Here is a 69,618-nt window from a genome sequence, read left to right on the forward strand (position 1 = left end):
CAGCGGAACCTGGCACAGCTTATGGAGAGAACAAACATTTCAAAGAATAATCTCCCAGATGAAACAGAGAGTGATATTGCCTTAAATCAGTTAGATATATTACGGCTAAATAAGAGTCTCCTGTAAATCATCGAATCTTGGACAAGCGAGTGATTGAGAAAAGCATCAATACCGGCAGAGTATGATGGCACACAAACCAACCAAACATAGGAACCTGGGATATTGGTATGTTCCGTTAACATTACAGAACCATGGCTAGAATTGCAAAACGTGTAACGACAGATCCGGTTGCAGACATGCTCGAAAATTCAGGGTGTAAAATATAATATCTTCATTTCATTATGGTAAGGGGCGGTTGGGTAGGCTAGTGGTTAAAGCGTTCGCTCGTCACACCTAAGGCCCGGGTTCGATTCCTCACACGGGTACAATGTGTGAAGCCCATTTCTGGTGTTCCCCCTCGTGATGTTGCTGGAATAGTGCTAAAAGCGGCGTAAAACCAAACTTACTCATAATAAAAATGCTGGTCCCGCTCGCTGACTAGGCCTTGTGTAAATACACGTAATTTGTTGTGAAAATGTATTTACCTATATATTTTGTTTATGCTTCTGAAAACTCTGTTGCGAAGCTGATTGCCTAATTAAGTTGGTGTAACAATGGTTTTTACCTCATGTATTCAAAGACAAATACCTGATATATCTAGTACTTCTATGGTCTTGTTTGTCTTGAGGAATTTCATCAGAATCGCTATGCCGTCCGTGCCAAGTTTGGTTGAGGCTAGGTACTGAAAACGGATACAATAAAGTGTGAATTCCGGGATGTTCATCGGAACATTGGAGTATTAACAATAATACGCCCCTGACCATCGAGGAAGGTTTTCTCACTGATTGAGGAGTGACACATACCGGACTGGTGATGTAGATGTTTTCCTGAAAGCACTACGTCAGATAATACTCCCCTGACCATCGAGGATGGGTTTTTTACAGAGGAGTGACACATACCAGACTGGTGATGTAGATGTTTCCTGAAAGCACTACGTCAGATTAATACTCCCCTGACCATCGAGGATGGGTTTTTTACAGAGGAGTGACACATACCATCCTAGTAATGTAGATGTTTCCTGAAGGCACTATGTCAGATAATACTCCCCTGACCATCGAGGAGTGGTTTTCTATTTATTATGGTGTGACACCTACCAAACTGGTGAAGTAGATGTTTTCCTGAAGGCACTGCGTCAGATAGTCGGCTCCTTTAACACCGAGGTCATTCCCTGATAGATCGAGATTCTGGATGTTGTAGTTCTTCTGTGGAAGTAATGTTGAAGGCATTTGGAGTGTCATCTTGTTGTTTGTACGTAATCAGATCAGGGCAGACAAATCAGGTCTTTGCGAACTGCGACCTATTCCGTCAACATGATGATGACATTTGTTCACAAAGCGGCCATCTATCGAAGCATTATCCACAATACATTTTGACCATTCGATACTCATTTTGCTTGTTACCAGCATGGGTAAGGATGACCTTTTGTGGTCCAGAAGGACAAAATAACATACAAAACAGGTCTTTAAGACACAATATACTATTTAAAGTTCATACACGCCACACTTGAGAACTACAATAATCCATACCATTGCACGTTGTATTATTTTCAAAAACAGATATACCACACTGACTAATTACTACTGAAGTGCTTTGAAATTTTTTTTATCAGTTTTGCAGTAGAATGCGTTCATATGATTTGTCTTCACTACTGAGATTCGTTTTTTAAAAAGACCGGCTATTTAGTAAGAGGTAGGATTTATATCTGTTTTTCTCATCGTCTGAAAATAACTGAGAGATATAGTCCATTTGGCTCAAAATCAAACCGATGAATTACAATCTAACTCGAAACCTACTAAACATATAATACTCAATGAAACACTGATCAAAATCAAAACATCAGACCAACTCTGTGATTTTTTTTGCAGAATTCATGTCCTAAAAATAAAAGGTTGTTTAACAAAGTTCATTAAAATTTCACAGTTCACTATTTGTTACGAGGGAAGGGTGCAAAGAGAGGAACAGCCAGGTGTGCGAGAAAGGATGGAGACAGCACAGCACAGGTAAATCATTCAATAACCACAGGGGCGTGTCACGCTTAGAAACAGAGTTAGAAAGACATATAGGTATATAGACCCTACCCTAGTACTAGGAAAAGGAAAGGGATGTAACGACGGAACCACCCCCTCCTCAATTAAAGTTAGATTTCACCACGTAAAGTATTTGTAAGGCCCCGTCGAGATGATTTCCCTACAAAATGAGCTATCAATGGTCACAATCGGATCATTATTTCAAAAGTTATACGCCACGACTCACCGAAAACAGCTACCTCCGCAATTCCAAGCCAAAATCATGGATCACTCAAGACAGCGAAAATTCACCTTTTAAATTCGTTTATTAATTCCAGCCACGTTGACATCACCTATGTAGGGCTAGATTCGATCGGTAGCGGCATTCCACGGGTCTAAAAACTTATTGCAACATCTTCAAATTATTTCCTCGACAGTAAGCAGGCATTTTCTCCAAAACCATCGGCAATCATACTCCCTTGTCGGACATATATTACGTAACATGTCAATTACGTAACATAATAATTCATTTATATAGCTCCTAGTATCCATCTGACTAGTTACTCACTGGACGCTGTAATCAGCATGTGATTATTTTTATTCCCTCGATAACCTGGTACCCATTTTCCGCTGGGCAATTTTGAACAAAATCACTTGCCTAAGGTGAGATCACATGTATCACATGAAGTCCCAGAAACGCTAAGGAACCCAGCTGCCAAACATGGTCACCCATCCATGCACTCTCCGAACTCGACGTTGCTTAACTTCAACTGAATCATGACCTGAAGCTGTACGTACAGGACCACACACCACCACGCTGTGGAAAACACTTACACACTTGATAAATTTACAAATACTTTCGTGAATATTGTGCAGTTAGACGAGGTGCAGCAAATGGATGCCCAATGTAATTAGTACAGTGCTCGTTGTTCGTGTATACAAATGTAACAAGTACAGAACAAATGTGTAACAAATACAAGTATGCAACAAGTACAACATATACAAATTGTAAAATGTTCTGGAAAAGCAATCTTTTTAAATATGTCTTGTCTTATGTTCCTGTTTGGAATCAATTAATAACACCTGAAACAATAATACAATTGTCAGTGAAAAGGTTTACATTTTCATAAGTCAATGATTTATTCATAGTCTCCACTGGGTCATGGGTCAAAAGTAGTTCCTATGCAAAGTAGCCAAGTCTTAAGGAGGTCAGGTCTACTGTCTTGTCCTTAGTTTTCATTGGCTGAAGATGTGCAGCATCTTGATTGGATGTTGAATTTAGTTGCATTTGGAAAGTGTGATGTTTGATCTCTTGCTGTCTTTCTCCCAACCTGGCAAGGTGGTTGGAAAGTCATGGATGGAGTATTTTGACTTTGGTGAATTACAGGTTAGTTACACTTGGTTTTATATAAAAGAATAAAATACAAAAATATGTTAAATTGTTGAAAGGTTAATTCAGTATTTATTGTAACTGAATTTATGCATTTGGTGGAGGTATATTTTGACCTATGGTCATAAATTGTTGGTGTCAGTAATTTCACTTACAATTGATTCAGATTAATGTTTGAGTCCAAACAGATTGTACGTTTACTTTACTGGTGAGAATTAGCATTTCCATGCTAATTAAAACATACATATTTTAGGTCCTTGGTATTTTGTTGGTGCCTCACAACATGTGGCCAGTCTCATAGATGGTAAGACACGTTGATGTTTCATTGTTGTTTTGAAGATGCCATATGTGTTCCATAATTGCACTTCTAAGAATCTCAATATGTAACTGAACCATTAATTTTGTGATGTCAATTTGTTTTGAGTTCTTTTTTATATGTTATATATTCATATACATTGTTTCAGACTACAGTAATAAATCCGGACTAAAGCCTCAACGGAGTTGTGTTGTTGAGTCAGAGACATCCCCGTTACACAAATACTCCGAGGATGCTGGTCAAAGTAATATTGGTTCTTTCAGTGGTACCGTTCGTTGTGCCACAGAACTCATCGAGTAGGTTGAAACAGCAGACGTTTCGAGATGCTCTGCTTCATGGATACCCAAAGGACATTCCGCCATCACCCTTAGAAGATCCTTACTTGGTCACTGTGAACGTGTCCTTCTTACTGCTTTATGTCCATGGTCTCGACGTCGCTAGTCAAGTCCTCACTGTACTTGGGACACTGACTTTCAGATGGCATGACCCATTCCTTGTCTGGAACAGTTCATCACACGATAATCCTACTTATTTGCAACTGGAGACAAATGAAATATGGACACCACCATTACTGCTTTCCAACAATGCTGTCCATTAGACAGTAAAAATGCCTTGATATATGGCTTTGGAGATTCCATAGCTGGTTTAACTGATCAGTTTATGTCGACAATCACTGACTTCTTCCACACTCAGTGTTACATCGATGCCACACATTATCCTTTTGATAAGTAGAAGTGTAACGTCTTCCTCATTCCTGTGGTTGGTTACTGTTTTCTACTCGTTAAAGTTGAGTCCAACCCTTTCACCAACATCATGGGGAAGAGCGTCGAATGGAAGGTGGAGAATATGTTTTGGGTTGTAGAAAAAGTGTCAGTGTCGTCAACCTGTATCAAGGAGCAGACGACAAGAAGATATACTGCACTGAGGCGACACATGTCTCCGAAAAGTGATGGAACACTCGGCTGCAAGAGCTCAAAGGTGTCTCCGACTTTTACAGTGAGACAAAAGTCTCGAAGACAAGAGGGAAGAAATGGATCAAATCACTCGAGAGAAAACTGTTTTTGGTGTTCCTGGCATTGGCTCTGTTGTCTCTCGTTATTCTGTTCGTTTAGTTCTTATTTTGACAAAGCAGACTTTAAAATGGTGTCAATATTCTGATTGTGTATCATCCCTCGTCTATTATTTCCGGATCGTCTGCATTTGTGAAGCTAAACAGAAAACACGTGAATTCTTGAAAATCGATGTTTTTCTCGATGTGTATTGCTTTGAATATCATGTAACGTTATTAGCGATGAATTATGGTATTCTTTATCCTTATTTATAAACCTCTCGTGACGTCATTTTGTTCTCCAATAGGACCAATGATATGTAATAATATCTCCTGCCTATTATATAACATTCAGGGGGTTGTATTTGAACAATGATACTTTAAGTTGTGAATGTCTCTGGTCAGTTACCTTTTTTGAATTTGAGGAAAATACTTAATGAATAGAGGGGAACGATAGAAAATGTGCATTGGGAAATGTTTTCCGTATATGGGGCGGTGGGGTAGCCTAGTGGGTAAAGCGTTGGCTCGTCACGCCGAAGACCAGGGTTCGATTCCCCACATGGGTACAAATGTGAAGTCCATTTCTGGCGTCCCCGCCGTGATGTTGCTGGAATATTGCTAAAAGCGGCGTAAAACCAAACTCACTCACTCACTCACTTTCCGTATATTTCGGTGCAACCTATCTGTATCCTTTTGAGTGATTTGGGTGAAAATGCATTTATGAATTTCTGCTCGAGATATTTTTACGCCCGGTTCGTGATGTTCGTGGAAAGTATCAATAATGTTTGGACCATGAACTTGACAAATGCATTTTTGCGGAATATTTTGTTTTGTCTTTCCATTAGATTTAACGCTTCTCCTCGGATTCATTGAGTTTTAACCATCACCACCACCATAGCTGGCTTAACGGATCAGTTTATGTACAGAATGAGTTTTATCTAACCTTGTATATAACTTTAATTGGGGAACAATATGTTAGTCTTGTAATAAAGTTCGACCTGGCCAAAAGGGGTTCTTTTGGTTCCGAAGTGTGATAACTCTCCTTTTGAAACGATGTAAGGCCTGTCCAACGTCTCGCTCCCGGTCTGGTCCCCGACTCAATGTGCGCTGTGACGACTTGTGAAGTGTAAAGACAGAGCACAGCTTGTACGTCATGCTCCCCCCCTGTCATAATCGCCACTAGTCCCTGAACCACAACATTCCCCATTCTACCCAGTCCTAAATGATGCAAATCTGGATTGTCCACAGTTTGTGAATCTAACAACTCTCTTGGGCTCCTTTTATGTTTTTTTATATAAAAAATTAAAGCACTGATGATCGGGTAGAGCAACATACATTACAGTAGAACTGCCCTGAACAGATGCAAACAGTTTTGAGAAAGACCTGAAACGTCTCAAAAACGTTTAGTTCTACAATGGAAAATGCCATGTTGATATCCAAGAGAGCTACTGAATTAAAGCAGTGCAAATATGTAACACGTGGTGACGAAATTATAGGTGCATCTAATAAGAGTTCCACCAATAATATAATTTGAAAGACAACATATATTTTAACCATACATTACTTTGAAGAAGTAAACAGATATACAAAATAACTTGAGTAATAATGATATATATCATAATGTACCCATTTGTACACTATCCGTGATATTTGTTTGACATGTTGTATGAGAGTTGTAAGTCAGTACGCATGCCGTGCAAAGACACCAGTGAAAGAGCTTTTAAAAACGAGTTTATATTTAGATATGTGCAAACACTCCCTTCAATAGAGAAGGACTTTCTCAACTTTCTCTCTATATCGAGCATATTCTGTCAGCTCCTCCCTGTTACGTCTACTTTTCACAGCCTTTGAGGTTGAATCAAGCAGTCTTTCCACCTAGATTTCAAGGTGCTTCATACGACTCTTGTTCAGAAGTTGTTAATGTTGTATTGAAGCATCAGTAAAGTTTTGTATAAAATATGGTAGAAATGTAAAGGCATTTCAAACAATAATACACGCGTAACCATATGTTCCTGAGTTCTTCAGGTGAGCAACTGGCTTACCTTTGGATGTGTTTGATAACATCCAAACACTGATAACATTTATAACATCTTTGTAAAATTTAGGCGTAAAACATTTCGACAACAAGTAGGCATCCCCATGGGCATCAATTGTGCTCCCATCCTTGTGGATCTGTTTCTTTATGAATATGAATCAGAATGTCTGCTTGGGTTGGTAAAAACAAAACAAGGTCATTTAGCCAAGAAGTTTAACTTGAGCTTCAGGCATATAGGTGACTTGATATCGTTCAATGACCAACAAATAGCCAATTCCCTTCCACTGATTTACCCACCAGAACTTGAGATTAAGACCACCTCAACTGTTTCATAGTTAGATCTATGCATAAAGATTCAGACTGCCACAACGTTGTATGACAACAGTTATGATTTCAACTTCCCAATAGTCATTGGTTCCCTTTCATGTCGAGCAATATTCCAACAGCTCCAGCCTTTGCTGTTTACATTTCACAATTTTGGAGATACAATTGAACATGCTCTTTTACCAAGGTTTTAAAGAGCATCATACCACTCTTGCTCAGAAGTTGTTCGATCAAGGTTACACCATTCAGGGCATCACTTAAGTTTTATTGTAGACATTTGGAGGACATTTCATAATTTGATGCATCAGTGACAAACATTATGTCGGATGCAATTCCTTATTTTGACTTGTACCATACGTTATTTCAGGTGAACATTTGACTAGACTTTGATGATTGTACCATACGCTTATTTCGAAGGTGAACATGGGACAAGATACGACTTTACCTTTCGCCAACACCAACCGGTGGGGCAAGATACGCTTACCTTTCGCCAACACCAACCGGTGGGGCAAGATACGCTTACCTTTCGCCAACACCAACCGGTGGGGCAAGATACGCTTACCTTTCGCGAACACCTGGTGTCATAACTATTTCATAGTGATTCATAAACACATGCTCTGTCATCGTATCGCAAGGTGACAATCACTGGATTGTCTGGTCCAGACTCGATTTGGTTACAAACAACATCGTACAGCTGTAACACTGCTGAAACAAATATATGCTCATAACATAGTCACAATAGTACAATAGACTGCTTTTAGCAGATATTTCTTATGAATGTGGAAAGGGTTTTGTGCGGAGAAATGCTTTCCGATATGGGGCGGAGGGGTAGCCTAGTGGGTAAAGCGTTGGCTCGTCACGCCGAAGACCAGGGTTCGATTCCCCACATGGGTACAATGTGTTAAGCCCATTTTGGTGACTTGATATTGCTGGAAATTGCAAATTCTAAAATTTGACCGTCAGTTTCATATGAATATTGAATGAGTTTTGTCCTTTCATGCTTGGAGTGATCGCATTATTGATCTTATTGATCTACAGAAACCATTACACTGTTCCATCGTACACAAAACACTCATTACATATGTACTGCATAGCAATCAACTGATGCATTTACAATTGTAGCAACGAATGTTTGGAGATATTACCATAGATTACGTGCCGCAAATATATATAGACGGTACCACGCTCTTGTTACAGATTCTTGGTCAGAGAGAAACTGAACTTGTCACAAACGGTCGTGTTTTAACGCCTCCAGCATGTGGATCAATATCATTCTGGTTATTTTAGTGGTACCATACGCTGTGGGTCAGAACACATCGAGCAGATTAAAACATCAATTGTTTCGAGACACTCTGCTTCATGGATACCCAAAGGACATTCCGCCATTTTCCTCAGAAGATCCTTACTTGGTCACTGTGAACGTGTCCTTCTTACTGCTTTATATCCAGGGTCTCGACGTCGCTAGTCAAGTCCTCACTGTATTTGGAACACTGATTTTCGAATGGTATGACCCACTCCTTATTTGGAACAGTTCATCTCACGAGAATCCTACTTATCTGAAACTGGAGTCAAATGAAATATGGACGCCGCCATTCATGTTTTCCAACAATGCTGGCTCTCCACTAGACTCTAGCAATGCCTTGATATATGGCTTTGGAGATGGTTACGTTTCCATGACAATCACTGACTTGTTCCACACTCAATGCTTCGTCGATGTCACACGTTATCCTTTTGACAAGCAGCAGTGTAGCATCTTTCTCAATAGTTTGGTTGGTTACACTTTCAACACCACTAATGTTAAGTCCAATCCTTTCACCAGCATCTTGGGGAAGAGCGTCGAATGGAAGGTAGAGGATGTTTCTTTGCGTGTAGAACATCTGGCAAACGTTTATGGCGTTGAGGAGGTTGCCAGGATTATCTTTAGTCTGTCACGTGAGTACACGTTTCATCTTCTGACTGTGATCACACCCGTGTCTCTGTTGTCCGTGATGAACGCCTGTGCCTTCCTTCTGCCTGTAGAGTCGGGAGAGAAGATCTCCTTCCTCATCTCAATTCTCGTCACGTACGCTGTGTTCCTCAATTTTGTCATAGACGTGTTGCCCAAGTCTGGAGTTCCGTCCCGTCTCGCCATTTACCTGATCCTGGTGTTCTGCCAAAGCTGTGCCGTCATCTTGACTACACTTGGCCTCCTCAACCTGTATCAAGGAGCAGACGACAAGAAGCAGTCCAGCACTGAGGCGACGCCTGTCGAGATGAACCCTCGTGATGGACTTGATCTCGATATACTAAGTGCAAAGGTGTCTCCGATTGAAATTGAAACCAGTAAGGAAAAGGTCCCGAAGACTAGAGGGAAGAAATGGATCAAATCACTGGAGAGAAAACTATTCTTGGTTTTCCTGGCATTTGCCTTGTTGTCTTTCATTATTCTGTTTGTGTAATTCGTTTCGCGACATTTAATCGTATGAAACATTTGTGATCTGTTTTAAACCGTCTGTCACTTTTGTCAATAGTATTGTGGGTATCTTGCTATGTCGTACTAACCTTGAAGCTGACAGGTTGTGTATCAGTTTCAGTTTCTGAAATAAACACTCCTGTCACTTGATATTGATCAGCATGTTTCCGTTGTTCACGTATGAAGCATTGAAAGGTATATTATTTTGCCTGATATGTAAGACTGCATATTTATTCCTGTGAACCGCTTCATGGTTTTTCAAGAGCACAGTTTACGTATATCATATCCTACAGATTTTACATGGTGTGCATGTTAACACAGGAATGCAAGTGATAGATCTATAGAGGTTTGTGAACGTGTTTAAGCAGGTTTGTCTTTTGAATGTTACCTATCTTGCCCAATGTACCCCATGTATACGATCTATAGATCTCTGATATGTGAATACTAGCGTTTATTTAGTTGGCTCAGTAACTCTCGACGAGGAGTCTTTGGAGTCTGCTGTGTCTGGCAATTTGATAATATACGTTTTCCGTGTGTTTTTCTGTTGTTATACTGGGAATAGTAATTATGTGTTTCAAAATTTGTTGCAGGATTTCAGATGGTAGTATATTTCCCCCAGCAATGCGTTTTATGTGGTTTTACAAATGGACTCCGTTCGTCCTTTCATGTGTTTTTCTGTTGTTTATACTGGGAATAGTAATTATGTGTTAGAATCTGTTGCAGGATTTCAGATGGTAGTTTATTTTTTATTCCCTGCAAAGCATTTTACGGGGTCCGTCCTTTCGTCTGTCCATACAAGTGGTCGTTTGTGGATCTTGAAAACTTTACATTGTTTCTTCACTAAACTTGGCATATAGTATTTATGGTTGTTTACTGGATATATATGGCTGTCACGATCTGTGGAAAATGTACATATGTTTATCACCGAGTTTCGACAACGTTTGATTGATAACTTTCGGCAAGGCTGGATGTCTTAGACTATTTTAAGTGACAGTTCACGTTATACCTCCTATGTCTATTTTAAGGATACCTTAGAACCTGAAAAATAATTGTCCTGTCTTCATGCTAAAAATATTAGAAATACATTTGTTCGATTTAGACTTGGTCTTACAAATCTAATGATCAATGAAGGTAGAAAATATGGTTTAGAAAAGTCTTTACGATTATGCCCCTTTGTGTAGCTCTTGAATTGAAGATGAATTCCATTTTATATCTTTGTGCCTTTTAAGTTACTGCGAATAAAATCTCTTGGCGAACATTATTGTCCTAAAACCATGTCAATTTTCCCGTTTTTGCTAAGCTCTTGGCTACACAAAAGTGAAGCAATTTTGTCTGATCTTGCTTTGTATGTACATCACGCACTGAAACTAAGAAATTCTATTGTATGATTATTCTACCAGCTCACTGAATGCTAATATCTATGGTTTAAATAATTGAATGAATGATAACAGCAGAACGAATATGTTTACATATTGTATCTATGATTTGTATATAGGTCATTATCTTACCTCACACATAAATGTCACTTTCTGATTGGCTGAGCGCTCTTCTATTATTTTCAATGTATCCCGCTTACAAGCGAGGAACATTTCAATGTACCCCGCTGTCAATGGCAACTCATTCTGTACTTCGTGGTAGTAATTCTTTATCTCGAATAACATTGGATCACGTATGATGTACGGAAATTACCGATGTTTTGCGAATGCAAATCGATGGAAGGGAGATAACTCTAAATCTTTTTTTCTTGTCAGCAAAATCTAGCCATGGCTACAAAAAGATTTGTACCCGTGCTTCAAAAAATTCAAAATTAACATTAAGGTGTACGGTAAGATAAATACGTTGTTCACTGGTCCCTCGGGGCGCATGGGTTGATGTACCCTCGAACATCGAGGGTACATCAACCCATGCCCCCCTCGGGACCAGTGAACAACTGATAATGGCCTTTCATGCAATAAATGCTTTGACTTGATTTGAACTGGTTACTTTTCATAGTTTAGGATTTTTAAAGTATACTTCGAGCTCCCATGAAAACAACTGAAAATTCTGGTATTTTGTATGTAATTTTCAACTGGAATAAAAGTATTAAAATGCTAATGAAGTGTTTCTGTACACTTCTTTGTCTGAGCAGCCGTCGTGGGGATTTCGTGTTAAACAACTCACATCAACCTCCGTGTAGGCTAGGTGACATGGAGCGGATTGTCACCCTCGGTGGTAAGAAACGACTAACGGGATCAGGTGGTAGAGCTCGCCGACTTGGATGACACATCTTATCATATCCCAACTGTGTAGATGGACGCTCATGATGTTAATCACTGAATTGTGTGGTCCAGACTCGAATATTTACATCCCACAGTCATACAGCTGGAATATTGCTTAGTGTGGCGTAGAACTAAACTCATTCACTCTATCACTCACTGATATTGATCAGCATATTTCTGATTCACGTATGAAGAGGCGACTAACGGGATCGGGTGGTCAGGCTTGCTGACTTGGTTGTCACATGCCATCGTATCCCACTGAAAAGTATAATCTTTTACCTGACATGTAAGACTGCATATGTATTCATATCATTCTATTGCATGTTTACAATCACTGGATTGTCTGGTTCAGACCCGAGTTGTTTACTAACAACATCATACAGCTGACACAATATCTGCTCATGATTGTCACAATTGTACAATCGACTCTGCTTTTGGCAGATATTTCTTATGAATGTGGAAAGGGTTTTGTCGCTTCTATTTATAGTATGCTTCAGATTGTGCATCAATTCCTGGCCACCATAATTTTGTTCTCAATCCCTGTTTCACTACTCCTAGACCCGTGAAGATCCGGGGTAGAATAGGTCTTCAGCAACCCATGCTTGCCACAAAAGGCGACTATGTTTGTCGTAAGAGGCGACTAACGGGATCGGGTGGTAAGGCTCGCTGCCTTGGTTGACACATGTCATCGGTTCCCAATTGCGCAGATCGATGCTCATGCTGTTGGTCACTAGATTGTCTGGTCCAGACTCGATTTACAGACCGCTGGAATATTGCTGAGTGCGACGTAAAGCTAAACTCACTCACTCACTCACTCACTCACTCACTCACTCACTCACTACTCCTAGGTGACCTTCATGAACCAAACACAACACTTTGTCCTTGAGGCACATAGGAACCACTAATCTTGTTTCCCCGAAGAACAGTCGCTGATAAGTATTTTACATCTTTCATCACATGCCATCTACCTGACAATAAGCATTCCCTGATTTCTTTGAATTCCGATTCCGAAGCTTTTTCAACATTACCAGTTGTCAAGACTGCTGGCATTGATTCCGATGCGACGAATCTAAAATATTCCTCGGTTTGTCTTGATTCATTTATCATCTCGTTTTGTTGATTAGACCTCAGTCGTCTTGAAAGACAGTCAGCAATATCGTTCTCTCCTTGATGTACCTGACGCTGTGACCATAGGCTTGCATCCCCAACAACCAGCGTTCAATTCTGGCACATGGTCTAGCACATGTATGAAATGAAGTGGTTTGTGATCTGTTAGAAGTTCAAAATGGGCTCCATACAGGTAGGCATGGAATAGTTCATACACTCATACCAAGGCTAAAGCTTCTTTCTCGGTCTGCGAATAACGTTTGTCTATATCAGTCAAACTTTTGCTTGTACAGCATATCACACGATGAACACCGTTTTGCTGTTGTACGAGATCTGCTCCTCGCCTAACCGGAATGTAATCTCCGATTACCTCAGTAGGTCACTCTTGGTGAAGTATACAAGTACACTTGCGTTGGTCAACCGTTCCTTGAGTGTATCAAATGTTGTTTTCTGTTCACTTCCTCATTCGAAAACATTATTCTTTCGTGTTTGTTTCCGCAGTTGTTGGGAAAGTGTAGCCATGTTCTCGATGACTCTCCCTTTGAAATTCACAAGGCCAAGAAAACTTCTGACTTCTTGAGCTGTAGTACATATTATGTTATGCATGTCATGAATATATGCGTGCATGTGTACAATATGTACAACGACATAAATATATGCATGCATGTGTACAATATGTACAATGACATGAATATATGCATGCATGTGTACAATATGTACAACGACATCAATATATGCATGCATGTGTACAATATGTACACTGACATCAATATATGCATGCATGTGTACAATATGTACACTGACATCAATATATGCATGCATGTGTACAATATGTACACTGACATCAATATATGCATGCATGTGTACAATATGTACACTGACATGAATAAATTATATGAACAAAGTATTTTAGGAGTTTTTCTTAATTTTTAAAGTCTACTTTACTGCAACAGACTATAGTCACGGGGGCGTGGAGGGCGAGCTGTCTAAGGCGCCAGGCTAGTGATCCAGCGAGCATGAGGTACCGGGATCGAGCCCACCTGTGACCGGGTGTAAAAACCTTGGAGTCAGACTCTTTCAGTGTTGTCACAACCCCTAGTGTACAGTACACAACCCTGTGCACTTAAAAGAACCCACGAATCCTGGAGTCAGACTCTTTCAGTGTTGTCACAACTCCTAGTGTACAGTACACAACCCTCTGCACTTAAAAGAACCCACTAATCCATTGGTAAATGACCATATGGTGGCCACATGAATGCGTGCAAACACCAAGTTGCGGGTACTGCAACGTGGACAAAGTACTTTGACTAAGTGTCCCAGTTCACCCATCTGTCCCAGTTCACCCACATTAACTGCAAGAGTTGTATGATCCCCAGGGAGTTGAGATTGACATCCAATGATCGAGTGAAAAAACAAAGCGCCTATTAATAATAGTATACCCTATCTACCATGGCCGACTGAACCTCTACCTAGAACAATAGGTGCGCGCACAGTGAGATGTGCCCCGTCTCTGCCCTCTTGATAAAACACTCCATTATTCATTCAGTGACTTTAGAGCAGTTCAAAAGCTGTGAGTTGCCAAGCACTTAAATCGATAAAGACGCGACATGTTGACTACTTCACGGTTTAGTAAAAATAACACGAAAGAATAATGTTTTCGTATGAAGAAGTGAACAGAAAAAAACCTTGAACACTGAATAGCCTTTTATTGTTCTGTCCAAGAGCGTCCGTTTGGGTAGCTCACGGATGGTAGTTCAGGATGGTGGACAAGAGACGGAAGACAAAAGTCAGCGGTAGAGTTGAAGACAGCAGCAGCCATGTTGGGGAATGATGGTAGAAATGGTACATAAGATGGAAATCACGTGACAGAACGCATATTGAGACCGAGTGGCCAGTGTTCCCGTTTTGGAGACCCGCTCTGTCACTTACACACATTCAGAAGTCGGACTGCGATTCTTCATCGTCGACGTATAGTCGGTGAGGCGATGGCCTTGGCCGACGCCCCGACTAGCCGCACAATCAGTCCGCTTCTGTCGATGATCTGGGCCCGTCTCGTCCCCCTGACTGGGTTCAATGACTGGTCTCCCTGAGTGACCATGTCACTCAGGTTTTATACATAGGGAAATTACGCCACGTTATGCAAGGTCAATGACCTATGCACATGTACATACGTAAGATCCGCTGAGGTAGGGAGGTGTTGATTGACATTTACTGATAGCATGAAGAATTAAGGGTCCTGCCCGGAGTGGAGTTTATGATAAGAGGGCTACACCGAATGATTGCTGAATACATTAAACAGACAAACGGAATAGAATTTCGGTGCACTTTGGATATATATTGAAACAATTATGTTGTTTGAATATATGAAGTTTTACAGAAACATATTGAAATGGTTTACTCTATGACAACAGTTCTGACAGATTGAATGGTGGGGTGTTTTTTCATTCTTGATTCTGGAAGACTGCCCCGTCAATACACTGCATACCACATTATTTGCATTACTCACTCATTGCTACTTTGCCTCGATATAGTGTGATATACGGTATAAGAACTCAGTATGAGAACTTTTATTCACCAATGCTGTTGTGAGATACAGGCGTACTAGTCGATAAACCTATGCGCTAGTCTGATGGGTGTCGTGCAGCAAAGGCTAAAATATATATTTCAGATATCCCGAGGGAGCTTATTTTCCGGGGAGTAGGGGATTACCGCCAAGGCTAAAGAAACGTTGAATCATTACCGGAAAGCATAATGCATGTCGGGAGTAGATAGATCTATGGATAAGGTTATTTCTTTTAAAACATTTATAACAGAACGTTTGACGTACTTCCTACAAGAGGGATAATGGAGATTCGTTTATCACTTGTTTTTTCCTTGTAAATTTCTTTGTTCGCTTTGTTTACATCCGTTTGTCTTGAGAGATGTGTTAAAGATGAGAGACTGAGATCCTAGGGATAAACTTTTATGATCAAAATTCATTTCATTATTGTATTTTAGTAAATGTGTGCGATTGTTGTGCCTCGTTTCATTAAAACATTTCCACGATATATTTAAAATATTCCTTATAATGGGTGAGTGAGTGAGTTTAGTTTTACGCCACACTCAGCAATATTCCAGCTATATAGCGGCGGTCTGTAAATAAACGAGTCTGGACCAGGCATTCCAGTGATCAACAGCATGCGCATCGATCTGTGCAATTGGGAACCGATGACATGTGTCAACCAAGGCAGCGAGCCTGACCACCCGATCCCTTTAGTCGCCTCTTGCGACAAGCATGGGTTACTTAAGATCAATTCTAACCCGAACCTTCACGGGTCTCCTTATAATGAAGTTATAGGTGAAGTAATACTGGGTTGTTAACACTGCTTTCAAGAGTAGCACAAGCATATATACTGAAACATTTTGAAAGCGCATTTTTATGAGAAAAAATGAAAAAGACATGGGATGAAATCAATTGTTATTATATATAAAAGCACATGGAATAAGCATTCAGTCTGTTGAAGAAAACATGGAATGTCGACAGGACACGCACAGTGTCTTGCCAACTGAGGCACCCCCGTTATCACAGTCAGTATCCCCTGTGTCCTCCATCAGCTCTGGCACAGGCATGGATACGTTTAGGCATAGAGTCACAGAGACGAGTGATAAAGGCCATTGGAATGTTCCTCCATTCTTGTTGCAAGGCCATGGTCAAATCTGCAACATTGGCTGGCGGTGGCTGACGTCTAAAAACTAGCCTCACAAGTTCGTCCCACAAGTGTTCAGTGGGGTTTAAATCTGGTAAATAAGCGGGCCAGTCTATCACGATGTTTCTAGTTTGCTGAAGGAAGGCTTGTGTCACTCCTGCGGCATGGGGGGCGTGCGTTGTCATGCTGGAATATCACGTTGACGTTGTTGGTGACGGCGCAGCAAAGGAACGACTTCCGGCCCTAAAATTTCATCCACATACCGCTGTGCAGTGAGATTGCCCTGAATAGCGTGAAGATCGACCCTGAAACGTGCGTTTATTGCTCCCCAAACCATCACACTTCCACAGCCGAATTGATCTAGCTGTCTTACACATCCATTGCCGTAACGTTCAATGTCGCCGATAAACTCGTTCTCTTCCATCAAGAAAGGAAACTCAGTTCCTCGACTCGTCCGAAAACACAATTATACGGAAGAAAAGCCGGGGTCGACGTCCATACTACTGCACAAATCGACATCGGGCCTGACCGTATCGGGGCTGCAATATGGGACCACAGTGGGGCGCCGGGATCGTAATCAGACGCCATCTGACTGGGTTGATTCGTCTCCCATGTCTGCCAGTTGTGTTCGCTGCTGTTGTCGTCATGAAGCGGTCTCGGATGTGTCAAATTTGTCGGTCTTGCCGTCATAAGAGCAAGTTGACCTGGCGTAGCACGGTCTGCAACGCTCACGGTCTGCTGACAAGACGGCTTATTGGGTGACATTATTTTTAAAACGCCTGGCAACGGCTGTCCGTGAAGTCCCAACTTGCACGTTATGTCCCAATGTTCTAATCACCACCAGTTCCACAATATTTCCCATTCCACCCAGCTCTTTCTGCAATGCAAGCCCTAAATGATGTAAATCTGGAGTGTCCTCAGGTTGTGAATCTACCAACTCTCATCGGCTCCTTTTATGTTTCTTTCTATCAAAATCATATATTTTCAGGGACCAAGCATTAGTTAACCGTCACTGACCGGAAGCATTGATTATCAGGTAGAGCAACATACAATACAGTAGAACTGCTCTGAACAATTGAGTGAGTGAGTGAGTTTAGTTTTACAGAAATATTCCAGCTATATGGCGGCGGTCTGTAAACAATCGAGTCTGAACCAGACAATCCAGTGATCAACAGCATGAGCATCGATCTGCGAAATTGGGAACCGATGACATGTGACAAGTCAGCGAGTCTGATGCTCTGAACAAATGCACACAGGGTAGTTGCAAACAGTTTTGAGAAAGACCTGAAACGTTTCAATAAGTTATCTGAAGTATGTTTAGTTTTACAATGGGAAATGTCATGTTGATATCAAAGAGAGTTTCTGAAATGAAGGAGTGCAAATGTGTAACACGCTATGACGGAATAATAGGTGCATCTATTAAGAGTTCCACCAATAATTAATTTTGAAACACAATACATATTATAACCATAATATAACCATTACTTTGAACAAGTAAAAAATGTAAAAACATGAAATTGAATGAGAGTAGTATATATCATACTTTACACATATGTACACAACCCGTGTTTTTGGCATATTCTAAGAGAGCTGTAAGTCAGTACGCATGCCGGGCAAAGGGAAAGTGAAAGTGCCCCATCCGGTTTATATTGAAGATGTATTCATAACGATTCAAAGTGACGAAACACTCTCTTCACGAGAGAATGACTTTCTCAACTCTCACTATTCTATAGGTTCCTCCTTGTGACGTTTATGGTTCACATCCTGGTAGGTTCAGTCAAACACTCTTTTCACCAAGATTTCAGGAAACTTCATTCGACTCTTTCTCACAAGTTGTTAATGTTGTATTGTAGCTTCAGAAAAGCTTTGTATAAAATATGGTGGAAATGTAAAGGCATTTCCTACAATAATACACGCGTAACCATATGTTCCTGAGTTCTTCAGGTGAGCAACTGGCTTATCTTTGGGTGTGTTTGATAACATCCAAACACTGATAACATTTATAACATCTTTGTAAAATTTAGGCGTAAAACATTTCGACAACAAGTAGGCATCCCCATGGGCATCAATTGTGCTCCTTGCGGATCTGTTTCTTTATGAATATGAATCACAATTTCTGCTTGGGTTGGTCAAAACAAATCAAGATAATTTGGCCAAAATTTTAACTTAAGCTTCAGGTATATCGATGATTTGATATCGTTCAATGACCATCAAACAGCCAATTCCCTATTTTGACTTGTACCATACGTTCCCGGGTTATTTCAGGTGAACATTTGACTAGACTTTGCATATGTGTATGACAGCTGCCACCAGTGGGTCGAGATACCTTTTTGCGATCATCACTATTTCATGGTGATTCATAAACATATGCTCTGTTATCTTACACACCTTGGGATGATATGGTCTTTACAATAGATAGCTGTTTAGATTTCATATCAACCTCTTGTGACGTCATCAGAGGTTCCTTCTATAATATCGCCCAAAGGCCGACGTGGCTTTAAACCCCAGATAACGTTACAAGAGATGAGTCTAAATAACGTCTGAACAAACGTATCCTCGTCCGGATACATAGAAATTCCGGCTACGCCTCGGTTTTGTATCCTCCCTCGGTTAAAGTTACGTGAGGATTTCTTGCGTATTAGCAGATTGCAAGGAGTAATCCAGCTATGTTTGAATCGATGTTTGAGCCGCAGAACACACCCGCGGTGTTGACACGGTGCTGTCACCACAGGTTATGCACGTGAAATTGTTGACGTCTGTCGTAGTGAACATAACCGTTGCTGCGTCTGTCGTAGTAAAATCAACATAACCGTTGCTGCATATATTCTTCTGTATTTCAAAAGAGCAAATATAGTAAAAGTAATTAACCGTTGCTGCTTCTGCAGATTTTAGAAAAGTCTGGTCAGTCGTTAACTGCGGTGTGTAAGTCAAATAGCAACTAATCCCATGGTTAATACGTAAAAGAACAGAAACGGGCGGCTCGGGCGTTCATTTTACATGTTAACCTTGGGATGAGTTGCTAGTTACTATACATCGCATAGTGACAATCACTGAATTGTCTGGTCCATACTCGATTTGGTTACATACAACAGCTGAAACCATTATATGCTCATGGTATAGTCACGATTGTACAATCGACTCTGCTTTTAGCAGATATTTCTAATGAATGTGGAAAGGGTTTTGTCACTTCTATCTATTGTGATGTGTTGCAGGTGGAAAGTATAATTTTATCTTTTTCGCGGACATCAGGTATCACTGTTGTTTGCTTTCTATTCAGAAATACGTTCTCAATTTGACCATGTGTTCAAATGAATATTGAATGGGTTTTGTCGCGTATTTTAAATACATTAAACAAGGCAAATGGATGATAGCGCCATCAAAGTCATGTGCGTGGAGTGATCGCATTATTGATCGCATTATTTCACCGTTTGCAAAACACTTATTACATATTGTTCAAAGGATTTCAGTGCATCAGTCTTCTGTCAATTTGACAGAATCGATCTTCGGTGGAGGAAAAGCATTGCAATTTACAAATAGAAATCAACTAATGCATTTACAAGTGCAGCAACGAATGTTTGCAGACATTACCATACATTAAATGCAGCATATATATATACCCGGTACCACGCTCGTGGTACAGGTTCTTGGTCAGACAGAAACTGAACTTGTCACAAACGGTCGTGTTTTAACGCCTCCAGCATGCGGATCAACATAATGCTGGTTATTGCAATGGTACCATATGCTGTGGGTCAGAACACATCGAGGAGATTAAAACATCAGATGTTTCGAGACTCTCTCCTTCGTGGATTCCCAAAGGACATTCCACCATTACCCTCAGAAGATCCTGACTTGGTCACTGTGAACTTTACATTTTTTCTGCATTATGTCCAGGGTCTTGACGTCGCTAGTCAGGTCCTTACTGTATTTGGAACACTGATTTTCAGATGGAATGACCCTCACCTTATCTGGAACAGTTCATCACACGAGAATCCTACTTATTCTGAAATTGAAGACAAATGAAATATGGACGCCACCAGTAGTGCTTCCCAACAATGCTGGGTCTCCACTAGACTCTAGCAACGCCTTGATATATGGCTTTGGAGATGGTTACGTTTTCATGACAATCACTGACTTGTTCCACACTCAATGCTTCGTCGATGTCACACATTATCCTTTTGACAAGCAGCAGTGTAGCATCTTTCTCAATAGTTTGGTTGGTTACACTTTCAACCCCATAAATGTTGAGTCCAACCCTGTCACCAGCATCATGTGGAAGAGCGTCGAATGGAAGGTAGAGGACGTTTCTTTGCGTCTAGTTCTTATTTTGACAAACCCAAGTCAAGTGTATCCTGATTAAACATATGTGTTATGGTTCAAAATTAGGTTGCATAGTCCCGGATTCTAGTTTCGTTTTTATACATTATAAAGCATTACTGTATGACATTTTGTCATTGAATAACGAAGGAAAACATCTGTTGTGAATGAAAGTGTGCAGATTTTAATTTAACCCATACAGATAATAAAAAAATCTTCATATATGTTCTTTACCCAATATACCAGTTCTCAGAAAAAATATTGCAATACGTATCCTTTGAAAAGCGTACTGCGGTATACCGGCCGGGCAATCCTAATCCTGATTTCCGGCTCGTCTGCATTTGTGAAGTTATTCAAGCTATATGTGATGTTAATGGTTTATCCATATATTTTAGTGAGTGAGGCAAAAGTCCCGAAGAGTAGAGGGTAGAAATGAATTGAATGACTGGAGAGAAAACTATTCTTGGTTTCCCTGGCATTTGCCTTTCGTCTTTCATGATTCTGTTTGTGTAATCCAGTTTGCGTCATTTAATCACATGAAACATTGGTAATCTGTTTTACACCTGCTGTCACTTTTGCCTTATAGTTATCTTGCTATGTCTTACTAACCTTGAAGCTGACATGCTGTGTACAATCTGTGTCTGAAATATACACTCCCTCTGTCACTTGATATTGATCAGCATGTTTCCGTTGTTCACGTATGAAGCATTGAAAAGTTTAATGTTTTACTGATATGTAAGACTGCATATTTATTCCTATAAACCGCTTCCTGGTTTTACAAGAGCACAGTTTACGAAAATCAGATCCTACAGACTTTACATGGTGTGCACAGGAATACAAGTGTTAGATGTATAGATGTAATTGTGAACGTGGTTGAGCAGGTTTGTCTTTTTTTAACGTTCTTGCCCCCATGGACCCCATATGTGTGATCTATAAATCTGTGGCACGTGAATCCTTGATTCACTCAAGAGTGCGGAAGTACTCAGCGACATTTGGCTCAGTAACTCTCGACAATACTGAGTGTGGCAATTTGATAATATACGATTTTCGTGTGTTTTTCTGTTGTTTATACTGGGAATAGTAATTGTGTGTTAGAATCTGTTGCAGGATTTCAGATGGTAGTTTATTTTCCCTGCAAAGAGAATTACGGGGTTATAAAAATTGACTCTGTCCGTCCTTTCGTCTGTCCATACAAGTTGTCGTTTGCAGATTTTGAAAACTGTACATTGTTTCTTCACTACACATGGCACATAAATATTTATGGTTGTTAACTGGTTACTTTTCTTAGTTTAGGATTTTAAAAATATAATTCGAGCTCCCATGAAAACAACTTTTACATAGACTGAAAATTCCGCAAGTTTGTATGCGATTTTCAACTGGAATAAAATTATTAAAAAAACTGATAAGTGTTTCTGTACACTTCTTTCTCTGAGGAGCCGTCGTGGGGATTTCGTGTTAAACAACTCACATCGACCTCCGTGTAGGGTAGGTGACATGGAGCGGATTGTGACCCTCAGTGGTAAGAAACGACTAACGGGATCAGGTGGTAGAGCTCGCCAACTAGGATAACACATGTTATCGTTTCCCAACTGTGTATATCGACGCTGATGATGTTAATAACTGGATTGTGTGGTCCAGACTCGAAAAATTACAGCTTACAGTCATATAGCTGGAATATTGCATAGTGCGGCATTAAACAACAAACATGAGAACCTGACTGAATTTTATCGCCATCAAGTCAACATCCTTGGTTGCATACAGTTAGGCGTTTATCACAGTTGTAGGAGCATCATGTCTCATGTATGCCGAGATCGGACGGTTCCAGTCTGTGTGTGCTGTCGTTTCCATGTTCCGGTTCTGTGCTCTCAGATATATAATGCTGTTTCTTGGTTTATGCTTACGTTCTCGGCGTTATGTGTTTTTGATTCTATATGTATTGTGGACATATCATTGTAGTGTTTTAGTGAGGTATGACAAACAGCATTTGGCAGACTCGAGGGTCGTAATGGTGTGTTGATAAATGCGTATGACAAATGAATCTGTAGGGAAAGTTATATTTTCAGAACAGATTTGTTTGATACGTTTCAGATCGTGCAGTACTGATTCCTTAAACAAGCCTGTTTCTGTGTAGTGTAATTTTGAGTTCAAAACCTTCCCAGATGGAACATGTTCCATCAGCCTTAATGAACGACTATTGTATTGATTCGTCATGAGTAACCATTATAAAACAGGACCATTCAATAAAAAAAACTTCTTGAGTTTAAAAACCATTTATTTAAGGCACTGCAGCCATGCCTTATTTTCAATGATTCTCAGTGATGCAGGTATACAACGTTTATAACATTTTGCCTTTTGCTCGCATTGAAGTCTGTTTCGGCAGAAAATCAAGCGTTTTAAAACTCTGGCGTTTATGGTTTATGTTTGTTGACAGAAAATGCATGATATTTTTTATTTGAAAGATTGACTGGATGTTAGTGGTGTTCCGATTAATTGAAATAATCGAAGATTGGTCGCAGTGGCCAAACGACCAAGCAATCGATCACATTTTCTCATAATCGAACATAAACGATTTTGGAACTACTGTTTTAGTCTTTGAAATACTTGACAATGGAACATATTTTAGAAGTTGTCAGGGCCTGGAAACATGTTTATTTCTTAGAAAACTCACTTCACTAACTGAAAAGTCATGACTGAATATTTCTCTAAGATTCCAGGAAGTTTATGTTCATGATATATTAGTCATCACTTTAAAGTAAGAAGTTGCAAAATCTGAAAAATGACTCTAGCCAATTTTTTTCGATGATTGTTCGTTGGTAATGAAGCAGTCATCAATTGTGAGATTTCAACCAATTCCCAACACTACTGGATGTGTGATATTACATTTGTTTGCAAAACTCTCCGTTAGCTTGAAAACGTAATGTAAACTGACGAGTACACAGGTTGTGTTTCTTCAAATAAGATAAAAATAACGAAACCTTTTGATGAAATGAAAAACCACACTGCAATACGCGTGTTTTATCAGCAAAATGACATTGTAACAATAGACAGCGATGTAGTGATGACCACTGCAGACGGGTCCTACGATGCTGGAATTTCAAGGCCATTCAACGCAGCTGTCGGTAGGCCCATATGCAGCAGCACGAAGTAGTCTTGTCACTGTGAATCGGCTCACGCAATGACCCAATGATGTGGCTGCTGATGACGTCACCGTCAACATCCGGTTGCGTAGGTCAATAACTCGCAGATAGCTATCCGCTTAGGGTGTTGTGACTCTTGGACGTCTACTTCTGGGTCGATCAGATGTCTGGCCTGTCATATTGAAACGGTTAAACAGCCGAATTATGGTTTGTCTTGTGCAACCCAATGTCCTTGCAATACGGCTGTTGGAAGCACCCATTTGTGACATTCCATTGGCCCTTTCTCGTTTGTGCCGACGTCAATCTTGGCATTTTCTCGTGAGATTTTTGTCAAGTGATTGTTCAGTCTTCACGACAAACAGGTTTTATACCCTTTGTACGAAAAGTGCTGGTGCACAGGACAATAATCACAATTTTCCGAAATTTCGTGAAAAACACGTTCAAATGTTTTTGGTTGCATTTTGTCAATTGAAACATGATGGTTGCGTTTTCTACAATCAATCTTCTTCAATAATTTTAGTAGTTAGAACACACATTTGGGATTGCAATTACACCTGTGTACTTTCTTTTGCTAATAACAACTAACCAAGATCAAGCGACAAAGCTTTATTGCTTTTCAGTCTGACAATTAGCACCAAAACACGTTTGTTAGACACCTTCTTCCATCAGAGACCAAAGACAACCAACGGGCAAGGCATATTTCCGGGGAACATATAAAATACGGACAGGACGCGTGCTTTCAAGTCAGCATGGATTTGGGAAATTAATTCACGAAAAGGACACACAGAACCAAAAGCCGGATAGTAAACCATTGAAATACACGTAAATACAGTAGGAAATACATGCCACGACCGGATTTACGTATGTTTTCAGATATTTCCTAACTTCGGGCATATATTTCATATGAATCTATACCTTTGAAACATATGCTCATCGTACATTTTCGTATGCACAAGCACCTCATTCATGTATGCCCTGACCGGATTGTCAAGGATTTCCAAACATGAATTGCAAAACAGATACCCCGGTAAATACATGATCATACAGTATTTCCAATGCATTCCTTTGAATTTCAATGGGTGCTGAAATTTCCGATTTCGTTCTAAGTTTCCTCGGGTTGGAAACATGTGAATTTACTTAGGTGGGGAAACACATGCAAATTTTCAAATTTGCAAATATTTACACACCTTAGATATTTATGTATGATACCGGATTTCAGGGGTATGTATATGAACGGTTTATACACCTTCATCTTACCTGTACTCAAGCAAGATGATCATATGTTTCCATCATGTGAATTACTTGGTTCATGTAATTTCATTTTCACACATTTTAGTACGTTTGAAATCAACGTTCACATGACCTCAATATTCTTATCACCAAAAGAGCCTGACAAAGAAAGCAGTATTACGCAAGTTCACACGCCTTATCAAGCTGCAGTCGCTCTTGCTACCAGTATCAGTTACTGTGGTGTTGGCAAATCTTGTGAGGTGCATGTTTCGAGGGATTAAAAGGTTCAGTGGTGAACAAAGGGCGATGCGTTGCCCCTTTGTCCTCGCAAGTGTCCCTAGCTGTTCCAATAGAATAGCACTTTGTCTCTCTTAGAGCACAGCCAAATGTGCTACAGGAACCAACTCGTAATTTCTTAAGTCTGTTCAGCTCGCGCATCACTACTGTAAAATATTTTGTGGCAGTACATAATTGGAATATTATTGCACTGCATGTGACCTTCCTTAATAGTCTCACAGTGCCTGAACAATGTTATTTCTCCATTCGCTCAGCCTTTGCTGAAATAGCGCCATACATAAACTTAAAGTTGTCCACATTTGTTTCACTAACGCAAAAGTATACGATAACAAACAATGCCATATCAAATTATATATTCTGTGAGACATGAAATGAAAAAATTGCTTTTATCGTGTAGCGAATATGACCGGATAGCACAGACGGGTGCGTTCTCTGAGTATATCATAGGCATGTGCGATCTCCGTGCCTTTTGTGAAATTCGTCTATATTGTCCTGCTTAAATTGACGATCCATAACTCAGATTGCGAGTAAATATCACGTAAGTAATTGTGATGTCGCATTGCTGTAAATTTCCCTGTCGGAGAAGTCATTCTCACAGGATATATATTCCCTTGTTTGGAGAAGATCTATTATTACGCCCCAGTGTTGCTAAACATCTTGTAGGCCTTTAGTCTGACACAGAAGACCCGGGTTCGAAACCCAACACGGGTACATTGTGTGAAGCTCATTTCTGGTGTCCCCCGCCGTGATATTGCTGGAATATTGCTAAAAGCGGCGTAAAACCAAACTCACTCACTCTCTCTGATATTCCCCCCGAACGGAAGCTCTACCCATGTAGGGTACAATGTGTAAGTTACAGAATTGTAGGGAATAGTCTTAAGACTTTTCTACTTTGACTACGATTCTTTGAACTTGTAACAGTCGTTGGAGAAGATCAAAAGAGAAAAGGGTAGTGCGCGATGTATCTGACGGACGTATATGGAGAACGTTCGAAGAACTTTATAAATACAATAATAGAAATACCGGTTATGTTTAAAACTTACCCTCAATCTGATAGCCAGAGGCATTATTGTGAAAGATCGCAGTATGTGTCATCATAAACGGGCCAAGATAAAAGTACATGTCATTCATCCCACATTATATCCCTTTTATAGACACGGGACATCGTTGTTACAGGTAGGGCAAACACTTTCTTCTAAAGGTATCTGCCGGTTTCACGCTACATACATGTGTTCAGATTATCGACAAAACTAGCGACGCAAGTTCTCCTCCATCACACCAGAGACCATATGATCTATCATATGGCCTTTGATCACACATATAATTGTATAGATACCCAGTGTTTATTGATAGCGATGAAGCAACTTATCAAAATTTACGTCCGACAGTATCATCTGCATTACTCTCACAGGGTTGTCATGGTAACGATAATTTGGCATACTATTTATTGTATTTATTATTTAATCTGCAATCAGAATTTAAATCAGTTTTGACGTGAGCATGTTAAGAAGAGAGAAGCTGTAAAACGAAATGTATTGTAATCGAACCTATAGGCCTTTGTAAAAGCGAGTTTCAAGCCACCTACATAAAAACCTGTTTTCATGATAAATATCTGCTAATCCTTGGCACGATTCCGACCATATCATGGGCATGTGTTTGTGAATCATAAACAAATAGTGATGTTACAAGGCGTCCATGGCGCGTCAACAACACATGCAAACAGGGGCGTAGCTACCATTATAAAAACAGCTCGAGCTTACACATGATCTTTGCTAAAAAATAATTTTTCTTCTAATTCTTGCCAAAAATACCTACAAACACGTTCCATTTAAACAGTGGAAATAACTCTATGAATCATACTGACTACAGTATTCTTTGATTAAAGCATTACCATGTACAGTAAATAGGTTATTCTTCACATCATAACTTTCAGTGATGATTGTTTTTCCATCGACATGTATGAGGATGTTTGGTTACAGTCATGATAATATGTGACTCATCACTGAAATGCAGTTGTTTATTTTTCATTTGTTTATAATTTATTTTAGAAAAAAACACCAAATACTCGATGTATGGTATTGTATCAATGCAGCAGACATGTGTAAACTATGTCCAAACATATTTGTATATGAGGAAATCACATTTCAATTTCGACAATATTTTGAAGCTATTGAAGTCATCAAACGTCAAACGATAACTCTTCAAGTCTCATAAAAAATGAAAGTTGGGCAAGCCCTCAATACCACCTATAATATAAATCTTTGCAGCCCATAGGGCTTACACGAAACATATGGATTGCTACGCGCCTGGCAAACGCACGAGTATTGCAATACGGGCCTCTAACCACTGATTCTCCGTGACCTGGAGACACATGTGACTGAGCGTATGTTGGGACGTCGTCTGTCATACAGACCCTGAAGCAAATATATCCAAGCCCACGCAAGTCTACAAAATGTGGCAAGTCTAGATTTCCACAGCTTCAGGAGAAAGTCTCAGGGCTCCTTTTCATTATATTATATATTGTTTTATACTATGAACTTTTTTTCTGTAAAATATGTTCATATCAGAGACTAGTTGTTAATCAAGTTCTGACGGGTAGAAGACAAAAGACAAAATGAATACTAGTGCTGTTACTATTTTTTAATTATATATAAACATTCGTCCTTGTCTCGGGATGAATGTATATTTTCCACCAAATGTACATTCGGAAGATATCGAAACCTAGGTTAAGCTATTTGAATCATATTTGCAATTAAAACACCCAAACAATGGTTTGTTGTCCAAATTTTTGGTTTTCCATATCTTGTCCCAGTCTGTATCACAGTCACAGAACGATATTGTTTCCTCTTCCTTCTCTAGGAAAACTCACTGCAGGGTTCGGGTTATGGAGTGCCATACCAAACACCCACAGCTGGCGGGACCAACATCTCCAGTTACATTTACATCTGCCAACGCTTAATTCGCAAGTGGTGAGGCAATAAGCTAATGAGGCTAAGGGTTTGTGAAATATCTATGATGCCTTATATGAAGTCTATCATCTAAGCAAGTCTAGCTATGTATGGCGTTAAGTCACTGCTTGAAGAAAGGCTCCTTTAGAATTTTATTTGGTAAATACATGTATTAGTATTTCCATCATATTGGAAAATACATAGACCAACGCTTAGTGTCTGGATATATATAATTTTGATAGTAACAAACAAACCTATTTAAAATGAAAAGGAGCCCCAGGGAGACACGAGATTCAGTCCGGCCAGCCATGGCAGCTAGATATGTTTACTTTGTAACCCGACCCCCAAAATGAGTTAGGTTTCTTGCAGATGTTAACAGACCCTGGACCTGAGGAGATCTAGACTTGCTTCATTAAAGGCTTTAGCATTGCAGAGAGGGCTTGGCAGTAGGGGAAATAATGTGGTTCAAGTACTGTGAGACAGACTAAGCAGTAAGGAAAATAATGTGGCTCAGGGACTGTTAGTCTCTCGTACAGACCCTGAAGCAAATATATCCAAGAAAGCCAACACAAGTCTAGAAAATGTGGCAAGTCTAGATTTCCTCAATGAAGAAAGTCTCAGGGCTCCTTTTCATTATATTTTTTTTTTTTTACTATGAACTTTTTTCAGTAAAATATGTTCATTTCAGAGACTAGTTGTTAGTCTAAGGGACTGTGAGACAGACTAGAAAATGCATGGCAACCTACACTTCATTGTGACTATGATTAAGGCATCATTTTAAAACACAAGGGTTATTTCCTTTGCGTTAACTGACAGGCTTTCGGTGTCAAATATTTGGAACTACAGCCAAAGGTGATGTTATACTGTCTGGAAATATGGCCTTTTTGCAATGCTTTGTTTGCACATAATGATAAGTGATTGTTGTACATATGATGTTTTTGAAGGATAATCTCAGCTGACTAATACTTTGCACGTGGCTCCCCCAACTCTTTCCATACCCGTAAAAGTAAATTTTCCATATATATGTCTGTAAGAAAATACTGTAAAGTAATGGGATGGCTGAATTTGGCCACCTGAGGTAGTGACCACAGCACTCTGGTTATACTGCATTCAGAGAGGACAGAGCTTGGCAAGATACCAATAAATATGCTTGTCATTTAAACCTTTATCTGATGTTTGAGGAATGTTATTTTATAATTGAAGATGCTTCCTGCACATGTAGCCCCAATATAGATGTTGTTAGTCTGTGAATCTTCGAAATTACTTCGTCTCTTTTTTTCAATTGAAATTAAGATCTTTGCCTTATATCAAAATAATATATTTTCAGTCTTAATGTGCCTATGTCGGGAATCAAACACCGGTTTTTGACCTGACAGGCGAACGCTTTAACCAGGAGCGTACCCCATCATTCCTTGATACTGTTAAAGAATATACATTGGTACATTTTTTATACATTCAAGATTGAACCCACTTTTGTCACCACATATCCTTCAGTTTTTATATGTTAGTGACATTATCTGCACACTGATAATTTAAATAGAGGATTATAAATAATGATTGTTTGCGATCTTTATCCAATTTAGTTTTCCATTTATCTAGTAATTTTCAGTTTCTATTTCCTGGAAATTCTGTACGAAGGTACTTTTAACAGTTTCACCCAATAACAGTAAAGCATACAGATAATACGTTTCGGTACTTTGATAGAATAATAAGTACACACTATATTCCATGATATTGAGATATAAAAATTATTAACATAATTACATAATTACAAATTAGACAGCAAAAAGCAAAAGCAGAAAAGAAAACGCATGAGCAACATAAATGCTGTCAGGTTGTAAGATTTCAATAATTATCGAAACTGCTTAGTTATGAGCTAATTGCAATCACTACAATTTTTTATAGTCTACCCAAGAGATGGAAACAAAATATGTCTACAGTATATTCCGTCGGGTAACTGAAATTTGAGAAAACGTCCGTATGGAATAATACTTGTATTCCGAATCAAAAAGAGGTCATACCAAGTATGTGCATGTTCACACATTTACAACAGTAATTTACACCGGGAATCATTAATACATTGTAATCATCTTTTATGAAAGTATAGATAAGGAAATTTGTTCAGTTATGATCAGTCGGATAACTCATACAAGTGAGCACTAAAATTAGGGACCTACCGGTTCATGTCTGTGTGAACACATCCGTCTGTGTTTTATTGTAATTAGCAGTGTCTCCTTGTATAACATATATAAGAAGTGTACCTAAGGTCAGTTATATAAACTGTTATGCAATTTTCATTACAAAAAAGTATAAACGATATTACCTACTGGTCAGAAAGACTTATCAGTACCCCAACACCGACCCACCGCCACCACCCCACCCTAGGCCTACCCCATGCCACACCCTCTCCCTCGCACACACACACACACACACACACACTCTCTCTCTCTCTCTCTCTCTCCCTAACATACATATCGCTCTGGCACATAGACCCGATATTTGAACCTTTTAAACAGACACCATGTATATTTCAAGAAAGACACACACGTTATTTGTGGTGCTCAGTCATGGGTATCACTTCACCATGTGTTTCTAATTATCTCAGTACATTATGGCGTGCTCGGACGCGCTAACGAACCCTATGTGACAGTTACATTACAGAACCATTGAAACACATGTTAAAGTAGTGCTAATCATGTTACACTATATTCACCCATTTCCAACCATTTACGCATGTACTAAATATACGACAAATCTAACCCTGGTCATACGAGATTTCAAGGGTATTGAAATGCATGTCCTACAATCACAGCATTTACATATGTTACACATGTTAGGAAACACATGAAAACAATGGCCAGATTTACACACCTGTGAAATACATGTAAATGCAGAGTTGAATGTTGGTTTATTTTAACACCCCTTTAAACGTGTGTAAATCTGACGGCAAGGTGATACGTAGATTTCAAACGTTGTTCATATGGCCGCCGGATGAAACGAGTATTTTCTGACGTTAGTAAATTTGGGTAATACAGTCATTTCGTGTGGTGACAAATACTGTAATTTCAGTAAGTTTACAAATATTACGCCATATCACTTGTACCTGGAATATGCTGCTGTCACTTCTGAAGAAATACCAGTATACATGCTCAGCGTAATCGAGTACTATATCATTGGTGAAATAAACATCAGGTTTCCAGATGACGTTAGTTGTTAAATGGAACATTTTCATTTTGAAATTTGGTTACGAGAGAAAAAAACGATTAGAAAGAAACTTCCGAAAAAGTTCAAAGATCCAATCCTCATCATGTTTAACTCCGCGCCTTCAAGTCATATTTTATTGAGGAAATAAACATAATGTTTTTAGATTATGTCAGTTGTTAAATGAAAGATTTCAAATATGTGTTTCAGAGAAAAATGATGATAAAGTGTGGGTGTGTGCGTGCGAGCGTGCGTGCTTGGTTCAGGTGGGCTAAAAAAATGCGCTGACTTTATCAATGCTTATGTCTGATTCTTTAACAGCTGAGCGCTACGTTTGGGCTGGGAATCCAAGGGAGATAACTCACTTGCAGTAATGAATCATCAATACACACCTGTGTTGGTCTTCCAGTTGTTAAATGCAATATTTCAAATTTTTGTTTGAGAGAAAAATTATTAGAAAGTCTGTGTGTGCGTGCGTGAGCTTGGTTCAGGTGGGATAAAAAAAATGTGCTCACTTTATCAATGCTTATGAGTGATTCTTTAACAGGAGCGCAACGTTTGGGCTGGGAATCCAAGGGGGATAACTCTCTTGCAGTATTGAATTATCAGTACACACCTGTGTGTAGGTCTTCCGAGCTACAACCAATTGCACCCCTCTCGCGAGTGTCCGTGCTCTGCGTCACTGATGAACACAAAGCAACTATTCCGATAGACGAAAGTAAGAAAGTTTATGGATAACAACTTCTTTATTATATATGATGCGACGTTTCGGTACGGATTCTTATACCGTTGTCAAGCAAGAGTGAAGTACTACAGCACAGAACAGACTTATATACATGAACAGGGATTAAGTAATAACAACATGTAGGAATGAATGAGGGGGATTAACAACAACAACAAGGCACGGTGGCAATAATGTAGTGACAATAGGAAGCCAATGGTGGTGGAGGTAGAAACAAAATATACATGCTGATGAGATTAATTAACAATGATAGCTGAAGTGCTCTAATCTGTTGTTTTTATGAGATCATTGTATGCAGAAGGGATGAGATATCCCTGGTCTCTGTTGATTGAGGGCTTGTGTCTCCGGATTTGAACTGCTTCTGCAAGTTTCCTTTTGGTGAAGTCCTGGTGGTTTTTGGATAATATCTCCACATTGTCCCAAATTATGTTGTGATTGGGGCAGTTGATGATGTGGTCTGATATTGCCGATTTTCTATCAGATTTGGTGGTAGATGATAAGTGTTCTTTGATTCTGATATTTTTCGGCCGGGAGGTTTCGCCTACATTGGCCTCGCCACAGTCACAGTTGATTTTATAGACAACACCTTTGGGTTGATGTTGTCGTTTAGAGGTGTTCCTGCCATTAGCTTTCAGTAGGTTTTTCAGTGGTGTAGAGCTGATGTGGTGAAATACAGCACCTCCGCCATGTTTTCACCAAGTTCAACCACTACCCGTCAAAACTAGTCGATGAAATTATCAGCACCACACCCCACCCAACAAGAAAACCGGCCTCCAGCAAACCTGAACCAGCACCTATTCGTATCTCCCTCCCCTTCATAGGGAAGACCTCTCACCACATCAGCCGTCTCCTGAAGCGAGAAGCAGGCATCGAAACCTACTTTACCAGCTCTACACCACTGAAAACCCTACTGAAAGCTAATGGCAGGAACACCTCTAAACGACAACATCAACCCAAAGGTGTTGTCTATAAAATCAACTGTGACTGTGGCGAGGCCAATGTAGGCTTGACAACGGTATAAGAATCCATACCGAAACGTCGCATCATATATAATAAAGAAGTTGTTATCCATAAACTTTCTTACTTTCCTTATTAGTCACCAACTTCTAAATGCCAATCAAACAGATATTCCGATAGACTTGTGACCATGGGCACTCCCTCCATTACAATTTTATGTATTCATTAGCATTAATTATGATTGAATGTCTTCCTTGCCAATGATCATAGTGAAGCCTCCTGTGACAACGAATATTATCACGAATACAGACCACAAGGGAAAACTTTAACGTCTGTCGTGCTAAAATCTCCTCTTTGTTGGTATTTGACATCTACTGAATCCAGTAAAATCTTTCATCGTTGACCAAGCTCTGTAGTATTAACATTATATTCATTTCACTTTCAGTCACACGACCAAACGATTCTATACTGGCATTGACGTAATGCAAAACACTTCCTCACTTTCTTGAATGTTGGCAGTTAGATGAAGTGCAGCAAATGAAAGCCCAATATAATTAGTACAGCGTTCGTTGATGGTGTACTGTGTTAGCTAGAAACCTCAACTCGTCACAAAACTTGTGATGAGTCGCTCTTTACTACACATTGTATGGTGACAATCACTGGATTGTCTGGTCCATACTCGATTTTCTTTTCATACAACAGCTGTAATACTTCTGAAACAATTATATACTCAGAGCAAAAAAAACGTCAGTACGAATTCAAAATTAGATAGGCACTGTAATCAAATCATTACAGAAATGGACATAATAAGCGGATCAAAAACATTTTCTATGTACAATATCTTGACACATCAATGAATAACTCAGCACAATTTCAAGACATTACGTGAACGTTTGCAATCCATTCAGTATCTAGTGTGACCACCGCGAGCGGCAATAACTGCAGCACAGCGTCTATGCATCGAGTGCACCAAATCGCTTGATGAAGGCCATTGGCACCTTGAACTACACTCTGAGAAAGGCCTGGAACGATAAATCGGCTGTGTTCGGCCTTGGTATGACATTATTCAGTCTCCTCTGAATTTCATCCCAAAGATGACCACTGGCCACTGCATAATGTTGACACCGTTCTGCTGTAGGAAGTCCCGTGTAGCTCTGGCATTTTGGGCCCGGGCTTTATCATGCTGGAAAATGTTGTTCCGGTGACGTGTGAAATGTGGTATGACGGGGCCGGGGGTCTGAGAGCTTGGTCGATGTAGCGCACCGCTGTCATGCCGCCCCTTCTCCCCGGGTCAAGGTTCTGGAACACCACAGGACCTACTCTCTGGTTCAGGCCTATTCCACCCCATACCATGATGCTTGCACCTCCCCATGAGTCTCTTTCCGTAACACCTTGGTCTGGGTAACGCTTGCCACGTCGTCGCCATATCCTTGTTCTGCCATCTGCAGTTGATACGCAGTACCAACTCTCACCTTTGAACAGAACAGTTCTCCATTGCCTGTATCGCCAGTTTTGGTGTTGTAGGGCAAACTGTAGACGTTCACGCCGATGACGAGGGATGAGGATAGGTCCACGGTAAGGTCTACGGCAATGACGGTTTCCGCTGTTAAGACGTCGGCGTACTGTATGAGTACTGATTGGTCTTCCGTCTGGCGTGCTGTTTCGGATGCCTGCATGAAGGGATTCTGTACATGCTGTCGCACAAAATGGGGGTCTTGTCGTCTTGTGGTCAACCTTGGTCTGCCAGTACGGGGGCGATCATTTGTGGTGTTGGTGGCCCGAAAACGTTGCCGCAGCCTGTACATGGTCCGAACGTTGACCTGGAAGTGTTTGGCAACGGCTTGTGCAGTGTGACCAGCTTCAAGTCTTCCTAGCGCCTGGTTCCTCTTTGCTCAGGTAAAGTTGGAGATGTTGTCAAAAATATACAATCAAAACATCAAATGAGTTTACAGTTATCCGTTTCTGCGACGGAAAATTCCAAACTGACGTTTCTTTTGCTGCTTAGCATATGTTCATGATATAGTCACAATTGTACAATCGACTCTGCTTTTAGCCGATATTTCTAATGAATGTGGAAAGGGTTTTGTCGCTTCTATCTATTGTGACACGTGTTGCAGGTGGCGCAGTATAATTTTATCTTTTTCGCGGACACCAAGTATCACTGTTGTTTACTTGCTATTCAGAAATACGTTCTCAATTTTACCGAGAGTTCAAATGAATATTGAATGGGTTTTGTTCCTTATTTCAAATACATTAAACAAGGCAAATCGAATCACTGATACCGCAATTAACGTCATGTGCGTGGAGTAATCGCATCATTGATCTACAGAAGCCATTACACTATTTCACCGTTTACAAAACACTTATTACATATTGTTCAAAGGATTTCAGTGCATCAGTCAATTTGACAGAATCGATCTTCGGTGGAGGAAAAGCATTGCAATTTACAAATAGAAATCAACTAATGCATTTACAAATGCAGCAACGAATGTTTGCAGGCATTATCATAGATTAAGTGCAGCAAATACATATATAGACGGTACCACGCTCGTGGTACAGGTTTTTGGTCAGAGAGAAACTTGTCACAAGCGGTCCTGTTTTATCGCCTCCAGGATGTGGATCAATATCATACTGATTATTCCAATGGTATCAAATGCTGTGGGTCTGAACACATCGAGTAGATTAAAACATCAATTGTTTCGAGACACTCTGATTCATGGATACCCAAAGGACATTCCGCCATCGCCCTTAGAAGATCCTTACTTGGTCACTGTGAACGTGTCCTTCTTTCTGCTTTATTTCCAGGGTCTCGACGTCGCTAGTCAGGTCCTCACAGTCTTTGGAACTTTGACTTTCACGTGGTATGACCCACTTCTTGTTTGGAACAGTTCATCACACGAGAATCCTACTTATCTGAAATTGAAGACAAATGAAATATGGACGCCCACAGTAGTGTTTTCCAACAATGCTGGCCCTCCACTAGACACTACCAATGCCTTGATATATGGCTTTGGAGATGGTCACGTTTCCATGACAATCACTGACTTGTTCCACACTCAATGCTTCGTCGATGTCACACATTATCCTTTTGACAAGCAGAAGTGTGGCATCTTCCTCAATCCTTTGGTTGGTTACTCTTTCAACCATACTCGTGTTGAATCCAACCCTTTCACCAGCTTCTTGGGGAAGAGCGTCGAATGGAATGTAGAGAACGTTTCTTTGCGTGTAGAAAAGCTACCCAAGGTTAATGGTGTTGATGAGGTTGCCAAAATTGTCTTCAGTCTGTCACGTGAGTACACGTTTTATCTTCTGACTGTGATCACACCCGTGTCTCTGTTGTCCGTGATGAACGCCTGTGCCTTCCTTCTGCCTGTAGAGTCGGGAGAGAAGATCTCCTACCTCATCTCAATCCTCGTCACGTACGCTGTGTTCCTTAACTTCGTCATTGAAGTGTTGCCCAAGTCTGGAGTTCCGTCCCGCCTCGCCATTTACCTGATCCTGGTGTTCTGCCAAAGCTGTGCCGCCATCTTGACTACACTTGGCCTCCTCAATCTGTATCATGGAGCAGACGACAAACAGTTGTCCAGCACTGAGGCGACACCTGTCGAGATGAACCCTCGTGATGGACTTGATCTCGATAAACTAAGTGCAAAGGTGTCTCCGATTGAAACTGAAGTCAGTGAGGCAAAAGTCCCGAAGACAAGAGGGAGGAAATGGATCAAATCACTGGAGAGAAAACTATTCTTGGTTTTCCTGGCATTTGCCTTGTCGTCTTTCATTATTCTGTTTGTGTAATTCGTTTGTCGACATTTAATCGTATGACACATTTGCAATCTGTTTTAAGCCTTCTGTCACTTTTGCCAATAATATTGTGGGTATCTTGCTATGTCGTACTAACCTTGAAAGTGACAGACGCCCTCTTTCACTGGATATCGATTGACCCGTAGAGATCTGGCTTAGAATTGATCTTCAGAAACCCATGCTTGTCGTAAGAGGCGACTAACGGGATCGGGTGATCAGCCTCGCTGACATGGTTGACACATATCATAGTACCCAAAATGCGTAGATCGATGCTCATGCTGTTGATCACTGGAATGTCTGGTCCACACTGGTCCAGACTTATTTACAAACTGCCGCCATATCTGTGAACCGCTGAATGATTTTACAGTTGATATACAATGTATATAATATCCTACAGATTGTAAATGGTGTGCTTATTAAAACAAGAATACAAGTTCTAGATGTATAGATGCACGTGTTTAAGCAGGTTCGTCTTTTGAATGTTAACGTTCTCGCCCCATGCGCCCCATGTATACGATCAATAGATCCATGATACGTTAATCCTTTGGTTCATTCAAGAGTGCGAAAGTACTCAGCGACATATGGCTCAGTAACTCTCGGCAAGAAAATGATTGGAGTGTACTGTGTGTGGCAGTTTGATAATATACGATTTCCGTGTGTTTTTCTATTGTTATACTGGGAATAGTAATTATGTTTTCCAAAACTTGTTGCATGATTTCAGATGGTAGTATATTACCTCCAGCAACGCGTTTATGGGGTTATAAAAATACACTACGTCCGTCCTTTCGTCCGTCGATACAAGATGTCGTTTGCAGATCATTGAAAAGTGTACATTGTTTCTTCACTTGGCACATACATATTTATGGTGGTGAAGTGGTTATTTTTGATAGATTAGGATCTGATATAATGATAGCAAACCTTTGCACAGACTGACAATTCTTTTGTATGTAATTTTCAACTGGATTAAAGTTATAAAAAAGCCACACAGTATAGTTTGTTCTTCACTTTTGTCTCTGAGCAGCCTTTGTGGGGATTTCGTGTTAAACTACTCTCAACAACCTGTGTATGTACAGGGTGAGTGACATGGAGCGGATGGTCACACTCAGTGGTTGGTAGTCAGAACCATAGGGCTGAAACCCGGAAGATCCGGATGAGAATTGGTCTTCGGCAATCCAGGCTTGTCTTAAGAAACGACTAAGGGATCAGGTGGTAGAGCTCGCCAACTTGGTTGACACATGTTATGGTATCCAAATTGCATAGATGGGACCACCTCCGTGGTGTAGTGGTTAGAGCGTCCGCCCGGAGAGCGGAAGGTCGCGGGTTGGATCCCCGACCGCTTCATACCAAAAGACGTTAAAATATGGTACTTGTTGGTCCCTGCCTGGCGCTCGGCATTAATGGGTACAACTAGGACTGGTCGGCTCGGAATCAGTATAATGTGTCTGAGTGGGGTATTCATGCTTCACTGCGGCATGGTATCTCAGTGGGCTAGCACTATAAAAGCAGCTTCAGACTGGGCTAGTACAAGCAGCCGCACATACACATACACACGCATGCACGTCGTCATATGAAGCGAACTATTCTCAAGCACGACGTTAAACCCAATTTCACCTCACCTCACCTCGCATAGATGGACGCTTATGATGTTGATCACTAAATAATTCTGGTCCCGACTCAATTATTACACCCGCCCTCATATAGCTGGAACAGTGCAGATTCCGACGTTAAACAACAAACCTGAAAACCGCATTTAGTCAACCTACTTGGTTGCATGCAGTAAGGCTTTCATCACAGTTACTGGATCATCATATTTTATATATGTTCCTACAAGTGTACATATGAAGCTATCACAGAACACGTAAAAGGCGACTAACGGGATCGGGTGGTCAGGCTCGCTGGCTTGGTTGACACATGTCACCGGTTCCCTATTGCGCAGGTCGATGCTCATGCTGTTGAACACTAGATTGTCTGTCGATTATTTACTGACCGCTGTCATATAGCTGGAATATTGCTGAGTGCGGCGTAAAACTAAACTCACTCACTCACTATTACAGAACATAGCCTTGTCAAGAGAGCTGAGGAGATGACTTTTAAATAACATCCTTAGTTTGTTGTGCTCTTTTGTTCAGCGGCCCCAGCTGCAGGCGCCACCACCCACAAACATGTTCACATGCGTACAAAACCTCCTTGATCTGCGCATGCCTTGTTCGGAAGGATGCTGTCTGTTCGTTTAATTGTTGTCGTTTCCGTGTTTCCGGTCGCGTGCTCTCAGGTATATCTAATCCTGTTTCTTGGTTCATGATCACGATCTCATCAAAACATGTTTTTTTATTCCTTGTGTATTGTGGAAATATTATTGTAGTGTTTTATTGCAGTCTGGCAGACATCATGCGGCAGACTCGTAATGGTAATGGTGTGTTGATAAATGCATGAATGTGTAGGGGAAGTTGTATCTTCAGAACATATTTGTTCGATACGTTTCAGATCGTGCAGTATTGATTCCTTATGCAAACCTGTTTCTGTGTAGTGGAATTTTGAGTTTGAGTTTGACCTTCCCAGGTGGAAAATGTTCCGTCAGCCTAAATGAAATGCTATTGTCTTAATTCTTCATGAGTAACAAATTATTATGCAACAGGATCATTCAATAAAAAATACTATTTAAAAAAACCATGTATTTAAGGAATTCTGCTGTCATCACTGATTTCTACTGGTTCTCGGTGATCCAGTTATACAACGTTAATAACATTTTGCCTTTTGCTCGCACTGAAATCCCTTTCGGCAGAAAATCAAGCGTTTTAAAACTCTGGCATTGATGGTTTATGTTTGTTGACAGGAAATTCATTTTATTTGAAAGGTTGATTGGATGTGTGATATTGCATTTGTTTGCAAAACCCTCAGTTAGCTTTAAACCGTAATGTAGTAATTACAAGTAAACACGAGCAAGCGACAAAGCTTTATTGCTTTTCAGTCTGACAATAAGCAGCAAAACACGTTTGTCGAACACCCTGACCTATAAGAAACTGAAGACAACCAGGTACATTTCCGGTGAACATGTTAAATACGGACAGGATGCTTACTTTCGTGGCAACATGGATTGACAAATTAGTTCATGAGAAAGGACAAATACTGAAATCTGAGAAAGTTACCAAATATCACACCACATCAGTTACTGACAGCGGACTAGTACCTGGAATATCATGCCATTCCTGAAGAAATAACAGTATACATACTCAGCGTCTTCCACTCCTTTATCAGTGAGGAGATAAACATTAGGTTTCCAGGTTATGTTAGTTGTTATATGGAATATTACAAATTTGTGTTTGAGAGAAATATGATTAGAATGTGTGTGTGTGTGTGCTTGCGTGAGCGCGCTTGTGTTTGGTTCAGGTGGGATGAAAAAAACATGTGCTCACTTTATCAATGCTTATGAGTGATTCTTTAACAGGAGCGCAACGTTTGGGCTGGGAATCAAAGGGGGGATAACTCTCTTGCAGTAATGAATCATCAATACACACCTGTGTTGGTCTTCCTAGCTAAAACTAATTGCACCCCTCTCGCGAGTGTCCGTGCACTGCGTCACTGATGAACACAGAGCAACTATTCCGATATCGTTGTGACCAATCCGTGAAGATCCGGGTTAGAATTGATCTTCAGTAACTCATGCTTGTCGTAAGAGGCGACTAACGGGATCGGGTGGTCAGGCTCGCTTGGTTGAGTTGGTTGATACATGTCATTGTATCCCAGTTGCATAGATCGCAGACCCGATTATTTACAGACCGCCGCCATATAGCTGGAATATTGCTGAGTGCGGCGTGAAACGAAACTCACTCACTCCTTGTGACCATGGGAATCGCATTAATGAAGGCACTCCCTCCATTACAACTTCCTCTATTCAATAGCATTAATTATGATTGAATGTCCCCATTGCCAGCGGCCATAGTGAAGCCTCCTGTGGCAACTGTCATCACGAATACAGACCACAAGACAAAACATTGACGTCGATAATGTAAACAATGTCCTCTTTGTTGGAATTTAACATTGTTTATCTACTGAATCCATTAAAATCTTTCATTGTTGACCAAGCTCTGTACGTAGTATTAACGTTTTATTCATTTCACTGCATTAGCTTTCAATCACACGATCTAACGATTCTATATGTCATTGACGTAATGGAAAACACTTACACACTTGATAAATTTACAAATACTTTCATGAATATTGACAGATAGATGAGGTGCAGCAAATGGATGCATATCATAACCAGTACCGCGCTCGTGGATCGTGTACTGGTTAGACTGAAACTTGAACTCGTCAAAAACATTCCTGTTTCAATACACCGAGGATGATGGTCAATGTAATGTTGGTTCTTTCAGTGGTACCGTTCGTTGTTCCACATAACTCATCGAGTAGGTTGAAACAGCAGACGTTCCGAGACGCTCTCCTTCGTGGATACCCACAGGACATTCCGCCATCACCCTTAGAAGATCCTTACTTGGTCACTGTGAACCTGTCCTTCTTACTGCAGTATGTCCAGGGCCTCGACGTCGCAAGTCAAGTACTCACTGTATTTGGAACGCTGATCTTCGGATGGTATGATCCACTCCTTGTCTGGAACAGTTCATCACACGAGAATCTTACTTATCTGAAATTAAAATCAAATGAAATATGGACACCACCATTAGTGTTTTCCAACAATGCTGGCTCTCCACTAGACTCTAGCAATGCTTTGATATATGGCTCTGGAGATGGTCACGTTTACATGACAATCACTGACTTGTTCCACACTCAATGTTACATCGATGTCACGCGTTATCCTTTTGACAAGCAAGAGTGTAGCATCTTTCTCAATCCTTTGGTTGGTTACAGTTTCATGGCCAATAATGTTGAATCCAACCCTTTCACCAACTTTTTGGGGAAGAGTGTCGAATGGAAGGTAGACAACGTGTCTTTGGTTGTACAAGAAGTGTTAGAGTTTCATGGTGTCAAGGAAGTTGCCAAAATTGTCTTCAGTCTGTCACGTGAGTACACGTTTTATCTTCTGATTGTGATCACACCCGTGTCTCTGTTGTCCGTGATGAACGCCTGTGCCTTCCTTCTGCCTGTAGAGTCGGGAGAGAAGATTTCCTACCTCATATCAATCCTCGTCACGTACGCTGTGTTCCTTAACTTCGTCATTGAAGTGTTGCCCAAGTCTGGAGTTCCGTCCCGCCTCGCCATTTACCTGATCCTGGTATTCTGCCAAAGTTGTGCCGCCATCTTGACCACACTTGGCCTCCTCAACCTGTATCACGGAGCAGACGACAATATGCTTCCCAGCACAGAGGCGACACCTGTCAAGAAGAAATCTCTGTCTGGAGACGTTGTTGATCTCGATAAACTGAGTGCAAGGGTGCCTCCAACTGAAGTCAGTGAGGCGAAAGTCCCGAAGACAAGAGGGAAGAAATGGATCAAATCACTAGAGAGAAGACTATTCTTGGTTTTCCTGGTATTGGCCTTGTCGTCCTTCATTATTCTGTTCGTGTAGTGCCTGGTAACATATATTACAAGAAAACGTTTATCCTTCATGATGCCTATCAACCCTTCTATGCTACTGAGGAACTGCAAATATTCTTGTGAGTGTTTAGAAGTGTTATTTTCTGCACAGGGGCTTGTAACGCTAAAAACTGCCATCGAGGTATATACTGTCACTGACGGGGTCTTAGTACTATATAAAAGGAAAGGGATGTAACGAGGTCAACACACCAGGTTCGTTTCAGGGCGAATTCAACAATACTCACTGTATTAATCCCATTTAAAGTATGCACACATTTCAAGCCAATAGATTTACCTACAAAATGAGACATACAGTACAAAATTCGAAGCACTACTTTGGGAGCTAGGGTCTTCGGAAGCTCGAAAAATCGTGATTTCTCGATTCCGAGCCAAAATCCCTGCTCAGAATTTGTAGCGGTAACTCACCCATTTTCTTGTTATTTCACAGTATACACAAACGACTTGCACCAAAACATGTTGAACTGATGGCGCCTGTCAGCGCGCTAGTCGCCATTCTTTCGGAGACACTTACATCTCACTGTCATAATGAGTTTACGTCCATTTATTCATCGCAAACAGAATTGTGTCGTGCCCATGCGCCATTGACGACCTTGGCCTTAACCTGCCCCGCACTTAATAACTGATTAAAGATCACAGTGAAGCCTCTTCCAACAAGTATCATCACGAAATAAAGATAAGAAGGCATAACATTAACGTCAATAATGTTATCAATGTCCCCTGTTAGGATATGTTGGTATTTTAACATTGTTGAGATACGGATGCAGTTAACATCCTTCATTATTGACCAAGTTCTCTATCATGAATGTTATATTCATTAGCAGTAGCCTTCAGTTACACGAACCAAAGATTATATATTGTCATTTACACTTGATAAATTCACAAATGCTTTCATGAATGTTAACATTTTCATTATGTGCAGTAAATTGATTATCAGCATAGCTACAACCATGCTCGTGGATCGTGTACTGGTTAGACTGAAACTTGAACTCGTCATAAACAGTCCTGTTTTAATACACCGAGGATGATGGTCTATGTAATATTGGTTCTTTCAGTGGTACCGTTCGTTGTTCCACATAACTCATCGAGTAGGTTGAAACAGCATACGTTTCGAGACGCTCTCCTTCGTGGATACCCAAAGGACATTCCTCCATTGTCCTCAAAATATCCTTACTTGGTCACTGTGTACGTGTCCTTAACACGTGTCCTACATTATGTCCAGGGTCTCGACGTCGCAAGGCAAGTCCTCACTGTACTTGGGACACTGATGGTATGACCCACTTCTTGTCTTGAACAGTTCATCACATGAGACTCCTTCTCATCTGCGAATAAAGCCAAATGAAATATGGACGCCACCATTACTGTTTTCTAACAATGCTGGCTCTCCACTAGAGTCTAAGAATACTTTGATATATAGCTTTGGAGATGGTCACGTTTCCATGACAATCACTGACTTGTTCCACACTCAATGCTCTGTTGATGTCACGCGTTATCCTTTTGACAAGCAGCAGTGTTACATCTTCCTCAGTGCTATGGTTGATTACAAATTCCAGGCTGTCCTTCATGAGTCTAACCCCTTCGCTGGAATCATGGGGAAGAGTGTCGAATGGAAGGTGGAGAACGTTTATATGCTTGTAGAAAAGCTGCCCAACTTTTGTTGCATAGAAAACGTTGCCAAAATTGTCTTCAGTCTGTCACGTGAGTACACGTTTCATCTTCTGACTGTGATCACACCCGTGTCTCTGTTGTCCGTGATGAACGCCTGTGCCTTCATTCTGCCTGCTGAGTCTCCTTCCTCATTTCAATCCTCGTCACGTACGCCGTGTTCCTAAATTTCGTCTTTGAAGTGTTGCCCAAGTCTGGAACTCCGTCCCGTCTCACCATTTACCTGATCCTGGTGTTCTGCCAAAGTTGTGCCGCCATCTTGACTACACTTGGCCTCCTTTAACCTGTATCATGGAGCAGACGACAAGAGGCAGCCCAGCCCTGGGGCAACATCTGTCAAGAAGAAATCTCTGCCTGGAGTCGATCTCAATAGACTGAGTTTTCTGTATTACTGTTTAGGATTGTTTATTTAATACTAATTAACACTACCCTTTTTGTGACTATTACATTTTGTATAGAGTTTAACGCTGTGTCCGACTGAAACTGAAATAAGTGAGCAAAAAGCCTCGAAAACAAGAGGGAAGAAATGGATCAAATCACTGGAGAGAAGACTATTCTTAGTTTACCTGGTATTTGCCTTGTTGTCTCTCATTATTCTGTTCGTGTAATACATGACAACCTTTATTACAAGAAAACGTTTTATCCTTCATGATATCTATCAACCGTTCTATTCTACTGAGGAACTGCAAACCATTCTTGTGAGTGGTTAGAAGTGTGGCACAGTCATCTGAAGCATTGCTGGTAACATCAGACCATGGGTTCAAATCAAGGTTTGCCACAAGTATGCTTCTACGTTTTCGTGCACTATACCTATGCTTGTAAATTTCACCAAAGTGATGAACGCCTTGGGGCTACATATGTCTCATATATATTCTGTATTACTGTTTAGGATTGTGTATTTAATACTAATTAACACTACGCTGTTTTGTGACTATTACATTTTGTATAGAGTGTGTTGGGTATCTAAACTATTGTATTTGGTTATGAACACGATGCTGTTTTGGACTGTTATGGAATGTAGATTGTATGAACGCCCACTGGGGTGATGTGTAGAGTATTGAACTATTGTTGTGTACATTGGAATATGTATCGTGATTAATGTAGTATGTGTCGTGTGTAGCGAATCTACATGTTTATGTACTTTGATAGCTGATTGCATTGTTAACATGTTTTAATAATTAATTGTAAACTTTTCTATCATTGACTGATTATGTAAATCATCCTGTGACTGCTGTGTAATAAACTCCTCGGTTATTTCCTCAGATGATGTGTTGTGTGTAGGTTGGTATTGGCTCACCTCCTGCCAAGCGAGCTGATTCCCCAACACTCGCCTTTCAATACATAACATCAAGTCGATTTTTCATGCTGTGGTCGTTTAGCCATCCATACAAGTGTTGATAGTTTGGAGCGTTTGTAATCATCAGAAAGTTGTATGGAATATTTTTGACATCGACTACTACACTATCCTTAAGGCCTTGAGTTCATAAATGTTTGTTGATTAACGCCACAACGTGCAATTTTAAAGCTATAATGTAATAAATGACGTAATGAACGTCAATCTACGCAATTTGGATACGATGACGTACATCGACCAACAGAGCGAGTCCAACCACCCAGTCCCGTTAGTTGTCTCTTTCGTCAAGCATAGGTTGCTGAAGATCAGTTCTAACCCGTTTCTTCACGGGCTTTGAGTTCTTGAAAGGGACGCGGATCTCGCCTTAGCTGGAGTTACAGCCTCAGTGACTGAATCAGTGAAGTATGCTCTCTGTGGCCCTTTGACTGGATACATGTTTTGTGTGTTGGTCTGTTAGAAATACCCTGATAATGTAATTATTGGATTCAGGTGGTCGAGTGGGGCATGCATGCCCTTCTGCGAACACCTGGAAACATTACTGATCCAATATAATTTTCACTGCTAACTTGCCTTTTATAAACGAGACTGTTAATGTTTCATATTGACAAGTTGTCTGTTCATTGCAGTATAAGGCATGTATTCATTCATTTCAAATTCTACATACACCATCCACCTCAATCTTTTATGGATATTAGAGTACAATTACATACAGTCATAGGTAGTATTCAAAATACGTCTTTTTCTGAGCAGCTCCTCGATCTGAAATGGGGTTTAGCATCGCACTTAAGAATATTTCGCTCATATGACGACGTGCATGCGTGTGTATGTGTGGCTGCTTGTACTAGTCCAGACTTAAGCTGGTTTTATTGTTCTAGCTCACTGAGATACCATGCCGCAGTTAAGCATGAATACCCCACACAGACACATAATATACTCTCCGAAAAAAGAAACGCATATAGGAATTTCAACTGTATTTTTATGTTTATTTTGAAACATCTTGTAGGCTTTATGAGTCAATGAAATATAGCGAAATTGCACACTGGGAATGCAGACTTATCCGTCTTTGGCACCAACTCGAGGAAAGTCAGTTTGAGTGTCACATGGAGACGTGTGGTGGCGCTGAAGTCAATACTTTGTGTTACCACCGTGGGCATCCAGAACTACACGGCATCGCCTCGGCATCGAACGAATAAGTCTCAGAATCGCGTGTGGCCCAATCGCAGCCCACTCTGCCTGTAGTGCCTGTGCGAGTTGCTGAAGTGTCTGGGGCTGAGGGTTACGGCGTCGCACCCGTCTGTCCAGGGCATCCCACAGATGTTCGATCGGGTTTAAGTCCGGTGATCTTGAGGGCCAGGGGAGCACATTGATGTTGTGGTTCTGGGGGAAGTCTCTAGTGTGACGTTCTGTATGGGGCCTGGCATTGTCCTCTGGCGATCAATGATTGGAAGGAGGTGTGGGCGTAGGACTTCGTCACAGTACCGTTGAGCTGTCAGGTTGCCCTGGATCATCACCAAATCACTTTTCCTACGGCAGGTGATCGCTCCCCACATCATAGCACTTCCCCGGCCGAATCTGTCCACCTTTGGGAACGCAAGCGTCGGCGAAACGTTCACGTCGACGTCTGTACACCCGCATTCTTCCATCGCGTCGTTCCAATAGAAATCATGATTCATCACTGAACCAGATTCTACGCCAATTCGGTAGGTTCCAGGCCTGAACGTTGGTGCACCATCGAAGTCGATGTCGACGATGTTGTTGTCGAAGCACAGGGCCAAAATAAGGTCTTCTGGCACGTAAACCAGCCTCTCTCAACCTGTTCCTGACGGTCTGTGCAGAAAGCCTCCTCAATCCGGGTATTTGTCGAGCGGTACTGGTCGCCGTAGCTGTTCGATGACGCAGGTGATGTACCAGGATGTAGCCATCCTGCGCCGCAGTGGTCGCTCGAGGTCGCCCACTACGAGGGGCATCTGCTACCGAATTCTGCCGGCGATATCTCTCCCAGAGCCGTGAAATGGTGCTTTGGTGACCATTCATGCGTCGGGCAATTGCACGTTGAGACTGGCCAGCTTCAAGCAAACCAATGGCTATATGACGGTTGGCTTCGCTTAGACGTGGCATTTTGCGTTCGTCAACAATATTCCAAATACAGTGAATAATCGACAGACAGCGGTCAACCTTTTATACCCATCATTGAGACTATCTGATCCCCAACTTTCACGTGCATTTCATATGAATTGTGTATTCTGTGACACTACACGCCGAAATTGAAAATCATGCTGTTAAATACGCGTATTTTACGGATGGTGCGTTTTGTTGTGATATTTCAAAACATAAACACCATAGAACTCATAAACAGAGCAAAACCCTTTGTAAAATGAATCACGTTTTAATTCATTGCTAATGAAGTTGCTATTTTCATGATGCGTTTCTTTTTTGGGAGAATATACGTACTCCGAGCCGACGAGTCCTTGTACTCATTAATACCGAGCGCCAGGCAGGAACCAACAAGCACCATATTTTAACGTCTTTTGGTATGACACGGCCGGTGATCGAACCCGCGACCTTCCGCTCTCCGGGCGGACGCTCTAACCACTACACCACGGAGGCGGTCTGGCCATTGCATGATGAAATGACAGGTGGATATGGAGGCTAGTAATATACTGATAATATACTTTATTATTTATGAGATAAAAGGTATATGGTTTCAAATAGCGGTACTTAATCAATGGTACATTTTTTTCCAAATTGAAATTGAAAGGAATCATATTCATCCAGAAAAATATCTTTCCACAGTTCCGACATCCAATCCCTCTTACAATAATTTTTAACTGTCCAAATTGATTTTGATATTCCACTGGTATTAATATTTATGATATATTAGGCACATAAAGAAACTGTGCATACAAAATTTTAAAATCTAAATTTATCAAACCTGTGTAGACACATAAGGATTTAAACTCAGAGATAAGTGACATGTATCCAACATGCATGCACGTGCCACGTTCCGTGACGTCAGTGGGTTCGTCCTTGAGACGTGCAATACGTTGTTGCACGTGCATTCCGGGAAAGAGAAACAGAGCAAATGAATGCCACACAATAGTATCACTTTGGAAAGCTCAACCCCTGCCCTTGCGATCGGTCAAAAACTTAAACGGCTATTGAAACGCATAGCATGCCAAGGCTCACGTCTGCACAACGTCATGAGGCCATTGGGATGGTCCGTGGGGGAATGTCTCAACGACAAGTGGCTGCACATTTCCACTGCCACCGGAACACCATTTCTGCACTGGTGAGACGCTACCAGAACACAAATGACGTCATCGGTCGGCCACGTTCTGGACGCCCACGTGTAACAACGCCAAGACAGGACAGATGGATAAGGGTGACCCATCTTCGCCGCAGGTTTCAGACTGCAGTGATGACTGCCAGAACCATCCCAGGACTTCGCCGTATCCACCCCAACACAGTTCGACAACGTTTACGTCATCACGGGATCAGACCACGACGTCCCGTCATACGGCCTATCCTGACACAACGTCATCGACAAGCTCGCCGAATGTGGTGCCGAAATCATGTGCGCAGACCCTTGTTTTGGTGGAGAAATGTTGTTTTTACAGATGAGTCAAGGTTTAACATTTCCCATAGTGATGGACGTCAACGTGCCTATAGACGCGTGGGAGAAGTTATGCACAGGCCTGTGTCATGGAGAGGAATTGCTTTGGTGGTGGTTCCGTGATGATTTGGAGTGGAAAAACAGAACGCCAAAGAACTCCTTTGGTGATTGTTCAGGTCAACTTAACTGGTGTGGGCTACAGAGATCAGATTCTTCGACCTGTGGCAATTCCTTTTCTGCAACGTCATGGCCCTGGCAACATGACAATGCCCGCCCTCATACGGCAAGGGTTGCTATGGATTTCTTGCAACACCACAACGTTGACTTATTGCCTTGGCCTGCAAATTCACCGGATCTCTCCCCGATAGAGCATGTTTAATTGGGACGAGATGGATCGACGTCTACGCCGTCTTCCTCATCCGCCAGATAACGTCCTTGACCTTGCAACAGAACTTGAGAGAATCTGGCGTGACATCCCACAAGCCTTCCTTGCACGTTTGATAAGCTCTATGCGTCGTCGATGCACTGCTGTTCTCAATGCCAATGGTGGACATACCCGTTATTGAGCTTGTGACATGGTCGTTTGACTCCTGTCCTGCTTGTGGACTCGTGACGTCATTGTGATTGACTTTTCAATTGAAATTCTCCCGACTTGTTATGGTCTCATGATCCCTCCATTAAAGTTTATATGTACCTTTGACATTGTTATCGTACTTATCAACTGGGATAATATTTTGACAATGCACAGTTTCTTTATGTGGCTAGTATACATTGTGACACATATAATATTTGGCATAACGTTCGTTGAGACATATGCGTTATACATTTTTAAATAAGGTGATGTGATCTGCAAATCTGAACCAACCTTTAGTGATGCCTTCACTCAGTTTTATTTTTCTGCCGTTTTTAATTCAGGAATTAAATGATTTGTTTATAGTCAACTTTATATTAGGCTTAAGAAAGACTGGGTGGGGGACAAGTTTACTACTTCCCCAAAAAGTACCTGTATCCGATTTCCTAGAGATGTGGGTGACGGTTGAGTGAGTTGCCAAGGGAAATAACTCTGCAGAGATTCAGTTTCCACTTGGCTACTTATGTCCCCAAGCAGTGAAAATTCTGTTGAGCTACATCCAAATGGAACCCTCTCGTGAGTATTCGTGCACATATCTTTGTGACCATTTGAATTACTCCTGATAATAAAGGAACTCCATCACAGCTTGCTATGTTCATTAGCATGAATCGTGATTAAATGTCACCATTGTCAAAGATCACAGTGAAGCCTCCTCTGTCAACTATCATCACAAAATAAAGATAAGAAGACATAACATAATTAACGTCAATACTGTTATCAATGTCCCCTGTTAGGATTTGTTGGTATTTAACATTGTTGAGATACGGAGGCAGTTAACATCCTTCATTATTGACCAAGCTCTCTATCATGAATGTTATATTCATTAGCAGTAGCCTTCAGTTACACGAACCAAAGATTATATATTGTCATTTACACTTGATAAATTCACAAATGGTTTCATGAATGTTGACATTTACATTATGTGCAGCAAATGGATCATCAGCATAGCTACAACCATGCTCGTGGATCGTGTACTGGTTAGACTGAAACTTGAACTTCGTCTCAAACAGTCCTGTTTCAATACACCGAGGATGCTGGTCAATGTAATGTTGGTTCTTTCAGTGTTACCGTTCGTTGTTCCACATAACTCATCGGGTACGTTGAAACAGCAGACGTTCCGAGACGCTCTCCTTCGTGGATACCCAAAGGACATTCCGCCATCACCCTCAGAAGATCCTAACTTGGTCACTGTGAACGTGTCCTTCTTACTGCATTATGTCCAGGGTCTCGACGTCGCAAGTCAAGTACTCACTGTTCTTGGGACACTGACTTTCAGATGGTATGACCCACTTCTTGCTTGGAACAGTTCATCACATGAGACTCCTTCTCATCTGCGAATAAAGCCAAATGAAATATGGACACCACCATTACTGTTTTCTAACAATGCTGGCTCTCCACTAGAGTCTAAGAATACTTTGATATATGGCTTTGGAGATGGTCACGTTTCCATGACAATCACTGACTTGTTCCACACTCAATGCTCTGTTGATGTCACACGCTATCCTTTTGACAAGCAGCAGTGTTACATCTTCCTCAGTGCTATGGTTGATTACAAATTCCAAGCCGTCCTTCATGAGTCTAACCCCTTCGCTGGAATCATGGGGAAGAGTGTCGAATGGAAGGTGGAGAACGTTTCTATGCTTGTAGAAAAGCTGCCCAACTTTTGTTGCATAGAAAACGTTGCCAAAATTGTCTTCAGTCTATCACGTGAGTACACGTTTTATCTTCTGACTGTGATCACACCCGTGTCTCTGTTGTCCGTGATGAACGCCTGTGCCTTCCTTCTGCCTGTAGAGTCGGGAGAGAGGATCTCCTTCCTCATTTCAATCCTCGTCACGTACGCTGTGTTCCTTAACTTCGTCATTGAAGTGTTGCCCAAGTCTGGAGTTCCATCTCGCCTCGCCATTTACCTGATCCTGGTGTTCTGCCAAAGCTGTGCCGCCATCTTGACTACACTTGGCCTCCTCAACCTGTATCATGGAGCAGACGACAAGATGCATTCCAGCACAGAGGCGACACCTGTCGGGATGAAATCTCTGCCTGGTGACGGAGATCTCGATAAACTGAGTGCAAAGGTGTCTCTGACTGAAACTGACGTCGCGAAGACAAGTGGGAGGAAATTTATCAAATCACTGGAAAGAAAACTATTCTTGGTTTTCCTGGCATTGGCTATAATGTCTTTCATTGTACTATTAGTGTAAATCTTTTTTGAGACATTTATTGGAAAAAAGGATTTACTCTTTATCATAGCTATCACCCGTCCTATACTATAGAGAAAATGCAAATCGTTTTAGTGGTTAGAAGTGCTATTGTATGTCATATCCTGCTGGTATTCTCGTCAGGTGCAGGAGTGGCACAGTAATCTGAGACGTGCTGGAAACCTCAGACCATGAGTCCGAATCTCGGTCTGCCCTAAGTATGTTTCTATTTTTTTCAGCACCATAAACGATCTGGTGAGTTAAGATTTAGGTCTTTCCTTCAAAACAGTTTCTGAATAACTGTTATATGAGTGAGTGAGTGAGTTTAGTTTTACGCCGCACTCAGCAATATTCCAACTATATGGCAGCGGTCTGTACATAATCGCGTCTGGACCAGACAATCCAGTGATCAACAGCATGAACATCGATCTGCGCAAATGGGAACCGATGACATGTGTCAACCAAGCCAGTGAGCCTGACCACCCGATCCCGTTAGTCGCCTCTTACGACAAGCATGAGTTACTGAAGGTTCATTCTAATCCGGACCTTGATGGGTAAACTGTTATATGAGAACTTAATCCAAACTCGCTCGTTCACTTTGTCCACTTGTTGGCAGATTTTCAGATGTATTTTGTACGAAACCTTTTACCTGGTACGTATGAGAGGATATTTATTCTAACCAGTCTCGATTATCCGTCGAAACAGATTCTGTTGTTCATTAAATAGGAACAAAGCCTATGCATGAAAATCAGAAAAGGTTTACGAAATATACTCGTTGTGCACCACACTAGATGGTACCGGTAGTTTCATATCCATAGAAACGGCTCATGGTTTCGCATGAACCCAATTTACATACATTATATCATGCAAACTGTATATGATGTGATCATTGAGACACGAATAGAAGTGTTTGACAGTCATTATTGTGAATGTCCTTGCGCGACTTTTCTTTTAAATGTTCTTCATTCCATATGTCTGCAATGTTTTTGACAACTACTGAATTATACTATCCTCGAGTTAAAAAAATCATTTGACAAATGTTTAATTGTGGCACTTCGGATAGTTTGTTCCCTGTGTTGACCGTTAGGAATAATGTAAATATGCAAATTGTTTGATTTGGGTTTCTACCGGGGCGATCGTTGTGAGATATCTCTGATTCGTTGGCATAATTATCCCCACTTTTTTCTCTTTTACTTGATTATTCTTTAGCGTTGACGTTGTATATTTACAAGTTGCTTTTTCGTTGGATAAGGAATGTATATATTTGTTTATTTATGTCAACTTCTAAACACATCATCCGTTTAAATCTTAAATTGATATTTTAAATAACATTTACAAAAAGTCGCAGGTAATGTTTTTAATATGTCCTTCTCTGAACTGGCCATTGGAATGTCTAAGGATGTGGTGCTTGTGGTAAGAGAAGACTAAACGGTCGTCTTTAATCACCTGAGTATGGAGTTGGACCTGTACCGTTGATCGTTGATCATTCCGTTTACCATATGTACCGATTGGCCAGGTCAACAATCTCCTGTTTACAGTCTGCCTTGAGAATCTCAACATGAAAACTATCTCGACTGTTGTTTCAGATTTATGAACATATTCGCAAAAACCTGATAGAGTCAATGTCGATATAGTCAAGATCGTAAATCGAATCTGCTGTTAGCAGAGACTTCTTCTGAGCATTGAAAGGGATTTGTAATTTGTTCTACGCAGAAACTGTATATTTTCAGGTGTTCACAGGCGTTTATACACATGATGTATTTGTTTGTTTGTTGTTTAACGCCGCACTCAGCAATATTCCAGCTACATGTCGACGGTCTGTAAATAATCGAGTTTGTGCCAGACAATCCAGTGGACAACATCAGGAGCATCGATCTACGCAATAGCGAGCCTGACCACCCGATCCCGTTAGTCGCCTCTTACCATTGTGCACAACCCCCATCACAGGCTGACTTTTTGACTTGACACACTTTAACATGTAAACCTTACTTGTATTGTATTGAAGATAAAAAACTCCTTCGATCTCAATGTTCCAAATGTTCCACACAGAGAATTTAGTCTTCTATTCAAGTATTCAATAACTATCTTTAAAATAGCCACGAAGGGATATAAGGGCTGCATGTAACAAACCCAACTATTTTCTAAACAGAAAGCAGAACAGATTCCTTCCGTTATATATGTACGATCATCGAAAACAATACCGGGCAGTGATGATAAACTCAAAATTAGAGTTAAAGCCAAATTGTCATATAAATGTATTAATAACAAATCAAATGCTGTATTTGTATTTATATATTTACACATAATACATGGTGGTTCAATGTAAAGTTGTTATTAACAATGAAACGAAATCAGTAGAACTAAAACATGGACATTCAAGATAATATGTTTTCTGTGAAAATGTCTGTGTGATGGACGAGGACATCATAATCTCAATCCAATATTTTTGTAACGACTGTGGTATACTGCGCTACAGGCCTACTCTCTAAAGTATCTTTTAAGACAAACAGCCTTTCAATCGTTAATTTGAATATCATGGCCCAATCAGAACTACAATGTAGAGGTTTTAAGCTTTAAACGAAAAGTCAAAAGCTAAGTCATAGTAGGTGACCAGTGCCTCGTTCCACAAAGCGATCGTAGCGCTACGACAATCGTAAGTCTATGTTAAAGTATGGGAGTTACGATCATCTTAGCGCTACGATCGCTTTGTGGAACGGGGCCCAGGTCGGCTGAAAACTCGAATTGTCAGAAGGTGACGTATTTCTTAGGTCAGCTAACAATCTCGGTGATTTATACAGAACTTTGCAAAAAGAATAGCTTCTCTTTTCAACATTACCGTATGTGATTATAGTAGCCGTATATGTAGCCTACAAGGACAATCGTGCATACATGAAATTCATTTTCAAGGTACCATTTTATGATTTCCTTCACTTGATCAATGCTAACATCATATCTCCAAAACACTTTAATGTGTGAAACCATCTCTCCTACTGCAGCCTTGGCATTCAGGATTGATCATAATTATGTCTTCTCTGTCGTCTGCCTCCACAAACACCAACAACACGGTCGTCCTCTGCCCACAGTTGTGAATCACGTGGCATCCCAGACACTTACTCAAAGTCTGTACTTTGTGCGTTCCCCAATAATGTTTTCTCACCATCACTTTCATTATGTCTTAATCTTCTCCGTTGTCTTCCGCCACATGTCCCTGCCATTCCGTTGTCGACCCCCTAATGCCTTCCGGACAAGTGCCTGTAGCTCGTGGTTGAACTTGTCCTTACTCTGCCCTTGATGTGCCACCAGGGAAAACTTGCCGATAGCTTGCATCTGTCGCGTGTTCTTCTTCTGACTTGTCCGAAACTCACTACAATTGGCAGTATGTGGTTAACGCTTGAAATAGAATTTCATACTGACTACACTTACTGAAACCGCTGTGTGTTCTTGAAGGTTCAGAGATTGCTTTTGTATATTTTTTGTAAATTATTTAATTCCTGCTTCAATGACCACTGCTTGGCCTTAAGTACCTGTGTATAGACCTTAGTACCTGTGTATAGACCTTAGAACCCGTGTATAGACCTTAGTATTCGTGTATAGGCCTTAGTACCTGTGTATAGACCTTAGTACCTGTGTATACACCTTAGTACCCGTGTATAGACCTTAGTACCCGTGTATAGACCTTAGTACCCGTGTATAGACCTTAGTACCTGTGTATAGACCTTAGTTTAGTACCTGTGTATAGACCTTAGTACCCGTGTATTGACCTTAGTACCCGTTTATAGACCTTAGTACCCGTGTATAGACCTGAGTACCCGTGTATAGACCTTAGTACCCGTGTATAGACCTTAGTACCCGTGTATAGACCTAAATACCCGTGTATGGACCTTAGTACCCGTGTATAGACCTGAGTACCCGTGTATAGACCTTAGTACCCGTGTATAGACCTTAGTACCCGTGTATAGACCTAAATACCCGTGTATGGACCGTAGTACCCGTGTATGGACCTTAGTACCCGTGTATGGACCTTAGTACCCGTGTATGGACCTTAGTACCCGTGTATGGACCTTACTACCCGTGTATGGACCTTAGTACCCGTGTATAGACCTTAGTACCCGTGTATAGACCTTAGTATCCGTGTATAAACCTTAGTACCCGTGTATAGACCTTAGTACCCGTGTATAGACCTTAGTACCCGTTTATAGACCTTAGTACCCGTGTATAGACCTTAGTTTAGTACCTGTTTATAGACCTTAGTACCCGTGTATTGACCTTAGTACCCGTGTATAGACCTTAGTACCCGTGTATAGACCTTAGTACCCGTGTATAGACCTTAGTACCTGTGTATAGACCTTAGTACCCGTGTATAGACCTTAGTACCCGTGTATAGACCTTAGTACCCGTGTATAGACCTAAATACCCGTGTATGGACCTTAGTACCCGTGTATGGACCTTAGTACCCGTGTATGGACCTTACTACCTGTGTATGGATCTTAGTACCCGTGTATAGACCTTAGTACCCGTGTATAGACCTTAGTACCCGTGTATGGACCTTAGTACCCGTGTATGGACCTTAGTACCCGTGTATGGACCTTAGTACCTGTGTTTAGACCTTAGTACCTGTGTATGGACCTTAGTACCCGTGTATGGACCTTAGTACCTGTGTATAGACCTTTGTACCTGTGTATGGACCTTAGTACCCGTGTATAGACCTTAGAACCTGTGTATAGACCTACTACAAACTAGTCCAATCCACTAACAATGTTCTAATCTCATTGTCATCTGTGTCAAGTCTATTCACGCCTTACACCATCTCCCCACTCTTGTAACACAACCTCTGTCTCTTCTGAGCAACGCTTATGTCTAGTTGCTGTATGTATCTCCACCTCCGTACCTTCTGCCCAGTCTACCCCCTGCCATCAATACACGATGTTTGACTCTTAGTTGCTGTCTGTCTAGACTGCCCTACCTATCCTTCAACTCTCTATTCTGTTCCTTCACAACGACCAACCCTGTCCTCCCTTCTACATCTGCCATCAATATTCTTTGTCTGACTTCCAGTGGTTGTCTCTCTATTCTGTTCCTTCACAACGACCAACCCTGTCCTCCCTTCTACATCTGCCATCAATATTCTATGTCTGACTTCCAGTGGTTGTCTCTCTATTCTGTTCCTTCACAACGACCAACCCTGTCCTCCCTTCTACATCTGCCATCAATATTCTATGTCTGACTTCCAGTTGTTGTCTCTCTATTCTGTTCCTTCACAACGACCAACCCTGTCCTCCCTTCTACATCTGCCATCAATATTCTATGTCTGACTTCCAGTTGTTGTCTCTCTATTCTGTTTCTTCACAACGACCAACCCTGTCCTCCCTTCTACATCTGCCATCAATATTCTATGTCTGACTTCCAGTTGTTGTCTCTCTATTCTGTTCCTTCACAACGACCAACCCTGTCCTCCCTTCTACATCTGCCATCAATATTCTATGTCTGACTTCCAGTGGTTGTCTCTCTATTCTGTTCCTTCACAACGACCAACCCTGTCCTCCCTTCTACATCTGCCATCAATATTCTATGTCTGACTTCCAGTGGTTGTCTCTCTATTCTGTTCCTTCACAACGACCAACCCTGTCCTCCCTTCTACATCTGCCATCTATTTCCCATACCTGTTTTGTAGTTGTCTCCCCCTGACAACCACACAGTCTATCCCTCGACCCCCTTCCTTCCCGATCTGTCCCTTCATACTCACTCTATGTCTATTTCGTTGTTGTCATCCATGTCTAGTCTCTCCATCAATTCATCCAGACTTCCTTCTGTCAAGGGGATGCTCAATGTCTGAGACAAACAACATAATCAGCCTTCATACATTTATCAAAGCTGCTGGGAAACACTAACATGCAACTATTCTGAAACTGTGTGAGTGAGTATGCTTTTAGCAATATTCCAGCAATATCGCAGCGGGGAACACCAGAAATGGGCTTCACGCATTGAACCCATGTGGGGAATCGAACCCGGGTGTTCGGCGTGACGAGCGAACGCTTTAATCACTGGGCTACCCCACCGCCCCTCTGGACCCGTGAAGGTCCGGGTTAGAATATTGATCTTCAGTGACCCATGCTTGTCGTAATAGGCGACTTACGGGATCGGGTGGTCAGGCTCTTGACTTGGTTGACACATGTCATCGGTTCCCAATTGCACAGATCAATGCTCATGCTGTTGATCACTGGATTATCTGGTCAAGACTCGATTATTTACAGACCGCCGCCATATAGCTGGAATATTGCTGAGTGCGGCGTAAAACTCAACTCACTCACTCACTCACCGCCCCTCTGAAAATGAGATCACTGAATTTAGACACCATTATTTACAAACCGCCGCCATATAGCTGGAATATTGCTGGACGCGGCGTTAAACAACAACCAACCATCCAACCAACTCTGAAAATGAACGGGAACTAGTAGGAAAAAAACGTTTATAAAACGTATTTAAAGGTATCAAATAACCATTGAACATGTTGCTTAACATCACCTCACTTGACGTACCACGAAGACATGTTGTAGTTCCTCTCTGCTGATGGTGTTACTGTTGTCCGTATCGAGGCTCCGGAATAAGTCGATCAACCGGAAGTTCTCCTGGCGCATGTATTCGAACAGGACCACAACAGGATCAAAGTCATGCAGGGTTGGCATCTTCTCAATATTTCCCACCCGGTACTTGTGGAAGTTCTCCGAATGCCGGACGCTGATGTCGCGACTCGCCTGAACCTCCTCCAGTAGTTTACTGAACTCACCGTCCACCGGGATACCCTGCAACCACGAAGATGTTGATTATAACAATGTACATATTCATGTATTCATGCGATTGGTTCTCGGATCAACTCGATAGCTTGCTGTATCTACAAGCTTGCTGCCTACAGGTTCATTTCAGTCAGCACATATTGCCTGTGGTTTAGGGTGATGGTAAGATCTTTCCCTTCAAGATCTGAGAGGATTTAATAATAAATATATACAAATATTAACGAGGAGTAACATAGTTCAAAGTGGCGGACAGTGACTTAGTGAGTTAAAATTTATTGTGGCACTTCATATGACTAAATGTTTCCGTAAACTAATCAAGGAATCATTCAACCGGGATGGGTATAACTTGCTCTATACTCACTCCCTTAGAGCTAAGATGTTCGCGCAATACGTGCCATGAGTGGAACAGAGAATTGTCTCTGAGAAATTATTATCTGGGTAATAATTAATTATTAGAGTTAAGAAACAATCGAAGCGACGTTTCAACGACTGGACTGTCCATTTGTCCAAACCTAAGAACTCTTCAAGAAGAAATCTAAACTACTAACGGTGATGTCTAGACTTGTAATGCGACAGGTCGGTGTAGACTGGATCACTCTCAAGACAGCTATAGCACCCTCCGTTGTCATCGGATTCTTGCCAAGCTAGAACGATAAAATTGACATGACATGATAATCTCAAAAGTCCAAAAATATACACAAAGATTTTAGTTATGCACCCCCTATCTCACGTTTGAATGAGCCCCGATCGTAAATCATTTTGAGCATATCTGGGACATGACTGGCCGTCGTGTGCAACAAGGGGATCCTTTACAGAACCTGACCCAATTTACACGAGGAATGGCGTAGACTGGCCCTTCAGAGGATCAGGAGGCTGACAGGGGGTATGAGGAGGAGAGTGCTGGCTATCATACAGTCACATGGAGGTTACACTCTGTATTGACCTTGAATCGTGTAAGACACGCAAAATGACAATTTGAATGTTCACATTCACCAATAAATCCAACATTAACCATTCCAGGGCCATACTTGTACAGATATAGCATAAGATGTCTATCATACAGCGTTAAAGACATTTTTCGGGTTCACACCATTTTGTGTGTATAGTACGTGCAATTATAACGTGAGCAGTCAAACTGGAGGAGCCTGTACCATTATATTTGCTGCTTTCGGAAATGCTGAGAAAAACAATTTGTCCTTTTTTCACAATTGGTTCAGTTGACATGCTAGATGTTGGTCCCCACAGTGGTGTGGTGTATATTTAAAAAGAAACTAACCCGTATTTGTTTGTAGTCATGACTAAAAAGTATTCGTTTGATTTAAGAGCATGTCTTGGGCATATGAGAATATTCTTGCTTTTCGTTGTGTAGTACTCAGCTGTATGTAGGTGGCTGGCAAATAAACAGTTCTGGGGCAGGCAATCTAGTGATTGATTCACGCAACAATTCACGTCGGAGGATACGTTGACATGTAACGAAATCAGGTCATCGAGTTTTCTTTCACCCTAAGCCTATTTAAAGTGCTGGGTGCCAGTTCTCATATATAACCCCAAGGGATACAGAAGGAAGCAATGATATTTGATTTCGAATTAACACAATCTCGAGTGCAAGTATCGAACCTTAAGAGTTTGGAGTGACTCGTTACTGGTAGCTCCATCCATGAGCAGTTTCAGCGATTTGAGGTCAATTCTATTGCACGAGAGGTCAAGGTCGCGCAGTGTTTGGTTGGCCTTAAGTGACGTCATCAACGCCTCGCATCCATCTAATCCCAGTCCGTTCCACGACAAGTCTAACACCTCCAAACAGTCGTTTTTCTGAAACCGACAGCGATAATCATCACCGTTGTCAAAACACATTGACTGTCGTTGAGCAATCACAATCAACTTAGTCATTACCGTCTATAGTCTGTTTGCAGTGAAAACGTACCAATGAACTTCACTTTAAACAAAAAAGTAAATCAACTTAGGATAAAAGTTATTTAACAAACGATCATAGATTCAAATCGCTATTACTGGTTTGTATTTCAATGGGGTAAGCGCAGTAGTTGGAACAGTGAAACAAATGCACCCGGTTACGTGAAGAGCGTTAACTTAGAACAACCCTTGTCCTTCTCGGTGTTTCATTTGATGTGCATACCCCGTTGTAATACAAACCAATAATAGCGATGTGAAACCATGATCGTTTGTTAAACAGCTTTTATCCTAAGTTGAATAAAATTCTGTGATTCAAATGTTCAATTGGCAAGTTCAAATTATGAGGATTCGCAGTCTTAATTTCACTTTATTTGTTTTACGTTTTGGTTTAAATTGAAATTCATCGGTACGTTTTCGTTGCAAACAGACTATAACAATAAGGAAGGATAACAATATATAGATGAACAACGTCTTTGTTACAGTGAGAGCGGCGTTTCGGTGAAGGTTCTTACACCGTTATCAAACTCGAACCTACACCGAAACGTCGCTCTCACTGTAACAAAGACGTTGTTCATCCATATATTGTTATCCTTCCAAATTAGTTATTGGTCTTTGGCTCTAAAGAAACTGAACAGCCACTGTTGAAGGTAAGTAACAAGTAACACCGTGATACCTCGACTCGACGCGAAAACAGAGTCCAACTCACCCCGATTGCCTGGCATATATGTACTCCACCTCTTTTCCTCAGGTGGTTCCAGCTCAGGTCCAAGACTTTCAGGCGTGTATTCTGAGCTGCAAACATGAGGCATTTGTACGTCGTGGTGATGGTAAAAGGCATAATGAGCAGGTTGTAGTTTTCCGGTCACTTCGCAGAACATAACAAAGGAAGAGCCGACAATATTTTTTAGAATCTATTTCTTTTCAGATAACCAACAAGTCCAAAGATCACTTTTGCTTCAGAAAATGTGAACTAATTATTTTTTTTCGTAACATTCAACTAATTTGCAATGATGTTTGCTCATGGAAGTATTAAAACACCAGGAAACCGCTATCTACACTTAATGGGAACGTTCGAAAAAAATGCATTGAACAGACATCTTAATGATGTATGGAGCGTCACCCCGCTTCACATAGTTATAGGATTGCGAAACCAAATCTATCGAACTGTTAAGAACATTTCTTATATGATTTAATGGAAGAAAAGCTCCCTGTCTACGTATTAACGGTAGGCAATATTGCTTTCGTGCATACAGAAAACTATAACGTACGGTATGGTCACTTGCACTCTTTCACGCTAATATTCATCAATGAATACTGAGATCCGAACCTAAACACTGGTTTATGTGCAGTATTCAATGCTCCCTTTATCCATACTTAAACAGCATGTGTGTGAGATGAGCTTTATATAATCTGGGATTCGAGCCATGATCTTTTGGGTGACAAAAAACCCTTTCCATAACGTATAGGTAAAGTAGTAAGCGTGTACAATATACAAATAGATTCTGTATGTATATTTGGTGTTACCCCAGTCTAAATAAACTTAGGCTCAGTATTTTTCGTATATTTCGAAAAATACTGAGCCTAAGTTTACTTAGACTGGTGTTATCCTTGCTAATACGCGGACTATGTGTTGCTACTTGTAACTAACCAAGAGCCTTGCTGATGGAGACGCAGCCGTATTCGTCGATGCCGCAGTAGCTGAGTGACAGATGGCGGAGTTGGGTGTTAACCTGCAAATGTGTAAACTGTTACCATGGCAACATAGACAAAATCTTTCCATATTCTGTCAGAGAAACACGACTGATTGAGTGAATGTTGTTCTAGTTGCATCACATATCACTAAATCAAGTGTGGAGCAGACGGCCATATGATTGGACCAGCACTTGATAGCCACTGACCTACGTCATAGTGACATCATCATCATCGTCATCATCATCATCATCATCATCATCATCATCATCATCATCATCATCATGTTCAGGCCTCTATGTCAATGTAAGTTTGGTCGCCTCTCACGACCAGCAAGTCCTGGGGCCCATTGAAGGAAAATCATTGTAAATGATTGTAAATCGATTGTACATTGTTATCATAACATAGCATTCGTCCATACACCACCATCAAATATTTACCATTTGATACTAAGTGTTCTCGAAAGGCCATCGTGTCCTGCCAAACCGGTGGTGCAAACCAAACATTTTAACCAGATTAACATTGCAGCAACCTGTTTTTCTTCCACATGTGTACAGCCCAGCAGTGCGTGATAGGGTACTCGATAACTACATAGCGCCAGTAGCCATTCCACTAGACTAATGCTTAGTCTCTGAATATATATGACATTGATAGTAACATACAAGCCCATTTAAATTGAAAAGGAGCCCCGGGGAGACCAGAGATTCAGAACCTGAGGAAATCTAGACTTGCCCTATTTAGGGCTTTAGCACTGTAGAGAGGGCTTGGCAGTAGGGAAAATAATGTGGTTCAGGGACTGTGAGACAGACTAGCCATTCCACCTGACGGCCGGTAATCGTTTTAAGACAGGCGAGGGTTCTGACTGACACGAATGTCTGTTTCAGAATGTTTATTTACAGGATAAATCACACCATTGAGTTTTTGGTCGAAAGTGTAAACAGAGAGGACTATTCCCGACCTCGAGTATCTACAGTTTGATCCGATGAGAGGTCAAAAGTAAGAAATAACAGAAAGTTATGTTTTGAAAAAAAAAAAACCCCCAACCGAACACTTAAAACAAAATACAAAAGAAACAAACAAACAAAAAAGGAAAGAAAGAAAATATACGTTAAAAACAGACATTAAGGTAGTCGAGGTATAAAAATTCGAAGACAGCGGGCGAGAGAACGGCGAGAGAACGGCCATATGCAACATTCAGTCAACTAAAGCTATCACATGAACACCATAGCCTGGTTTCTGGAGTCTGCTGCGCTAACGCATCAAAGCAATAGGCAAAGTGTCAGCAAGTTTATATTGTCTTTTCAAGCAGAAAGTGCAGAAACATAAATATTTCTTCCATGACATTATAGTATCGGATATTATTCCTAAAACAAAATTGGATGAGCCTCCTTCTTTCACCATCCTGAACATCATCGTGCACAGCAATCACTCCACCTACCTCGAGAACATCTCCAACCACTTCAGCGTGCCTTCCGGTAAGATTGTTATCTAAACAGTCAGAAGAAATATACAGGCAATGCCACAACAATGTATTTCTACTATATTAATAACGTAAACATTTAGTTAAATTGCGTCCCTTCACTGTGCCAGGATCTGCAGTCGTTCAAATCCTAAATTCGACATAATGACGACACTTGGATTGTCGAATCATACCCATGTTCGTGACTTCATACTGCTTTTTCACTTTGAACTGACCTGCCTTGACAAAACTGATGTTGTTCACTAAAGTCACCTTAAGCATACTGTTACTCTACAAACAAGCCCATTTGATCATCACATCAGTCAATGTCATTAGGCAATGACGTAGCCGAACATCTGGTGGGATGTGATAGCTTGTGGGCAAGGTAGCTCAGAGGCTAAAGGGTTCGCTCTCGACACCGATTGCCTTGGTTCGATGCTTTGCATGAATGAAATATGTCAAGACCGTGTCAGGTGGCAATCAATCTAGTAGTGAATATTGCTAAAAGCGGCTTAAAACCATACTCACCCACTCACAAAAATACAGAACACTGGGAAAAAAATTATTTTTGTTCTTTTTGTTTGTTTGTTTGTTGTTTTGGTTTCTTTCTTTCTTTGTTCTTTTCTTGAAGGGGGATATGTTTTTGGTAGCTGGGCTTTTTTAAGAGCAGCACACATCACAGGCGTGCGACGCTTAGAAACAGCGTTAGAAAGACATATAGGTATATAGACCCTATCCTAGTACTATATAAAAGGTACTAGGATAGGGTCTATATACCTATATGTCTTTCTAACGCTGTTTCTAAGCGTGACACGCCCCTGTGGCTCAAATCAAACAAACCTGTTCTGGTTATTTATGCAGGAGATGTGCATTTACAACAATGTCGTTTAAGTACATTAAACATTTCCATAGTTCAGTCTATCACATTACATCACACCGTGTGACCACTGGCGTCCCACAGATGACCATTGCTTATAATCAATAATGGCTATTGTCGATACCATGCGGTAAACGGTTTGTTCGGTTAAGTAAGCCTATTACTTACAGACATAATCTCCACGAAACCTGCCGTGAGAATTATTTACATGAATAAATGTTGTAATTAGTATTACCCCGATAATCCCCGACTTTTACCTTAACACACTATATGTGTTATTATCGCATATTACATTCGTAATAAAGAGACCATTAATTGCAATTTGCGTGCTGCAATATTCGCATTACCTGCAACCGCACGTAAAATCAACAACAGTCATTTTTTGTTAGTGGGTTTAAGGTCGCTGTGAACAGATTAAGGCATGTCAGTAAGACGTTTAGATGAAGGTAATGCATGTCATTACCTTTGCAACTTTTGTAAAACTGAAGGAAACATTCCTGGTTCGATCCTGTGATCAGCGGATCCTGGCACAGCTTATGGAGAGAACAAACATTTCAAAGAATAAACTCCCTGATGAAATAGAGAGTGATATTGTCTTAAATCTGTTAGATATTTTACGGCTAAATAAGAGTCTCCTGTAAATCATCATCGAATCTTGGACAATCCTGAGTAATTGAGAAAATCACCAATACCGGCAGGGTATGATGGCACACAAACCAACCAGGCCAAACATAGGAACCTGGTATATTGGTATGTTCCGTTAACATTACAGAACCATGGCTAGACTTGCAAAACGTGGAACGACAGATCCGGCTGCACACATCCTCGATTCAGGGTGTAAAATATAATATCTTCATTTCATTATGGTTAGGGCGGTTGGGTAGGCTAGTGGTTAAAGCGTTCGCTCGTCACACCTAAGGCCCGGGTTCGATTCCCCACAAGGGTACAATGTGTGAAGCCCATTTCTGGTGTTCCCCGTCGTGATGATGCTGGAATAGTGCTGAAAGCGGCGTAAAACCAAACTTACTCATAATAAAAATGCTGGTCCCGCTCGCTGACGAGGCCTTATGTAAATACACGTAATTTGGTGTGAAAATGTATTTACCTATATATTTTGTTTATGCTTCTGAAAACAAACTCTGTTGCGAAGCTGATTGCCTAATTAAGTTGGTGTAACAATGGATTTTACCTCATGTATTCAAAGACAAAATACCTGATATATCTAGTACTTCTATGGTCTTGTTTGTCTTGAGGAATTTCATCAGAATCGCTGTGCCGTCCGTGCCAAGTTTGGTTGAGGCTAGGTACTGAAAACGGATACAATAAAGTGTGAATTCCGGGATGTTAATGGGAACATTGGAGTATTAACAATAATACGCCCCTGACCATCGCGGATGGTTTTCTCACTGATTGAGGAGTGACACATACCAGACTGGAAAGCCTGAAAGCACTACGTCAGATAATACTCCCCTGACCATCGAGGATGGGTTTTTTTACAGAGGAGTGACACATACCAGACTGGTGATGTAGATGTTTTCTTGAAAGCACTACGTCAGATAATACTCCCCTGACTATCGAGGATGGGTTTTTTACAGAGGAGTGACACATACCAGACTAGTGATGTAGATGTTTTCTTGAAAGCACTACGTCAGATAATACTCCCCTGACTATCGAGGATGGGTTTTTTACAGAGGAGTGACACATACCAGACTAGTGATGTAGATGTTTTCTTGAAAGCACTACGTCAGATAATACTCCCCTGACTATCGAGGATGGGTTTTTTACAGAGGAGTGACACATACCAGACTAGTGATGTAGATGTTTTCTGAAAGCACTACGTCAGATAATACTCCCCTGACTATCGAGGATGGGTTTTTTACGGAGGAGTGACACATACCAGACTAGTGATGTAGATGTTTTCTTGAAAGCACTACGTCAGATAATACTCCCCTGGCCATCGAGGATGGTTTTCTCACTGATTGAGGAGTGACACATACCAGACTGGAGATGTAGATGTTTCCTGAAAGCACTACGTCAGATAATACTCCCCTGACTATCGAGGATGGGTTTTTTACAGAGGAGTGACACATACCAGACTAGTGATGTAGATGTTTTCTTGAAAGCACTACGTCAGATAATACTCCCCTGACTATCGAGGATGGGTTTTTTACAGAGGAGTGACACATACCAGACTAGTGATGTAGATGTTTTCTGAAAGCACTACGTCAGATAATACTCCCCTGACTATCGAGGATGGGTTTTTTACGGAGGAGTGACACATACCAGACTAGTGATGTAGATGTTTTCTTGAAAGCACTACGTCAGATAATACTCCCCTGGCCATCGAGGATGGTTTTCTCACTGATTGAGGAGTGACACATACCAGACTGGAGATGTAGATGTTTCCTAAAAGCACTACGTCAGATAATACTCCCCTGACTATCGAGGATGGGTTTTTTACAGAGGAGTGACACATACCAGACTAGTGATGTAGATGTTTTCTTGAAAGCACTACGTCAGATAATACTCCCCTGACCATCGAGGATGGGGTTTTACAGAGGAGTGACACATACCAGACTAGTGATGTAGATGTTTCTTGAAAGCACTATGTCAGATAATACTCCCCTGACCATCGAGGATGGGTTTTCTATTTATTATGGTGTGACACATACCAGACTGGTGATGTAGATGTTTTCCTGAAGGCACTGCGTCAGATAGTCGGCTCCTTTAACACCGAGGTCATTCCCTGATAGATCGAGATTCTGGATGTTGTAGTTCTTCTGTAGAAGTAATGTTGAAGGCATTTGGAGTGTCATCTTGTTGTTTGTACGTAATCAGATCAGGGCAGACAAATCAGGTCTTTGCGAACTGCGACCTATTCCGTCAACATGATGATGACATTTGTTCACAAAGCGGCCATCTATCGAAGCATTATCCACACTCCATTTTGACCATTCGATACTCATTTTGCTTGTTACCAGCATGGGTAAGGATGACCTTTTGTGGTCCAGAAGGCCAAAATAACATACAAAACAGGTCTTTAAGACACCATTTACTATTTAAAGTTCATACACGCCACACTTGAGAACTACAACAATCCATACCCATTGCACGTTGTATTATTTAACAAAAATAGATTTACCACAAAAACTAATTACTACTGAAGAGCTTTGAAAAATATTTAATCAGTTTTGCAGTAGAAGCGTTCATATGATTTGTCTTCACTACTGAGATTCTTTATTAAAAAGATGGGCTATTTAGTAAGAGGTAGGATTTCTATCTGTATTTCTCATCGTCTGAAAATAACTGAGAGATACCGGTATATAAAATGTTTAAGTCTGATTGAATTAAACTGGTTCTACCTAACCTGTTACACTAATCTGCTGAAGTGAAAAATGGTATTAATCACAAATCGTGTCACATGCATTTTGCATTTGCCGTAAGACCCGTTAAGATCCGGATTAGACCTGATCTTCAGCAACCATGCAGGTCGTAAGAATCAGAATCGGCTAACGGGATCGGGTGGTTAGGCTTGCTCACTTGCATGTCATCGTATCTCAGTTTCGTAGATCGATGCTCATAATTTCAATTACTGGATTGTCTGGTCCAGCTTAGGTTTTTTACAGACCGCCGTCATATAGCTGAAATATTGCTTAGAGCGGTGTTAAACGACAAACAAACAAGTAAACAACACCATTTGTCTTACAGTGAGGGCGACACAAAGCGCCTTGATGTCCTGCGTTCCTAGCATGCTATGACTGACGTCTGCTACCTTGTCCTCAAGCTGTCTGACGAAGGCATGTGAGGGTGTGACGTCATACTGGCGACACGCCCTTACGTAGATGTGTTTGTTGTCAATGAACACGTCCTCGTCCTCGCTGTCTAGAACATGCAAGGGAAATCTGATAATACGATTCAGGAAAAGCATGAACATTTTTGACACTTTTATACCTGGAATACGAACAAACATCAAGGGGAACTGGTTCAAACACAATTCGTTCAAGGATATTTTGCTCTATGCGTAATGTAGTGAATGTTTAATTATCTCCAAATAGCTTACACGACACGGATATTATTTTATAAAAAGAAAATGTTAATTGAATTTTATTGGAAACGTGATAAGCATATAACTGACAAAAAGTAGTGGAATTCTGAGCAAATCGTGTTTTTCCATTTCAAAAAGAATTTAAGGGCTTTTTCGTGCATTACAGATGTAGCATGGAAATCTGTCAAAGACTTAAGAAATATGTATAAATGTGTCCTTGAATAATCCCGTATATAAAGGGACTGATAACAATGCATATTCGTCAGTTACAGACGAATTATTCACATAATGGAAATAACAAATATATTTATTATGGTTTATGCCATAGTTATAACAATGCAAGTATTCCACTACCGCTACCTACAACATATGTATGTCAGCAGTTTGACAGATAACGAGCATCCATAGTCAGTATTTCCAAATATTACAAACTTGACCATTTCTTTCATTCGGAAGTACCAGTAAATATACAATCATTCAGCAAGAG

The 69,618-nt window shown here is 40.9% G+C and overlaps 4 protein-coding genes across 4 annotated transcripts; all 4 read left to right on the forward strand.

The window, feature by feature from the left end:
• The first annotated feature begins 8,405 nt into the window (after positions 1-8,405).
• On the forward strand, positions 8,406-10,166 carry LOC124284388 (acetylcholine receptor subunit beta-type acr-2-like). The gene has a single exon (XM_046720476.1). It carries the CDS (start codon positions 8,475-8,477, stop codon positions 9,654-9,656), a length of 1,182 nt encoding a protein of 393 aa, XP_046576432.1. The 5' UTR covers positions 8,406-8,474; the 3' UTR covers positions 9,657-10,166.
• Positions 10,167-36,190: 26,024 nt separating this feature from the next.
• On the forward strand, positions 36,191-37,342 carry LOC124284378 (neuronal acetylcholine receptor subunit alpha-9-like). The gene has a single exon (XM_046720466.1). It carries the CDS (start codon positions 36,191-36,193, stop codon positions 37,340-37,342), a length of 1,152 nt encoding a protein of 383 aa, XP_046576422.1.
• A 4,876-nt stretch (positions 37,343-42,218) lies between these two features.
• Positions 42,219-42,872, forward strand: LOC124284379 (neuronal acetylcholine receptor subunit alpha-9-like). Its single transcript, XM_046720467.1, has one exon. The coding sequence runs from the start codon at positions 42,219-42,221 to the stop codon at positions 42,870-42,872; it is 654 nt and encodes a 217-aa protein (XP_046576423.1).
• An 8,320-nt stretch (positions 42,873-51,192) lies between these two features.
• Positions 51,193-52,523, forward strand: LOC124284380 (neuronal acetylcholine receptor subunit alpha-9-like). The gene is made up of 2 exons (XM_046720468.1): positions 51,193-52,270; positions 52,504-52,523. Exons 1-2 carry the CDS (start codon positions 51,193-51,195, stop codon positions 52,521-52,523), a joined length of 1,098 nt encoding a protein of 365 aa, XP_046576424.1.
• The last annotated feature ends 17,095 nt before the right edge of the window (positions 52,524-69,618 follow it).

Source organism: Haliotis rubra, unplaced genomic scaffold, assembly GCF_003918875.1.
Source record: "Haliotis rubra isolate DU_JTF1 unplaced genomic scaffold, ASM391887v1 Scf336, whole genome shotgun sequence".
Lineage (NCBI taxonomy): Eukaryota > Metazoa > Mollusca > Gastropoda > Lepetellida > Haliotidae > Haliotis > Haliotis rubra.

Coding starts and splice junctions, on each gene's coding strand:
- LOC124284380 (XM_046720468.1), top strand. CDS start 51,193: ATGCTGGTCAATGTAATGTTGGTTCTTTCAGTGTTACCGTTCGTTGTT. Junction 52,271..52,503: donor AACTGACGTCGCGAAGACAA/GTGGGAGGAAAT, acceptor TATTCTCGTCAG/GTGCAGGAGTGGCACAGTAA.
- LOC124284379 (XM_046720467.1), top strand. CDS start 42,219: ATGGCCAATAATGTTGAATCCAACCCTTTCACCAACTTTTTGGGGAAG.
- LOC124284378 (XM_046720466.1), top strand. CDS start 36,191: ATGGTATCAAATGCTGTGGGTCTGAACACATCGAGTAGATTAAAACAT.
- LOC124284388 (XM_046720476.1), top strand. CDS start 8,475: ATGTGGATCAATATCATTCTGGTTATTTTAGTGGTACCATACGCTGTG.